At 43.2% G+C, this 71,571-nt stretch overlaps 3 protein-coding genes across 5 annotated transcripts; 2 read left to right on the top strand and 1 right to left on the bottom strand.

Annotated features, from left to right (window-relative positions):
• The first annotated feature begins 4,818 nt into the window (after positions 1–4,818).
• On the top strand, positions 4,819–6,093 carry LOC122875195 (E3 ubiquitin-protein ligase TRIM21-like). Its single transcript, XM_044194068.1, has one exon. The coding sequence runs from the start codon at positions 4,819–4,821 to the stop codon at positions 6,091–6,093; it is 1,275 nt and encodes a 424-aa protein (XP_044050003.1).
• A 5,876-nt stretch (positions 6,094–11,969) lies between these two features.
• On the top strand, positions 11,970–56,935 carry itga11b (integrin, alpha 11b). 2 transcript variants are annotated; one of them, XM_044192609.1, is made up of 30 exons: positions 11,970–12,088; positions 18,843–18,954; positions 27,331–27,440; positions 28,881–28,972; positions 29,697–29,811; positions 29,910–30,037; positions 32,239–32,387; positions 32,489–32,633; positions 32,884–33,049; positions 34,960–35,030; positions 37,128–37,272; positions 37,766–37,914; positions 39,672–39,815; positions 40,074–40,274; positions 40,351–40,481; positions 41,018–41,190; positions 44,467–44,606; positions 44,755–44,865; positions 45,755–45,840; positions 45,929–46,133; positions 46,936–47,034; positions 48,996–49,072; positions 49,401–49,484; positions 49,994–50,105; positions 50,847–50,960; positions 51,221–51,304; positions 51,400–51,510; positions 51,720–51,815; positions 54,312–54,425; positions 54,823–56,935. In XM_044192609.1, the coding sequence occupies exons 1-30, from the start codon at positions 12,037–12,039 to the stop codon at positions 54,901–54,903; spliced, it is 3,597 nt and encodes a 1,198-aa protein (XP_044048544.1). In that variant the 5' UTR covers positions 11,970–12,036; the 3' UTR covers positions 54,904–56,935. The 2 variants fall into 2 exon arrangements, with proteins under 2 accessions (XP_044048544.1, XP_044048542.1); XM_044192607.1 differs by having other exon boundaries at positions 51,218–51,304.
• A 3,280-nt stretch (positions 56,936–60,215) lies between these two features.
• Positions 60,216–69,563, bottom strand: fem1b (fem-1 homolog b). 2 transcript variants are annotated; one of them, XR_006377635.1, is made up of 3 exons: positions 68,786–69,563; positions 63,377–66,728; positions 60,216–61,049 (listed from the first exon to the last, which is right to left on the bottom strand). XR_006377635.1 is itself a non-coding variant. In XM_044192610.1 (2 exons), exons 1-2 carry the CDS (start codon positions 69,031–69,033, stop codon positions 65,093–65,095), a joined length of 1,884 nt encoding a protein of 627 aa, XP_044048545.1. In that variant the 5' UTR covers positions 69,034–69,563; the 3' UTR covers positions 62,784–65,092. The 2 variants fall into 2 exon arrangements, 1 of the variants encoding a protein (XP_044048545.1); XM_044192610.1 differs by lacking the exon at positions 60,216–61,049 and having other exon boundaries at positions 62,784–66,728.
• Between the last annotated feature and the right edge of the window lie 2,008 nt (positions 69,564–71,571).

Here is a 71,571-nt window from a genome sequence, read left to right as displayed (position 1 = left end):
GTTACTTTTGATACTTGAAGTACATTTTGATTATTAATACTTCTGTACTTTTACTGAAGTAACATTTTAAATGAATGACTTTTACTTGTAAAGGAGTATTTATACATCGTGGTACTTTTACTTAAGTAAAAGGTCTGCGTACTTCTTCCACCACTAGTAAAGCGAGGTGACGACAACTGCAAAGATTAGTTGTTCGACAGAAAATTAATCTGCAACTATTTTGATAATTGATTAATCTTTTAGGTCATTTTCTAGCCAAAACTTCTGGCTTCCAGCATCTCAGATGTGAGGACTTGCTGCTTTTCTCAGTCTTCTGTGACAGTAAAGTGAGTATCTTTGGATTTAGGACTGTTGGTCGGACCAAACGTCACTTTCGGCTCCAGCTTTAGAGGTGACCTCATAACGTTTTTTATTATCTTTGTGTTTGACTGTTTTGTTTGTCCAGGTGACCTCTGCGTCAGCTCCAGACTCCTTTCAGCTTTAACCTGCTTCACTTTCAGATGAACCGCAGTTTGATAGTTTGATACAGCTGAAGGTTCAGCGTCTTGTAGGCCTGCGACCATTAACTCACAAAAAAACCCGATGAAATGTGACCTGAGACGAGACAAACGGCACGTGTGACGTCCCTTAGATCGCTAACTGACGGTCATTGATGGAATAAGGTCAACAATCAAACATTTGCATCTGATGGGAGCTGAAGCAGGAAAGTTTCTCTGAGTTTAACACCTGGACGTACCTGCAGGATTCATGACATCACTACTACTTTTAAGCCAATCACAGTCCAGCGTGAAACTCACACAAGTGTGATGTGGAAGCCTGAAGCCTCCAGGTCACAAACGCAGAACTTTCCGGTGAAGCAGGAAACATCTTGTGTCCAGCTGTTAAACTTTAGAAATCAGCAGTATTTTCATATTCAGAGATTCTGTAAGTAAGTTTAAGAATTTTTAACGACATAACTGAACTTTTTTGGGGAAAAATAATTTGACACAAATTATTATTCAAAGGAGAGTATTTTTTAATATGTTTTGAAACATGCCTGGAGGGGATCTTTAAATATTCTCATCATAATGAGCGTGATAACTGATGCTCTACACTTGTTTCCATACATCAAGAGCAGCTCGGGGATCAATATTCTGCAACAAGGATTGACCCGAGCCACCAAACCAAATCATTAATCACTGATCCTTGAGTGGCTGCTCAAAAATATATACAGTATCTGATAAAAACTAGGACATTAAGCATCCAAGGAAAATGCTTTTCATCTTAGACTGACGACAAACAAGAACGTCAGGTGGAGACGCGAAGAAAGAGAGAGATGCCTTTCATCTGCTCACGAGGTTTTACTACACCAGACTGAAGCTCCAGCCTTCAGGTAATAAAAGAAAACACAGAGACAGAAAGTCAGAATAAAACCAGGAATGTCACAGTTACATGGTTTACATCTTAAACCACTCAACCAGGAAGCCTCGGCCACTGTTTCCAGTGGGGGAAAGTAACTGAGTACATTTACTCAAGTGAGTCCAATTTATGCTACTTTACACTTCCACTGCACTTCAGAGGGAAATATTATTCCTCCACTGCATTTATCTGCTTGAGTTACTTTCCAGAGTCAGATTAATGACACAAAATATAATCAACAAATAAAGTGTGATTAATTATTATAGGATAAGATGAGACTTTTGAAATTCACAAGCTACCCAGCAGTACATGAAGTCATGAACATGAGCGCCACCTTCACCAGCTGCAACATTAAAGTGATGATATAATATATAGTATTCTGAAATGGGTCATTCTGCACACTGAGTACTTTTGCTTTTGGTACTTTAAGTATATTTTGATGCTAATACTATTGTACTTTTACTTTAGAAACATTTTGAATCCAGAACTTCTGACTTATAACAGAGTATTTCTGCACTGTGGTGTTTCTACTTTTACCACTGACTGCTTTTAAAGAAAGCAGTCTAAATGTAGTTTAATCACTGATTTGAGTGTCAAATTAATGCTGTCAAAAGTTTTGCCTACAGTATCATTTCACCCACTTTCACAAAATATAGTGGACATCTCAGCTTCCTCTTCTTCTTTTCCTCTCGGCTGCTCCCTTTCAGGGGTCGCCACAGCGAATCATGTGCCTCCATCTAACCCTGTCCTCTGCGTCCTCTTCACTCACACCAATTAACTTCATGTCCTCTCTCACTACATCCATAAACCTCCTCTCTGGTCTTCCTCCAGACCTCCTGCCTGGCAGCTCCAACCTCAGCATCCTTCTACCAATATATTCACAGTCTCTCCTCTGGACACGTCCAAACCACCTCGATCTGGCCTCTCTGACTTTATCTCCGAAACATCTAACATGAGCCGTCCCTCTGATGTCCTCATTCCTGATCCTGTCCGTCCTCGTCCCTCCCAAAGAGGACCTCAGCATCTTAAGCTCTGCTGCCTCCAGCTCTGCCTCTTGTCTTTTCTTCAGTGCCGCTGTCTCTAAGCTGTACAACATCTCAACTTCCTGGTAGAAGTAAATAAAATGTCAATTGTCCTGTTCCAACAGGCTCAAAACGCTGATTTACTGTGACGTCACTTTACAAGGAAAAAGAGAACGCCATCAGAGCCAGTCAATTTAACGACCCATGTCCCGTCCCACTTTGCAAACCAGAAAATCTTATGAACATTTGGCCTTCGATTAACACTGCAGCAGAAATGAAGGGGTCAGTGCTGCTGGCATGAGAGCTAACAGTGTACGAACAGTATGTGGAGAAAATACATGTGCAGTGGAAAAGCCCTTCAACACCACCAGTCTGTCCTGATGCCGAGCTCCACTGGAAGTCTCCTCAGGCCGGGACACCGGACCATCTGGGAACAGTTAACCAGCGTCTGTAACTGTAAACCAGACCAGCTCCCCCCGGCACCAAACCAAACACTGTGTTAACAACCGTTATTCTGTTCGTTTCAAAGCTGAACTGACATATAAAAGAGCTCCTGCACCAGACATACAGATATATATAGATATATATAGATATATAGATATATGTTTGCATCTGTTGCATATTTCCTCAGAAACATAACTAAGCAGAGCAGACAACAGTGTTAGTGGTTTACTGGAGAGCAGTCGTCCTGCCCTGTTTTACAACGTTTCACTTTATTAAGACCAGAGGGAGCAGCACACGGACCAGCTCCACCAGCTTTATTAGTGCTGGGCTTTACATACTGCAGTACAACACACTTCAGGAACAATTCACTATATATACTACAAGTACATGCCAATAACAAGCCTCTTTCCAAACAAAGTACCTGGGACTGAAATAGATCTACAGGATGTTATTAAATCCAGTTTGTAGAGTTGTTATTGTTAGCTGCAGAATGTTTAAAACTACGCATTTATTTTGAAGTTTTATTTCTGTTTCCTGTCACTATCCAGCGCTGTGATGTCATGTCGCATCATGTGGTTGTAAATTATTTGAATTTGGGCGACTAAAATTGCACCTGATGTCATATATTTTATTATATTTGTGCAGCTTTGTCCATCATTTCTATCAGTAACAAGTTAACTGCTGAGCTCTGAGGAACACAAACACTCGGGACACGGGGGATTGTGCAGGTTTGTTATTGGCCTGAGACCATCAGGCTCCAAAGACTCGTAAATATGACTAGATGTTAGTCTTAGCTATCAGTGAGCTACTAACGCTGAAACAAATAAAACAGCAACACCACAGTTACAGGCAAAACGGTGAGCGGGACTTTGGATTGCTGGGTGCTTCTAAAGGCACCAAAGATCAGTGGTGGGAAGTAACGCAGTAAATTTACTCAAGTACTGTACAATTTTGAGGTGCTTGTACTTCACTTGAGTATTTCCATTTCCATTATGTTACTTTCTACTTCTACTCCGCTACATCTCCGAGGGAAATACTGTACTCTTTTTACTCCACTACATTCATTTGACATTAGTTACTTTCCAGATTCAGTAGAAACATGGCGGTGCAACATGGCGGCCTCCGTGGAAGGGGACCCGCTCCCTCTGTAGATATAAAGGGCTGATTCTAAGGTAACGAAAACACAACGCTTCTTATTTTCAGGTGATTAAACACTAATGAAAACATACTTATAAATATTATATTCCATTTCTGCCGACAGCTGCTCCTCAATGTTTCACACTGGAGCTTTAAGGAAGGTTTTGAATGCAGGACTTTTCCTTGTATTTCTACACTGGTGTTGTTACTTTTAGTTGAATAAAAATATCTGAGTACTTCTTCCACCACTGCCAAAGATACAGTCTGTTTTTGCAAATCTTTAACTGGCGTCTTTTGTTTCATTATTTTTTGTAATGGTCCATGGCTACTGTGCACCAGATCAAGGAGGAAAGCTCGAGTTTGATATTATCAGATAAAACTGAACATTTGTCTGAACAACAGCAGAGCTGCAGTCGAGACCAGTCTCTCTGTTTCTGAGTTCATGAAACAACAACACAGCCGAGTCGCTGACTAACTCTGGTGAGTACAGACGATAATGTTCACTGTGTTAAACAACCAGCATCACGCTGAAGTTCAGCTCTACTCAATTCATACTGACACTCGCCAAACTGAATTAAAGTGACTTTCGTCCTCAGAGTGTCGATATGTCTGCTTCCAGCTGTCTGCTGACTGAAGATCAGTTTCTGTGCTCCATCTGTCTGCATGTGTTCACCGATCCAGTCCACCATGTGGACACAACGTCTGTAAAACCTGCATCACTGAACACTGGGATACTAATGTCCCGTGTCAGTGTCCCAACTGTAAAGAGGTTTTCTACACACGACCTGAGCTGCGGGTCAATAGCTTCATCTCTGAGATGGCTGCTCAGTTCAGACAGTCAGCTCAACAGAAAGCCAGCAGCAGCAGCTCAGAGCAACAAGTTGCCAGACCAGGAGAAGTTCCCTGTGACGTCTGCACTGGAACCAAACTGAAGGGCCTGAAGTCCTGCCTGGTGTGTCTGGCCTCCTACTGTGAGACTCACCTGGAGCCTCATCTGACAGCTTCACGTCTGAAAAGACATCAGCTGATCAACTCTGTGGAGAAACTGGAAGGCAGGATGTGTACGAAGCACGATAAACTGCTGGAGCTGTTCTGTAAGACCGACCAGACGTGTGTCTGCTTGCTCTGCACTGTTTTAGACCACAAGAGACATGATGTTGTTCCTCTGAAAGAAGAATATGAAGATAAGAAGGCCGAGCTGGGGAAGACAGAGCAGCTGATCCAGGAGAGACGACTGAAGATTCAGGAGATCAAACGCTCAGTGGAGCTCAGTAAGGAAGATGCAGACAGAGAGATAGCAGGTGGTGTTCAGGTCTTCACCGCTCTGAAGGAGTCTGTTGAGAGAAGCCAGGCTGAGCTCATCGACACAATCAGAGAGAAGCAGAGAAAGACAGAGAAACAGGCTGACGGCTTCATCCAAGAGCTGGAACAGGAAATCTCTAAGCTGAAGAAGAGAAGCTCTGAGCTGGAGCAGCTCTCACGCACTGAAGACATCCACCTCCTCCAAAGCCTCCCGTCCCTGAACGCTGCTCCACCCACCAAGGACTGGACAGAAGTCAGCGTCCGTCCACCTTCATATGAGGGGACTGTGGTGAGAGCTGTGAATCAGCTGGAGGAGACGCTCAGTAAACAGATGAAGAAGCTGTTTGAGGCCGAGCTGAAGAGGGTCCAGCAGTACGCAGTGGCTGTGACACTCGATCCTGATACAGCAAATCCCTGGCTCATCCTGTCTGATGATGGAAAACAAGTTAAACATGGTGAAGTTTTTACTACGAGGTTCAGGTTAAAGGGAAGAGAGTCAGTCAACAGGAAGGGACAAATTACACTGAATCCTCAGGAAGGTTACTGGACGATATGTTTGAGGAATGAAAATGAGTACAAAGCTGCTGCTGGCCCTGCAGTCCGTCTCTCTCTGAAGTCTCAGCCTGAGACGGTGGGGGTGTTTGTGGATTATGAGGAGGGTCTGGTCTCCTTTTATGAGGCTGATGCTGCAGCTCTGATCTACTCCTTTACTGGCTGCTTCTTCACTGAGAAACTCTACCCGTTCTTCTGTCCCTATCCTAATACTGGGGGGAAAACTCCGCCCCTCTGACCATCTCTCCTGTCAATCACAGTAGGATTTTTTTTTTTATTTCTACAAAAAGATGAATTACCCCTTAATGTTATACTGTACATGTTAACATATCCCTTCTTCAGATTCTGAATAGAGAAAGACACCCTGGGGCAGAACGGAGGTCATCAGCCTAGCGCTTGTTAAACACATCCACGTACCGCTCGAGACTTCAGACTGGACTAACATCACAGGAGGAGGTGCTGTGCTCCTCGGTAATTTAACTCATCATTCAGGTCGCCATTTTAACCCTGGTGAAATGACAGGACCTGGTCTGTAACAGACATGGACATTCAGCAGGACAAAGACAAAAGAGAAAGACTAAAGCCTCCCCAGGGGGCGCCGCAGAGCTGAAGGCGAGGCAAAGAGACTGCAGGAGGTGGATTTGAGTCAAACATCGCATCATAACACACGTCAGATCTGAACACACAAACATGAAACACTTATTGATTTATAGTGTGACTCACACTTCCAGAGGACATCATTATCCCTGTCCGTCCTGAATAAACCTCCAGAAATCCACCTAGACACCAGAGAAAGAAGCGGCTGCAGAACCTGCCTGAGAATCCCGCTGTTTCTGAGTTTCCTTCAGTCTCACAGTGATCCAGAGACAGCTGTCTGTCCGTCCACGGGTCCACTGCAGACAGGAGCTGCTGACCGCTGCTTCAGCTGCTCTGCTGGGACAGTTTGACTACATGGAAACAAATACAGGCTAAAAAACAGGGCTGAAAAGAGAACAGCACGACATCTGATGAGCCTTTGCTCCCCTGATGGCTTTAATTTTTTTTTTTCGTCATGTTGGTTCCCAGATGGGCCCATATGTTGGTGTTAGCATGTTTCCATCTATCAGATTAGCAAAAACCATCTTTACTAATTTTCACACAAAAGTCAAATTTCACACTGAGCTGTTAAAGAAAAACTCAGAGATCCACTTTAAAGTACAAGGACGTTGGATTTAAATTACAGGAGGAGCAGCCAGGTCACTGGGGCTGCATTCGAACCCGCTCCACTGCGGTAAGGACTTGGTACATGGGGCACGCGCAGGTGACCTACTGGGTCGCCCCCCTTGCTGCAGTGATGTACAGGTGTACTCCAGTACGCCGTGACATCACTGTTGGGCGTGGTTACAGGTGCAGCAGAGCACACTTCTGACCACAGCCGAGGCAGATATTTTTAAAATGTCACATTAATCACCCTTTTTTAAAATTAAGCTTGCTGACTTTGGGACTTTGGGAACTGGGGCTTTAAAGAAACAGTGAATCTGACTGCTGCATTCTGGGATTGACAGTGGTTGATCTGAATGGGAAGAAGAGTTAAACCTCAAAAAAAAAAAGTCCTGTGTCACAACACGTTGCATCGCATCAAGTTATTTTTATCAGTGAATTTCAGCTCCTGTGGGCACTGAGACCAGTGGTGGAGGAAGTATTCAGATCCTTCACTTAAAGGCATAATGAGTAGGATTTGCCTTTAGGTAATGTTGTGATTACTTGTGTAAACTGTTGGGGAGTTTAATTTATAACAAGGCATCACATTTTATATACTCTTTATAAAATCTTAACTTGTAAAGTGAAAGAAAAGACTCGAGTAAATGTACTTAGTTGCATTCCACCACTGCCAATATGTTCAGTAACTGAATGTAGCGCTGTTGTTTCAAATTGTAGTCGTTTTATTTTGAAAGCAACCCGCTCTCTTCCTGTCCAGGTATCTTTCCACCTGGAGTTTGAGTTCAGCCGTTCTGTCGTCCTGGATCACGTACGGGTCGTCGTGGCGACCAGAAGGTGAGACAGCCGATGTCACTCTGACGTTTGTTTGATTTTTGAGTTCGGAAGGAGGACGTGGGTCCTCGTCAAAGCTTTTTTTTATTGATGTGATGTGCTTCCTGTTGAAACAGGATGTCATTCGTGCAGGGATCTTTTCAAAAGGTAAACCAGAGACAACATCAGACAAATGTAGTGCAGTAAAAAGTACAATATTTCTCTCTGAGATGTAGCGGAGCGGCCATGTAAAGCACAAGTACCTCATATCTGTGCTTAAGTAAAGTACTTGAGTAAATGTACGTAGTTACATTCCACCTCTGATGAAGAGTGTTTTAGTCCGGATTAACCGGCTGACAGTTGATGGAGCTTCGTTCTCCTTCATGTTACTGACAGCTGCTGCCACTCTGTTGTGCTCCAGACAACACCGAGCCAAAAGCTCCATTTTCTGTTGGCTGTCATATTTTCCCAACATCTTTAACTGCTTTTCATTATTATTCAGGTTATTTTTCTGTTTCATAACTTGCAGCCAGCTGCTCTTTTTTAATGCTTCCTTCGTCTCTTTGCTCAGGCTCCGGTCCGTCCTGGTCCCGGGAGCTGCAGCCTGCATGAGCACACAGTGTGATTAAGCTAATCGCAGTGATCATGTGTCACCTTGAGGCTGAAACACTGAGGTTTCTGCCCGGCTACTGTATCTGTGGGTCCTGAAGTCCGTGATGAATGTTCACGGTCCCCAGAGGATGAACCCTAATCATGCTGATGACGCCATGACCTTTCCAGTGTCAGTGTTTGTGTTGTTAGTTAAATAAGACACACGCAGCTCCAGGGTTTTGGATGTTGCCCAGATTTGAAAGCCCTCTGAGACAGATGAGTGACTTGACTCCACAGATGTCTTTTCTCCGTGTTTGTGTGATGAATGTGTGTTCAGAGCGTGATCTTTCGTGCTTGTTGAGTGTCAGGAAATGAAACGGCTCTGCTCAGACGTTCATCACGGCAGTATTTTGAGTCTGCAGTCTGGTTATTTGTTTTGTGGCTGAAATGATCTCAGAGCAGTTTATTCTCTCGGCTGTGAGTCGTTCGTGTCTGTTTCTCTGGATTTGTTGTTGTCAATCAGTTCGCCTCTGAGCTCATGCTCATTTTGTTCTTCGCTTTGGTCTGTCTGAGTAATCTGCGTTACAGATGACAGGGATTGAGTTTTTAATAGTTCAATTAAAAGAAAACGACGTGTCCGCCTAATTCCAGACCAACTTGGTCACGACTGGCTCCTCTCACTGAATTGAAACACCAGTGTTGCGAGGACTTAGAAGTCTTCACTCACATTCACTTTAAATAATTTAACTTTTTAAGGAACGGCTCATTCGCTGCAGCATATTTACCGGAAGGTGAATAAGCATATTTGCTAAATTATTGAACTATTAAGTAAACAGCATTTATCTGCTTGACATCTCTGTCGACGAGACTGTGAATCTGTGAAGATTAACTAAATGAATGGGAGCTTACTTACTAATACTTATACTATTATACTACTTGTAAAATGAATATGTAGCACATTCAGATTGCTGCTGAACGTGCTCCTGGTGAAAAGTGACAGCACTGTGACTCCTGATGATGTACGAAGCTCTGCGTAGGTCCAAGGCTTTGTTCACACTGCATGCAAATCACATTTGTTTCTCAGGAATCAGATCAGATCAGATTTGTGCGTCCAGACACTTCCTCCATACCGCTCTGCCAGCAGCAGCACGGACTCTGCTCGGCGCTCTGATGCACCTCCGTCACTCCGGATTCGACGCTGTCGCTGTGTGTCGCGTTGCAAGTGACGCAAAAGACACTTTGAAATCCGATTTGAGCGGCCAGAGCGATGGAGATTGGAATCGCATTTCAAACCACCTCCGCATGTGGCTCGGATCCGATTCGCAAAAATCACATTTCATGTGGTTTCTTGCTGCCCAGACTTTCTAAAATCAATCTGGATTTGGGCTGGCAGTCTGAGCAAGACTAAAACCTTTGTCACACAAAGGTAGAAATATGCATCAGATTCATAAAGTCACGTGTACACACACGTCTGTTTTTATAAATCCCAGTCAGACAAAACCAGACAAAAGACATGTCATTTAACTTCAGATGGACTTTAAATGGTGGACATGTCCACGTTTGACCAGTTGTCCCCTGGAAGAAGAAACAGGCACCAAACTATTACACTGAGAAATGCAGATTATCATCGATCTTTGTCTCGTTGCTCCATGTGAGAAGTCAGTGAGAGGACACCTGTCCGTCAGCCTGTCTGTCCGTACCGTACCTGGACAGACTGACTGACCCTCAGGCTGATTTAAGGGTCGTTTTACCGTCTGTTTCACTTTAACTCCGCTGCTTTGACTCTGAGTTTCCACTTGTTATTTCCAGCAGACTGCTGCCGTCCAGCTCGCAGCACTGCAGAATCTTTTTATTGACGGGGAGGGAGCATATGTGTTGTGTGTGTGTGTGTGTGTGTGTGTGTGTGTGTGTGTATTACTCACATTGTGGGAACAAAAAAAGGGTTGACACAGTTACATTTGGGGACAAGAAGCTGCTCGTCACAATGTTAACTGTTGGTTTTATGGTTCAGACTTGGTTGGCGGTTAAGTTAGAATTACTCAGGTTCTGGTTTCAAGTTATTAGCTCTTGTTTGTGTGTATGTATGTGTGTGTTTGTGTGTGTATCCCTCTGTATACACACTCTCATGCTGGGTAAAACCATTCATCATTTAGTGTTTGCACTGGTTACGATGTTGCTTTAGTAAGACGTGCAATGTTGAGCTTCATGATGGACAACTGGCAAACAGTGAAGCAGGTGAATGTTGATACGGTTTATCTGTTCCACACAGTGTAAAAACATATCCGGCAGCGCTGAAGTCGAATTTCTACTGTTCACATTGTAGAAAAGTACATAGTAGGAGCTTTTTAACTGATCTGGTGAATGTGAAATATTTATAAATATGACAAACACAGTGTCACATGATATTTCCCAGTGTTAGACAAGGGGCGCCTGAATGCACCATTGAGGAGTTATTTATGGCACCTCTTCCTCATGTTCAGTTTGTGACGGACGTGAAACTTATAGAAAATATAGAAAATATCTGGTTCTTTGATAACAAGTCAAAGATACAAGAAGCCTGTGGACAGAACAGCTGAAGGAGAGAAGCCAACTACGACTCCCATGGTGCATTTCAGCAACAAACATCCAACCGCAGAGCTTCGCTAACGGTGAGCGGATGCTTAAGATTTCACTGATTTTACAATCTGCAGCTTCAGTCGATTCACTTTTCATTTTTGATGAATTCAGCAACCATGGTGCATTTAATTAAGGTTCATAACACACTCTAATGTAGCTGGAAGTGTTTATTAATGGATTTGTCAACAGCTGTAGCTCCTCCTGTGGACACACGTGATAATGAACGACAATATATTTAAACAATAAATGTCTTTATAGGAGATATTATTGTTGGCAAATACTGTACATTAACAAACTCCTAAAAATCCCTTGTAGCTGCGTACTACTACATTATAGTGTGTTATAACCGTTATTAAATGTTTATGTACTGCTTATAAATACTAAAGAGGGGGACTTAAAGTGAAGTGTTACCAAAACCAGCTGTTCACACATTCCTTTATAAAAGCTTCATCGAAGGTTTACAATGATTTATAAATGTACGAATGTAAACTATAGATTTTAAAATGTATTTACGACCTCTGGACTGTGTTATGAAGTGTTTATTAACTGTTAATGCATCACTTTAAATGAATGGAGTTAATGGGGGGAGTCGAGGTGTTGCCCAGGATCCTCAGAGCTCCTCAGTAACCTCCTCTCCAGGGTTACTGGACAGATGTTAACATCTGGTCTTCTGTGTGATCGCAGACACAAATTGGAGGCATTTCCTGTTTGTGCACCAATTAAAGCTCCTGTTCTGAAAAGGGAAGGTGAAGTTAAAGCCTCTTCAAACAGCAGAGATCTGTGAGTGTGTGTGTGTGTGTGTGTGTGTGGAGGAGGTGTGTTTACTGTGCTCCTCCTCCTCCTCCTCCTCCTCCTCCTCCTCCTCCTCCTCCTCCTCTCTCTCTCATCAGAGCAGCAGAGTTAAGTACCAACACTCACACTCTGTCCGTCTGTCTGTCTCACTATTTCTTTTCCAAACACACTGATGGATTATTTCCAGCTTCTTCTGCTGCTGTGGACCTGCAGCCTGCTGCCAGGTGAGCGAGCGAGCGAGCAACACACAACACAGCGCAGCTGAGAGAGAGAGAGAGAGAGCTGAAGGGATGTTTACGTCAGACAGGTGTTGCTGATGGATTGTTGACTAGATGTGAGTTTCGAGCCTCTAAATTGTTGCCATGGCGACATATTGATTATAGCATAGAGAGTGCAGTTCAGGGCTGCAGTGCAGGTCCACGTGAGAGGTGCGTCGGGGCTTAGGACAGAAAAACTAAAACTAAAACAGCACTTCTGGAGTCACGCCATTCATCTCGTGTATGGATTAAAAGTCTTATTTTGACGCTGCACGCCCCTTTAGCCCCTTTAGAGTCGCAGCCAGCAGCTGGCGAAGAGTCTGCAGCTCCACTAACACACATTTAAACACCTTCATCTGAAGTTCTGTGCATCTGAAATCTGAGTGTGAGCGTGTTTCAGCTGCACATGTGTTTTTTGTTTCTATGGAGAGATCTTCGAAGCAGGCCACGTGGGTGTGTTCAAAGCAATCGTAAGCCTCTATGAGACTTTATAAACACGAACAAGTCTTTCTAAGCCTCGAAAAGCCTTTATAGTAAGAGTTTGCATCTAACTCTGATTTGACGAGCCTTCGTCATCAATACGAGTGGAGGAACTGTCCCTCGTACTGCAGTAATAAGCACAGGTGCAGGTGGGGAAGTCACAGGTGAATGAGTTTGTTTCGCAGCCTTCAGAATGGGTTTTCAAATCAGTAAATATTTTAAAAAGAAGACTTAAAGCCCTGGTGGCGTTCCCTAGAGGCTCCGGTGCTCGTTGCACCCAACAGAACGTAAGTGTTGGACAGAATGAGCAACAGTGATGACAGCAGGTGACAAAACACTCAACTCAAGGTCCACTTACTGGCTTGCTCCGGAGCTTTCAGTGAGACTCGAGTGGAGCTTGAGTTGGTGAACAACACAATGATGATTTCATTAGCTTTCCTGCTGAAGTCTCCCTTTTCTCTAACTTACAAACATGAACAAACGTCTTGTCAGCTTGCTGAATGAAAAGGGCACCGCTAACGTCGGTTTGCAGGCTGGATAGCTAATTAGCTGGTCAGCTGTAGCACATTAAACAGCCTGTAAACTGACCTGCAGATGTCACCTGGGTCTGTTTAGATGCTGGTGCGGTCCTTCCTCTTACCTCTAACAACACACTGTCTGCCCACAGCTTGTAAACGACCACAGTTATTAGGAGTGACCCTCTTGGAACCGTTGATATCACGCTATATTTCATGGCAATCTGGCAGGTAGTTGGATAAAAGTGCTGGACGAGCAGATCATCTTTAGGCTGCAGAGCAAAACTGAGCACATTTACAAATTAGGAGACTTTAGTCCCAGTGGATGAAGTCAGAGGCCCTTTTCCTGTTTCACTCTGATTAAATTGTGTTTCCACACGTTGAAGCTGGAGGATCATGATCCCACTGGCCCCTGAATTGAATTAGTGTAGAGTTTGGTGCGATGGCTGTGGGGTTCGGGATGCTTCCCTCGAGGTCCAGCCGACGGGTCGGGGAGCTCTCACTGTGAGGTGATGGGCTTCTCCAGGAACTCAGAGGGGGAAATGGTCTTTATGGCACGGTGCGGCTTTTAGGTGGATCGTTACACTCGTGCAGCAGCACATCAGTCACCATGATGTTGTTGTTGTTGCCTGTCAGTCTGCGGTTGGTAACACAGGCATCGGTTACCACCTGCCTCGCTCAGGCTAAAACACACAAGCTTCTCCCAAAAATCCCTCCCATAGTGTCATCTAGTAGGTGTCTGCAGTCGATTTAACCTCCTTGATGTCCCAGACAGGTGGGGTTAATCACCTCTGGACACACATGTGTCCTGGCAGGACTGTCCTGTGAATTGTTGAATCTCTCTGTCACTCTGTGCACTACCTGTCGTATTAAACTCCACCCATGTGACACTCCACTGTTACAAACGAACCACAACAGAAATATCAGTTGGCCTGAGGTCCTGCTGCCAGCTTGGCATCACAGCTGCACTTCATAGTAACCACAGACATGCATGGTGGTTTTATTTGGTCTGTAACGAAGAAGCAGCTCTGCTTCAGGGACAGAACAGTCTGATAAATTTATCTGAGGCATAAAAAAAGTTTTATATAACTAAAGAAAATAAAATGACTCTTTCATTTTTCAGCCAGTACTGGGAATAACAGAGTGTACGCTGGATGATGATCAAGCCAGTCCCTGATACGTGTCATCTTATGTAAGGAGAAACTTTCACACCAAACTTCATTCAAAAAATTCTGAATTTAATGTGTCCTTGCTCACTGGAAGAGATAGTTACACTGCAGTGTGTGACACAACACGTTTTCTGAACCGGTAGGTGTCACTTTTAAATTCAGCACATATATAATCCACCAAGTAGCAGTCTTTAAGTGAAGTTTTGACTTTTATTGCTGTCTCACGTGTTGCACTCACTGAAATATTCAAAGAAAATGAAACACTGACTATTTTTAGGTTTAAAGTTAACTCTTGAGTCTTGAAGAACAATCTTACCACAAGGTCCATTTAGTAGTTCTGGAGCTTTTGATCACACACACAAACTGAATATGGCTAAAGCAGGAATATACAACTGGAAGATCCTTAAAATGAGTGCTGCCTGGTCAATTATGTTTATGCTGAAGGATTCAAAAAAATCTCCTGAATTGTATTGCATGGTTGGTTAGCAAGATAATTTTAAATGTCTAGTTTTTTTAAGGGAGTTTGGCATGTAATGTGGTTGACTAGATGACACCAGTCACAGCCTGCTGCATCTGTTCTAACATAAATCTGACAGGTCATAAAACATTACACAGACTGTCAGGGTTGTGACCTCTGACCTGCGCTGCCTGTCAGAAAGGTGAAGGGTTATCTGGCTGTGGCCAACATGAGCGTCAGGCTGGAGTGATGCTGAGCCAACAGAGCCGTCTGCCTGCCTGCTGGAGGAAGTGACACAGACAGCGTTTGGCTGCGAGCTGCTTGACACGAGCACTGTTCGCTAAATCACTCCCATCTTTGACCTGATTAGAATTATTTCCCACTGCTGCGTCTGATTTGAAAACTGGAGGTTTTGCAAAAACAGCACAGACTTTGTTTCTCTTTTAGCAGAAATATTCTCTCTGTTGCTGCAGTAGCTGTTGCTGGATATTAATCTGTTTCCAATTATGACAGCAGCTAAAACACATCTGGAAAAATCACCTAAGTATGAACACATACACACAACAAAGTCACAAAGCCTCTGCGGCTGTGTAAAAAATGAGAAAAATGTGTCATCGGTGCCAGGGAGGATCATCCATATCAGTCAAATCATCCAGTGGCAGCGACAGGAGACTGTCAGACTTGGATCTGCATCTCGTGTCTCTGCTCTGCCAAGTCTCTCGACGGCTTTCGCCAACAGCTTCGATAAATCGAGCTGGCCCTCGTCTCGGCTCAGACAGGAGCAGATTCCTCTTAGTCGCGAGGAAAACACCTCAGAGGCCGAGACGGTTTACCCATCAGTCCTCTCTTTTCCAGTGTCCTTTATTTTTGTCCTCTGTAGCCAAATGCATCACTGCTGCCTTCGCTGGCAAACGGTCGCACAGCATGCCGAGTCTTCTGAGCGCTGTGCTCGTTTACACAGCTGGAGGAGACGAACCGGAGCGCTCAGAGGAAATGCTTCAGCACACAGGGAAAGACCACGAAGGTCACAGGGTCATGGTGGGGTCTAAGGGTCACAGGCTGGTAGGACATGAATGCCTGGCTCAAGGACACTTGAGCAGAAGCAGTAAGAGTTATAAAGATCAAGGATGGCACATTTCATTTACAGGAAAACCTCTCTAAGGCTTTCTCGCTGCTCTTAAAATCTGATGAATTTGTTATGATCCCTGGATGAGATTAGACAAGAATTCAGTTCAATAACTTCACGTCAGATTAGATTAGCATACAGAGGAGGAAGATGAAATATAATTAGATGAGCTGAGTTGAGACTAGATTAAATCATGTGAGGCAAGATGAGATGAAACAAGACAAAACAAAATGACAAAAAACAAAAGTTTTTGTTGGCATGAGATGAGATAAAACGAGATGAGGAGACATGTGAGTCATATTAGACTGGACTTAGACTTAGGTGGACAATAAATAGATATAAGTAGAATACAGAGTACCCAAAAAGATGAGATTAAATGAAAAGCGATGAGGCGAGACAAAACAAGTCAGTGTGTTGAAATGAAATGAGATAAGAAGGGACGAGTAAAGATGACATGAGATGTGAAACTGAGATAAGGTTTGATGTCATGAAACATGTTGAGATTAGGTGAGAACAAATGCAGTAAAATGAGAGGAAGTTAGATGAGATAGATTTGGTTAGATTACATAAATCAGGTCATGTAGATTTGGTTGTATAACAAATTAAAAATCCAGAGGATTACAGAGATGAAATTAGATGAGACAAATCGAAATGAGATGAAATGAGATTAAGCAAGATTAGATGAGACAAGTGAAGCAACTAAAATGAAATGCGATTCATTGATATAAAATGAGAAGAGGTTAGAAGAGATCAGACAAAGTGAGATGAGGCAAGACAAGCTGAGACAAACTGAGATGAACTGATTCTGACTTGAGATAAAGTGGCAGGAGAAGAGATGAGGTGACCAAACACAGGATTTGATGAGATGAACTGAGATTAAATGAGATGTGAAAACAGAAGACAAGTCGGGCTAAAAGAAGATAAAATGAGATGAGATTAGAAGTTTTTCAAGTTACGATAAGAAAGGAAATAGAATACGAATAAGAAGAGAGCAAGCTGGGGCCCAAAACACAACAGAACTGACATTCAAACTCTGTTTAGCAGACCGACGAGCAGTAACATCATGCAGACTCAGACAGCTTTCCGTCACATTCACGTGAGAATCACCGTTTGCCAGACATCGTAACTTCACAAGGTTAAAAAGACTCTGCAGTGACGCGGCTACGATGCTACGATGAATCTGATTTTAAAAGCTGTTTCTGACTGTTGGATTTTGAAATCTATGCGAATTATGTAGCATTAATAAAAAAAAACCCACAATCATAATTACAGTGAAATATGAAAAATAACAGATATAACATATAGATTTCTATAATATATAAACTTCTGTCTTTGCACAGCAGCTCTTCTTTCAGAGAGAGGGACACAGTTTCTGGAGAGCTGCCTGAGCTGAGAAGAAAAAAGCTGAAATAGTTGGAAGGTCACCGGCGCTCTGAGCACCAAACCACGAGGAAGGAAAAATTCTTCTTCTGTCGAAGTCTGTTTTTTTGATTTCTCTCTTGTTGTGCCACTCAAATAAAGTCGTCGTAATGATCTGATAAAGTAAGAATGCCTTACTCATTCTCGACTGTATTGTTTTATCCTCGTTCATTTAGATGACACAGATGGATTTCACCCTACTGGACTTCTGTTGAAAGGATGAAATCATCTCTTTCCTCCTTTTTCCACGATGTTCTACTTGAAAAAGCGCAGTGACGTCATTTTCATCCTGTATTATCTCGGTTTTTGTCAGACTTGGCAGCGTTACAAGGCCTTCCAGTCCTCCCTCCCTCCCTCCCTCCTCCTGTCAACCGACCTTCCTGATAAAGATTTTAATTGAAACCAGAGGAAGGTCCAGAGTCGGTTGGTGCAGGAGCAGGGAAGAGGAGGAGGAAAGAGGAAGAGGAGGGAGGCGTGTGAGTGCGAGGTGAAGGGTTTCTGAATTTTGATGAGGTTCTGGTCAAGCTTTTGAAGAAGCCTGCTCACTTTCAACACCTCCACACGTCTTGTTCGGGACGTATTTCATTAGTGTCAGTTTCATGGTGTGAAAGTTAAAGTAAATCAAACTGAGGAAAGGAGAGTGAAGCTGCAGATGAATACAAATATCAAGGTGCAGTAAACAAGAGAGGTCTACAACGTCTATGCTCCAGCAGCTCAGAGTAGATAAAGACGTACTGGTTATTGCATGAACTTCTCACTGTCTCTAAGTGCTAAAAAGAAAACAATGGAAATGCCCAGTAAAAGTGTAGCTCACCCGAGTCCCGAGTGCTAAGGAAAGGAAACAGATTTCGATTCTGATCTTAGTTCCACAAATCGTCCACGTAGTTGTCTAGTCCTCGATTGTAAGACAACCCCCACTTTTCAAACGTAATTTCCAGACTTATATTTGGGCCAATACACTAACTAACTGACTAACTAACTAACTAACTGGTGATACTGTAACTGATTAACTAACTGAATAAATACCTGAAAAGCTAGATCTATAACACAATACTGTGTTGTTCACGGTATTTTGTCCCTCCACATACCTGTGGGGAAGCACACAGTATCAGGAACACCTGTGTGTGATTTAGTATTTTCATTCTTTCTTTTCTGTGGGAAAGTGAAGGAGAAACTGAATCTGGATTCCAGGCCAGAGGGGCTCTTAAAGGAAAGTTTGATTCCAGGAGATCTTTTACTGATGAAGTGTAATTTACATTTTGCGGAAGCCATTTTTCCTCGGCAGCTTCTTCAGTTAGAGACTTTCCTACATTCCATTTTTTCTGCTGTCAGATTTGAGCTGCTGGAAATCCAGAGAAATTTATCTACACAGAGACAAAAATACACGAAACAAGTTCTGTCCGAAGTTATAGCCGTGATTCATGTGGACTGGTTATACTGGGCAACTTCCAGTTTGTAAAGTGGCAGTTGATGAACCTTCCCTCGAGAAATAAAGTCACTGTATCAGCAGTTAGGAGCATGCTGTGTCAGCTGAGTGTCTTCTTCTGTGTTTCAGATCTTCAGCTCTGCTTCAACTTCGACACAAAGAACTTCAAAATCTTCTCTGGTTCTAAAGAAAACCAGTTTGGTTACACAGTCCAGCAGCACGAGGCAGGAGGACGCCAGTGGTGAGAATCCCAGTTCACTATTCATCCACCAGATCCAGAAACCAGTCTGTACTGGTCTGTCGACATCTATTAGAAACCAGTCTGTACTGGTCTAAAGAAACCAGTCTGTGCTGGTCTGTCCACATCTGTAGAAACTAGTCTGTACTGGTCTGTCCAAATCTATAGAAACCAGTCTGTACTGGTTTATGGAACTTTTGGCCTATCAAAGAAACCTTTCTGTGCTGGTCTGTCCACATTTACTAGTCTGTAACTGTCCATTCAGGTCCATATGGACATATTTCTATACTGTATACATATGTATACGGTCGGTCCACATACAGAAACCACTTTGTAATTCAGACGTTTCTTTGTTTATTACCATTGTGAGAAATTGGACTAGATCCACTGGTGTCTAAAGACAAGCTATCGGAGGCAAGAAACCATAACAGCTGCATGAATATACATAAGTTAATAACTTAAACTTACCAGTTAGAAAGCGACTACAGTAGCAGCCAACTTTTGCTCGACTATGGCAAGCGATGTGTTAAATATATGAACACTTTTAATGGTGTTTGAGAGGAAATTTAAAAATGGCAAATTGGCTGAACTTGTGTTTACAAGGCCACTGTGTGATGTCATTGTAGCAGGTCTTATTTGGATGAGATATATTTGAATAAGACAATATATCTTAAGCTAAATGACTAAACTGTACAAAATAAATATTATCCACTCCATTATTAACAAGACTTGAAGGCGTTTGATCATATTTCCTTTTCAAGGTTTAGACAGTATTTGGAAGCCTCAGTTAGTGTCCTTTCCAAATACCTTCAGGTAAAGGCAGAATGGATAACGTCTCTCTGTCTGTCTGGTTAAAAATGAAAATAGCTGTTGAGTTCTAGGATTTATTGGACACTGGCTTGACAAAACAAGTTCCATGTCCTGGGAAAGTGAGTCGAAAAACCTTGGACTTGGAAATGTTTCCAGGAAAGTTGGTTGTTGTTTTCTGTCCTCCCCATGGTGAGATGTCAGAATCATGTTGGGTCGACACATTTTCCACCGATGTGTCTGATAAATGGAACATATCTGCGGAGCGGCAGGCGTTATTTATAGTACTTTCTGCTATAAATTAGGATTTCATGATCTAGATCCGATCCTATGGCCACATAGCTTATTACTCTCTCTGTTTCTTATTCACTCACATGTTCCTCTACAGTTTGTCCTTGGCACTTCTGCTTTGAGTGTCTGTCTCATCTCTCATCCTTCAGCTTTATGTTTCCAACCTGCTGCTGGATTCTCAAAGACCAGAAGACACATTTAAACCTCCAGCTGCTTCTTTCTGCTGCAGGGAAGATGAGACGAGATGAGATGAGATGAGAAAAGAGAAGAAGTGAGATAAGACCGATGAGATGAAGTGAGATGAGATGAGAAAAGAGAAGAAGTGAGATAAGACCGATGAGATGAAGTGAGATGAGATGAGAAAAGAGAAGAAGTGAGATAAGACCGATGAGATGAAGTGAGATGAGATGAGAAAAGAGAATAAGTGAGATAAGACCGATGAGATGAAGTGAGACGAGATGAGATGAGAAAAGAGAAGTGAGATAAGATAAGAAAACACGAAGTGAGGTGAGATGAGAGAAAGTGAGATAAGACCGATGAGATGAAGTGAGACGAGATGAGATGAGATGAGAAAAGAGAAGAAGTGAGATAAGATAAGAAAACACGAAGTGAGGTGAGATGAGAGAAAGTGAGATAAGACCGATGAGATGAAGTGAGACGAGATGTGATGAGATAAGATGACGAATAACAAAAATCTCATCTCACCTCTACTTGTCTAATCTCATCTCATCTTGTTTCGTCTCATGAGTTCAGCGCAGCTCATCTCATCATATTTGATCTCTATCGAGCCTTATATGTCAAGTGATCTAATCGAATCTAACGATCCTATAATCCTTTTCCAATTTTAAGGGCAGCAGGGGGCCAAATGATTCGATCAAATTAGATGAAGCTAGTAGATGTGAGATGTTGTGGTGTTACCTGTGTTTGGATAAAATCTCATCTAGTCTTATCCCTTCTCATGGCAAACCATCTCTTCTAATCTTTTCTCATCTCAACTCTTCTCATCTAATCTCAACTCTGTGCAACGTGTGTCTTCTAGTCTAATGTGGGTCACCTGTAGGCCGGTTCAGTTGGTCTGGACCACGAAAAACATTACACTACCTTTTACTTCTGGCGCTGACACACATACATGACAACACATCAAATTATCATGCATAAATATATACGCTGCCTATACAAGACGGTGTCGTCCCTCATTCGTCCAGGAGTGGTCCATCGTAGAAAAGGTTTCAGTTGCAGTCATCTGGACACTGTTTTCAGAATCAAGACGTTTCGGCTCCCATCTGGAAGTCATTCTCAATTGTGAAAATGGTCTGAGAACTCAGAAATTTAAGCTACTCTGTGTTGCTTAAGCCCCGCCCTCAGGGAGGAGTCTTCCTGAGTGTCTGCTGTTTAACCTGACTAGTTTCACCTGAAACTCCCCTAATTGTTTCCATGATGGCCCAGTAATCAGCAATCAGGCCTATTGTTTTCTGGCTGCACCTCCCTCATCACTGTTAAGTACCTGATTAGCATGTGATTGGCTTGACCATGGTGTTAATACACTGTGGTAAACTTTGGGCAGATTGAATCTCAGACCACCATTTCTGTTCAAAGAGGGGTTCTCTTTTTTCACAAAAATGGCTTCTTTGACTCCTCTTTCAAACCAGCTCTTCTCTCTACTTCGGATCTTCACCTCGCTGTCTTCAAATGTGCGGTTTGTAGCTTTTAGATGCAAATGCACGGCGCTCTGCAATCCTGAGTTAGCGTGTCGTCTGTGCTGATAAAGTCTTTTGTGAAGTGGCTGTTTAGTCTCACCTATGAACCGTTCTTTGCAGTTTTCCTCACTGCATTGATTTGAATAAGCTACATTGCTCTGTTTTTGTGTGGGCATCTTGTCCATGGGGTGAACGAGTTTCTGTCTTAAAGTGTTGCCTGGTTTAAAGAAAACAGGAACATTGTGCTGTCTAAAGATCCTTTGTAGTTTTTCAGACAGTCCAGATACATAAGGAATGGAGACACCATTCCTTCTTGGTTCTGTTTCCCCTTTGTCCTGTTTTTTGGCTCTTTTAACTTTGTTGACAGCCCAAGTAGGATACCCACAGGCTGAGAGAGCTTTCTGGACATGCCTTTCCTCTTTTTTCTTACCCTCTGAGCCGGTGGGCACTTCTTGGGCTCTATGTTGTAATGTCCGGATTACAATGCAGTGAGGAAAACCATTTTTGTGAAAAAAGAGAACCCCTCTTTGAACAGAAATGGTGGTCTGAGATTCAATCTGCCCAACGTTTACCACAGTGTATTAACACCATGGTCAAGCCAATCATATGCTAATCAGGTACTTGACAGTGATGAGGAAGGTGCAGCCAGAAAACAATAGGCCTGATTACTGATTACTGGGCCATCATGGAAACAAAAGGGCAGTTTCAGGTGAAACTAGGCAGGTAAACAGCAGACACTCAGGAAGACTCCTCCCTGAGGGCGGGGCTTAAGCAACACAGAGTAGCTTAAATTTCTGAGTTCTCAGACCATTTTCACAATTGAGAATGACTTCCGGATGGGAGCCGAAACGTCTTGAATTTGAAAACAGAGTCCAGGTGACTACGACTGAAACCTTTTCTACAACGCTGCCTATACAGTTTGCTTTCTTGACAACTCAATCAGCAGAATGTATTTATCTGTTGATTTGATGCAAAAATCACATCTACTATCTACTTAATATCTAAATAAACCACAGACAGAGACCCCAAAAACATCGGAAAGCACCCTTCATTTCCAGTAATGTCTAATGTAATGTGGTGTAATCCAGTGGGATCTAGGGATCCTATAACCTTTGTCTCACTTTAAGGGCAGCGAGGTGCCACTGAAACGATTCAGCCACCCTGTTGCTGTCCTTTGATTGTCTGTCTGCGGTTGCAAGTGCGATTGTGCAACATTCCCGGTTCTCTGTGCAGTCTAATTTTTTTTTTTTATCTGGAAACATTTCAGCCATGATGAATACCTTGCAGTCATCCAGGATTACAAAATCTCTTTTCCTTTGAAGTCGCAGGTAAATAAGTGGAAAGTATTTGCGTTTGTCTCGAGACCGGCTTCTCCTGCATCCTGAGGCAGAGCGGCGGATCTGGAAACTATGTGTTGCGGTTTGTTATTCCCCAGCCTCCCTCTGGGAAGCCCATCACGCCGCTCTGTGTGTATGTGGGTTTTTAAAAGGGGGGATTTGACATCGTTATTCTGCAGAGTTGTTTTTCTACACAACCTGGTGACATTTACATCTCAGGTGTTTGGCAGACGTTGTCCAGACAGACTCGCCGCGGTGGAATAATCCTTGTCTTCTGTCGCTCTTCCTTCTCTTTCGTCCATCAGGAATATCGATCAAGGTCATGTGACCTCTGACACCTGTACTTCCAACAAAGTTTTAGTTGTAATAACGTTTGACCAGTAATTTGTATGTTTAAATTTTCCAATTTAATGTCTAACAAACATCTATAAACATTTGACTGCTCCTCAGGAAGGTGCTGTTTGTGTACTAAACCCATGTAAAAAAGTTATTTTGGGTTTATGAGCAATTCATTAAATAACTTCAGAGAGCTCACAACTAACAGTGGAGCGATCTAAGGTAATATCGACTCCATGCAATAGACAGTTGGCTGTTTAGAGCAGCCACTATAGATTAAATCGTTAAACAGAATATTTTACACAAAAAGTATTACTACCCTGAAGAATGGGCGAACTATCATAAATTCTCAAATGTAAATGTGGAATCTCCTCATAAGTCAATTTCACCAGCGAACTAAAGCTGCGCTCAGACGGACTTTAGCCCCGCGTAAAACAACGCAGCCCTCTCATTCACTGCGATGAAAGATGAAATAATTTGCCACCGTGATAACCTTCCAGAGTTGTTAAATCCTGTCTCAGAGTATCATGAACCGTTGTCTGACTATGGCAAACTGGACTTCCTGCATCGTATTTCTTTGTCTTGTCTTTCTGCAAGCATGGTGTGTATTATTGTGTGTGTGTGTGTGTGTGTGTGTGTGTGTGTGTGTGACAGAGTGAGTCAGCTGCTGAATGCAAATGGAAATTAAGTGTTGACATTTCAAACTATGTGTGAAATTTTCCAGTTCAAACCAAATCCTCCACTAAAGCTAAATGTGTCAGCTTTATTTACAGTCTCTCTAAGCGCTGGACAACAGCCACATCGAGAAACGATAAATAAACCTATGGAAACCTTAATAAAACTTAAGAAGACCTCCATGTTGAGCTGTGTGTGTTTGTTGGTTGAGGGTGTTGTTGTGTCTGTTAGAGGTCAGACCCGTTGACCTGTGTTGACCTCTGCGGTACATGTTAATGGAGCCGAGTGTTTCTGCAGCCTCCCAGCCTTCATGCTGGGATCTGTGTGTGTGTGTGTGTGTGTGTTTGGTCTGTTTTGGGGTTTTTCTCCTCACACATTCAACAAGCGTGCAGTGCGACCAAACCGCTAGCATCGACCCATAACTGGTCAAACTAAAGAAAAGAAAAAGTGAAAATTGTGTCCAGATGTTTCCAGCAGCAGCAGCAGCAGCAGCAGCAGCAGCAGCAGCGGAGCTTAAAAGCATAAAAATGTATAAAACATTTTCAGTAATCTTCAGGTTTTGATGTCCCTCAGAATCAAAGAGCGAGAGCCTCTTTCTGGAGCTTCCATCTGGTACTGACGTTCATCAGCGGCTGAATCCGAATGTGCGCCCTCTGGACTCTTGAACTGAGCCCTCGTGGACTGAACCCTCGTGGACTGAGCCCTCGTGGACTGAGCCCTCGTGGCCTGAGCCCTCTGGACTCGTGGACTGAGCCCTCTGGACTCGTGGACTGAGCTCTCGTGGACTGAGCCCTCTGGACTCGTGGACTGAGCCCTCTGGACTCGTGGACTGAGCTCTCGTGGACTGAGCCCTCTGGACTCGTGAACTGAGCCCTCTGGACTCGTGGACTGAGCCCTCTGGACTCGTGAACTGAGCCCTCTGGACTCGTGGACTGAGCCCTCTGGACTCGTGGACTGAGCCCTCGCGGACGTCTGTCATACGTACTGCCACTTGTTCACCATCATCACGTCAAGTCTGCGAGGCTGCTGGACCTCGAGGGGATAAAATGCTCCATCGGATGGGACTTAAGACCTCACGTGTTTCCGCGGAAATGAATTGAAATTTCTGACCCAATTTAACTATTTCTCAAAGTAGTCTGAAGGGTTATTAATGGTACTGATAATGGCAATTTATACAGCGTCTGCTGCATTATAGCTATAACAGAATGCGCAGTATAACTGACCCTTTGCGTGAGCTGCTAAAACACGGCTCGTATTATATTCACATTAAAGCATCAACTGAGGATCTTCACGCAGTAAATGGAAATGAAAACCAACTTCTGTCCGTCCAGATTAAAAGAAACAAATCCACATGATTCTGCCTATATTGTGTGTGTATTATCAAACCTCACTACATCAGTTAACGAATGCAAAAAAAAAAAAAACTCGGTATCATTATCGTCATCAAATTCATTTAACATCTACACATCCGTACTGCTGAACTGAGTATTGGTCATTTTCCCAGTGAAGTCTGGTGAAGTCTGCAGCCCGAGCAGACTCTTTGGAAGTCCACAGAAAGTCTTTTTAAAGGAAGAATTAAGAAGAATATGCTAATGTTGTTCCCTCCACCGTTATATAAAACCCACTGCTGAATGATGCGGGTCCATTCCCCTTACAGGGCTGTTACAGGAAATGCAGGAAATCAGTAATCAAGCAACAAACAGCCCAGTAAAGTAGTAGCAGGAGAGGCAGGTATACTTCTGAGGTTTCGCCTAAAAGCTCAGCACCTGCTGAGGAAATGGTCAGCATGATGGAGTGATGTCAGAGGATCAGAGGCAGGTTCTGTCTGCTGGTGCTGCTGCAGGCTGCAGGATGTGGACTCTCCACCCGTTTGATGTGGATGGGAGACACATTAGCAGACTGGAGGTTAGCGCTCCACTATGGCATCTCCTCTGGTATGTGACTCAGCCCTCTTCCCAGAACCGCCGTCCAGACCACATGTGGCGGTGTTTACTCCGGTTAACACTAATAACCTGCTCGCTGTGCGACACTGGAGCAGCGGGATCTGTGTTTAACACGGCCGCCGCGGGTCTCCCAGCAGCTGCTGCTGAAACAAGAACTGACCTCAGAGTGCGAGAGGGGAAAGTCAGTCACCATCAGAGTGCAACTGAACATTCAAGATGTTTCAGTATATGAAATTAAATCAGTAAATATATTAGGTTTCTGACTGCATTTGATAACATGGACCACATATCAGGATGCGGTGCTAGAATCTGACCCAGAACAGCGCAGGTGAAGGATTACGACACCAAACACCGAACGCTAGGCTTGCAGGCTTGAGAAGTGCTCTGAAGCGTTTACCCTTTGCTCCTCTGTGGAGGATAGCTGTGGATTCACAGACGTTACAATGAATTTCAATGACTCAGAGCAACACAGAAAGCATCACAGTGTCCCCAGGAAACGCTCCTGGTTCCTGGCTATGTTATGTGTTTAAATTTGCCATTTGTGATATGGTGCATTGGATTTCTATTAGATGAATCATCAGATTATTCCTCGATTTTGGGTCTATAGAATAATGAAGAATGTCTTTCACAATTTTCAGTTTCTGATATAAAACAGAAATCCTTAAGAACTCAAGGAGCTGGAACTTTTGTTATAATATATATAATATTTGGCTTTATCACTCTTCTTCTCTTCTTCTTTGTTCATATTTTTTCAAAGAGCATGTTATTATTAAATTATTCATATATTTCCCATTTCCACCATAATCCTCATATCTAATATTCTAGTGTTATTTTAATGAGTGAAATATTAAAGTGTGTCTACACTTAAATTGTTCTAAATGTCAGAACTTATGGATTTCGGGAGGATCATTTCTAGTGAGGCTGAACTGTGATGATGATGCTCGATTGGCCATTGTGGTCTTTGACTTTGTGTAATTTAGTTCAAAATGGTTTCTTCTCTCTTTTAATCCTGAGTTGATAAAATATCACTCGGAATGCCAAAAGCACTTCATCGTATATTTACCGTATTTATCATTTGTATGATCCAAAGTGTTTTTATTCTCTGTATACTGTAATAGTCACATCAAAGACACACTTCCTGTTCTCTGTCATGCACAATAAATCCGAATCAGAGAGAAAATAGCACCAGACTGACATTCAGCATCTGGGTGATTTCACAGTGTGCAAACCCATTACTGTGTGTTGCATCCCACATTGTCTCAGGTGTGTGTGTGTGTGTGTGTGTGCTTCCAGGTTGCTGGTTGGAGCTCCCTTTGAATCCACGGGGAAGCAGCAGACTGGTGACGTGTACAGATGTCCGCTGGATACCAGAAACTCTGTGAACTGCACCCGACTCCACCTGGGTGAGCAGCATGGCAGATATATGGTCGTGTCTAGATGGGAACCCTGGATTTGTGAAACTCTGGCGAGATTTGAACGCATTGTTTCTTCATTGTGCGCGTTCCTAACCCTAACCAAGTAGTTCTGTTGCCTAAACCACGCAGACAGGACCCAGATATCCGACATGTTCGTCAAAACCTCTGCATGCGTTTGTACCGAGGATCTGCAGAGAGCTGCACACTGGAGCATTGAGGCATTCATCTATAATCTATTTCTAGTTTTCATGCTGCTGCTGTCTTCCCAAAGTAGTGATACCATAATGTAAAAATATTCTGTTACAAGTCCTGCATTCACAATCCTACGTTTTACCAGCAAAATGTTCTTCATTATGCACAACGGTCCCTTTCAGAGAGTTGCATTATGGCGCTCCCCATGATTTTCTTTTTTAATCGTATGCGCACAAGATAATATTTTGTGCTCACAAGTTATGATACAAAATGAGAAATGAATAACGTTTTTTTGGGGACTTTAGCTTGTAGCTTTGCACAACCCGAGCGGCTCTAATCAGCCACAGCGACTGAAATCTATAATGATGCATCATTTTTTACAAGTTAATCATCAGTTTTTTCCGTAAAATCAAAGTACTTAGTAACAATAGCTGTTAAATAAACGCAGTTCAGTAAAAAGTTAAATATTTCCTTCTGAAATTCTGTGGGGAAGAAGTGCCATGACAGCCTGGGGCTCCAGATTCTGCAGATTCTTGTTGTTTGTGGATCAAATCACATCCGTAAAATTTCAGGCTAAGAAACTGAAAGTTTATGTCTCTTTGCAGTTTTATCTCACTATGTTTCTGTAAACAAGCCTTTGCTTTCTTGTGTTATTGCACTCTGCTATTTATGGCTTTCATAAAGGCAGATGATGGATCGTGTACAGGCACTGTGATGACTGAACGGTCCAAATCAAAGCTATGACGACATGTTTCCACCATCCACTCAAATGTGGAAATGGACAATTAAACTCTTTTTTTTAAAGTAAGAAATATTCACATTTTATTCAATCACGGAAAAACATCCAACATTTGTTTTATATTGGAAAAGAAAACTAAATATTCTAAGAACATTTACGTATGTTTAGTTGACGTTGAGGGAAAATCAGTATCAGATATTTACTGTTGCCAGAACAGGTTAAACGTTTAAATGGCAAAAGCAGCAGTTTCATGAGTCCAATAAACAAGAGAAGATTTACATGTTTTGGCTTAAATGTTTTAAATTTGACACTAAAAGCGCCTGCTGCACGGCCGGTACTTTGATTTAAAAACGTCATTAACTGAACACCGAGCCACATGAAAGAAGAAGAAGAGATGATCAAACGTCACTGACAGTCACTGAAGTTTCCCACAGACCACGTTACGTTAACGTCGCTGTGCAAACTTTAGTAATGAAGTGCGATGTGTTTTGAATCAGGGAAACTTTCTCTGGACAACGTGTCTGAGAGGAAGGACAAGATGAGGCTGGGAATGACGCTGACCTCCAACCCAAAAGACAGCAGCTTTGTGGTGAGTCACATGACACAAAACACACAGGAACTCCCTCCACATCAGCTCAGCTTCGCTTCAAACACCTGACAAAAGGAAACCATCGGAACTCCTTTTACTTTGCACTATCCTTTAAACTGCAGCCGGTGTGGCCATCGTTTTAACACACAGTAATTATTTCACCCGGAATCTTGCTGCTGCTCTTCATACCGCCAGATCTAACTGACTGCAGATCAAATTCAAAATTTAGACAAAACCCGAAAACAATGGTCCATTTTGCTCTTTATACTTTACGCAGTAATATCGTAATGTGAGCACTATAACGAAACGGCAAAATGTCTCATTTGGAAAAGTCACAACTGTTCCCTCCACATTTAAAATATGGCTCATATTTTGATGATATTCACTGGCTGAAAGTAACTTAGTACATTTACTCGAGTACTGTACTGAGCTACTTTATTCACGTTATATGCAACAGTATTGTACTTTGTACTGCACGACATTTATCTGACAGCTGGTTACTTTACAGATTAAGATTTTACAGAAAAAATATATAATCAGTTAATAAAATATGATGCAATATTAGAGATTAAACAACCCCTCAGTATAAAATTAGCTCCACCTCAACACGCTGCTTACACGTTAAAGCGTCAATAATAATAATAATATAACCTTCTGTGATGGGTGTTTCTGCACAATGAGCTCTTTAACTTTTTCTGTCCCTGCTGTGTGAATGCGTCCTCAGACCTGCGGTCCGCTCTGGTCTCACGAGTGTGGAAGCTCCCTGTACAGCACAGGAATCTGCTCCAGAGTCAGCCGAAACTTCAGACTGTCCCACACCATCGCACCCGCCCTGCAGAGTAATCAATACACATCCATCCATCCGTCCGTCCGTCCATCCATCCGTCCATCCACCTGTCCTGTATCTATCTTGTTTTTGTTTTTTTCAATCTTGCAGGGTGTGAGACGTTCATGGACATTGTGATTGTTCTGGACGGTTCTAACTCCATCTACCCCTGGTACGAGGTCCAGGACTTCCTCATCAACATCCTGCACAAGTTCTACATCGGCCCAGGTCAGACGCAGGTCGGTTCATCGCTAAACTTTAAAAAGATCAAGTCTAGTGGGAAAAAAGTTAATTTTTTAGGGATGATGGACTGTTTTTGCTTCTTCAGGCTCATACTGTATTTGAATATCATGAATCTCAGTTTTTCAGTTCTAGCAGGTAAATATATCAGATATCATCCACCTCTGTTGTGATACAGATTCTTCCCAAACAACCTACAGAAGAAGATTTCATTTATTCGTAATTATTCGTAAACTGTAGTTTTGGTGGAGTTTTCGTGTCTCGTCATGATCTAAATGCTGGGTCAGAGGCTTTTCCACTCAGAGGGAATACTTGGAATTCTTTGGCAAGATGCTTAAAAAATGTGAAGATATTGAATATCACCACAGACTCTCAGCTCCTGGCAGCTTTCAGCCCTGAAAAATGTTGGTCATAGTAGAGTTTCACTCACGTCACTCAACAGTTCACATGAAACCAGGGCTGTAACTGCCAATGAGGACGAAGGTCATGTCTTTTGAAGTTTCATGTCTGTTTCCATTTACAGCTGCCGACCTCTTGACCTCGTTAAATCCCGACCTCACATGTCAACACACAATTTTTGTTTCCCTTAATTATGTATTTCGTCAGGAACAGACCATACGACAGACTGGATGAAAACACCACTTGCGGCGCTGTTATTATTGTATACTTCTAATTTCCAAGCTGGAAAAACATGGCTTCTGTTCTGCAAACGTTGCCACTTTTAAACTAATCACCTTTCTCAATCGGTTTGAGGAAAATCTAGAAAATGCAGTTGTAAAATCATGGGGCTCATTATTTTTGGCTTTCAGCTGAACATGCAAAAATGTGTGCATGCATACAAGTCAACATATGCGAAGAATACGTTTCCAGTAATAACTGAATGATCAATAAATATTTAGTTGGCTTTAAATGGACAATTGGTTGCAAGGAAATTCAGAACTTTATTCAGAGTTTTTCCTATAATTAATACCAAATGTCATAATTCTTCCCTGGTTGTTTTTAGGAAATAACAGACTCATAAAATAAGCAATGTTTTACGCTGTATTTAATTTTGAATTACATTAAGGGAATCTGTTGGAAAATCAAGGGCTCATTTGATTTTTCTCTCATTTTTGTCTGTATTTTCTACTAAACGCATGCGCTAAGCTGTGATCGCAGCAGCGGGACTTTGTTAACAGTAATCCGCGGTGATAAAGAGAAAAAAAACAACTTTTGGAGTGTGGCATAACATCCAGGTGAGGCTTTGAGCTAACATCAGCACGCTAACATGCTCACAGCGACAATACTTACATGCTGATGTTTGGCAGGTATAAGGTTTACCTTGTACACCACAAAGTAAACACAGAGCGCAGCTGAGGCTGATGGGAGCGTCAGCAGCTCTGCAGGTGTTTGGTCAGAAACCAAAGTGTCGGACACGTTAACATGTCGACCTGATGGTGGCGCTAGATGGAAAGTCAGAGGATCAGCAGAGTTATTACAGTTCATCCTGAGGGGAGCATGAACGATGAAGCACCTTTCATGATAATCCATCCAATAATTGTCAAGATGTTTCACCAACTACCAGACCGACCTTGCGATCCTTTGAGCTATGCTGCTAACGTGGCTAAAAAGCTAGGTATGAAATTGGTAAAAAACAAAAATGATGAGCATTTTATCTATAATTAATATAATTGTGAGGTTTGGGAGTTTTGCAGAGGTAACGTCACCATGCGGCTAAACAGTCCCTGCAGTTCACTGACTCTTCTGACAAATGTCTGCCAGGCTCGGTTGACTCTCTGGATGTTTTTCAAACTCAAAACTTGTAGTGAAAACTGAGCTGATTAGCTGTAGTAGTCTGGATTTACGTGTCAAGTTATGTCCCAGCATGCAACTAAGAACTGGGAAACCTGCTAAAGTAGTGGAAGCAGTGGGTGACGTTTTGAATCTGGAGCTGGGTTTAAACATCTTGGCCAGAAGAGTAAATGAAAAATAGTCTTCCTACCTTCGACAGTTCCCACTGACATGTGCTCGAGCAAAGATTTGAACCATTATCTGCTGCAGTTGAGAGGCCACCAGTAGCAGACTGGTTTTACTGGAAGCTGACCTACAGGCTGACAAAGGTCTCTGAGTAGGTTAGTTAGATGTTGCAGCAGTGGTGTGGCGATACATTCGTGTGCAGGAGTTCAGGTCTGGACTGAGCTTTGGTGTGTTTTGGCTGCAGGTGGGTGTGGTTCAGTACGGCTCCACAGTGGTTCACGAGTTCAGTCTGGGTGAGTACCAGACGGCGGAGGAGGTGGTGGAGGCCGCCAGGAGCATCGACCAGCGGGGTGGCGAGGAGACGAGGACGGCGCTGGGGATCAACGTGGCTCGGTACGACACGAAATTATTTCCCTTGTGAATAATAATAAACCCCACACAGTAACCGGCCCGGTTCACTCACATACAGTCTGTCACTTTTCCTTGCCATGCAGGTCAGAGGCGTTCAAGCGTGGGGGCCGGCCCGGCGCTCAGAAGGTGATGATCGTGATCACAGACGGAGAATCTCATGACAGTCCACAGCTGCTGCAGGCTGTCACTGACAGCGAGAGAGACAACATCACCATGTACGCTATCGCTGTGAGTCTGTCCCTCTTTACCTTCAACCCCCAAATACCCTGCTGACCCAGTCTGACTTCCTGTCTAGTCCTGATTTAGATTTATGATCCTGGGATCTTGCCTTCCTTCTTTACCTGCAACCTAAAATTTACTTCCGGCTCTATCGATTTTTCTCCTAGCACATGCACCAAAACCACTTTGTTGATTTCTGTCTCTGGACAATAAAAACTCTTAGCCCCTGTCCTGAGTGTTTCCTCTGGGTCTCATCCAGGTTCTGGGTTATTACAACCGTCGGGGAATCAACCCTGAAGCTTTTCTGAAGGAAATCAAGTTCATTGCTAGCGACCCAGATGAGAAGCACTTCTTCAATGTGACAGACGAGTCGTCGCTGAAGGACATCGTGGACGCACTGGGAGAGAGGATTTTCTCTCTGGAAGGTCAGCTGACCCTCAACAAGTTAAATCTTTGTTCATCGGTTAAATGTCTGAAGCTGCGTTTAGTGATTTTTAAATACCGTACTTATTTGCCCATTGATAATATAACTCATGTGACAGCTAACTTGTAACTTTTTACCCATAAAAACCTGATAAGCTGACTATGTATAATGTAAATGGGGTCACAGAGATTTTTTTTACCCGACTCTGCAGTTCCTCTCAGCTCTACAGAACCTTTTGGCGGCTTTCAGCTCATTGTTTTGGTTTTACGAACTGCAACTTTACTGTTTTGGTTCTGTCTTTAGTGCTCACATCAACCTTGTTTTCAGCAGCAGCAGGCAGCTGTTTTTCATCAAAGAAGCTCTGATAAACCCACTGCACACTACCTAAAAAACGGACACTGACGTTAGCACATATTAGCTAGATTAGCTTAATCGTCCGAACAACAATAACCCATAAAATGACAGTTCTGCATATTTAAACAAAATAAACAACAACTACCGACAGCCATAGTCCTTAAAACCTTAACTAATGCGTTGTCACCAGTTAGATTGTCAAAATTAGAAAAATAACAGCTTCAATTCCTGAGGAGCTACGTTAGCATTAGTGACGGTTGCTTCCAGTTACCTAAAGTTATAGTTCCCTCAAACAATGTAACATTATAACGAAGATCAGAGGGGATTTAGAAGCGGGCCAGGGTCCGTCACAACCAGTGGTCCAGGGCCAGTACAAGTTTATGCAGGGCAAGTTGATTGTGGTGGACTGGTCCGCTTATGAAAAGATGGTCCTTTAAGAACGCAGTGCACGTGGGATCCCAATATATTACCAATGTGGCATGTCGAAGGTAAATGAAAGTTCAGAACTACTGTAAATCTGCTCGTTATAATGTTTAGACCCAAAACGTGACTGTTACTGAGGGTGTCATCTCATAGCAGTCTAACGTTAGCCCTATTATGAGACACTTTGCTGAGGTGCTTGTGGCTAGCTAGCCATGTAGCCAGCTGCGTTGAGCTCACGTTAATATAAAAATCCTTTCTCCCTGTAGCCGTTGTTGCTGTGTGGCGCTCAGCTGTTTTTATAATCCGCTATGAGATTTGTCAAAGAAAACACCTCGACTAACGTCAGGTCAACACTACGCTAACACTAACGCTAGCTAACGTCAACTTTTACTGTAGCTGTCCGTCTAATGTGGAGCGCTGTGGGTTTTAATAGCATCCCTACTATATACTGTACTGTACTGTTTGATTGGATCAAAATATTAATATTTAGCTAATGTCTTACAGTGTAAGGATGATTGAAATGTCATTTTACGGTAAGTGTTGCAATACAGGGCCCCTATAATTATTAAATGATGGGGAAAAGGGTTACCTAAAGCTAGCTAGCCATATCCTCAGATTACCATAGATAACGTTACATGAAACGCCACCGCACAAAGTCACCTAAATCTATAGCTAATGTATAGCTACATGTTGCTAAATGAATTCTTTACTTTATCACGAAAGAGTCATCACTTGATGCGACTGAGTCTGAGTCTCACTCCACTCGACCATGAAATGTGCAGGTTAACGAACTGGGAACCGCTGGAATGGAAGGGGGGAGGGGGAGGGCGCCATCTAGTGGCTGGATGTTATCAGTGTTACCAATAGCACCTTTAAGCTAGGTAGGTAAAATCTGCATATGTGAATTTTTATGATGGAAGTGGACAGAAGTTTCACTTTTCTATTGGTCCGCTGGTGAGAACTATTGTGAATCAGCTGTACAGACCGACAGACCAAACGAGAGACCTAAATGCTGCAGAGAGCTGTAATGTGGTCTGTTAAGCTGTTGAGCTTTAAATGGCTTTTATTAAAATGTGAAAGTAACAGGATGATGTCTGCGTGAAGCTCAGTCTTTGCTGTGTTTCTGTTTTGCAGGAACCAGCAGTCAGGGTCGAGGCTTCGGTCTGCAGATGGCTCAGGCTGGTTTCTCCTCACATTTAGTCAAAGTGAGTAGCTCAACTACTCTAACAAACTCTCAACTATTGGTATCAGTATCATCCTTAAACATCCAGTATCGGTCTGGTTCTGGTCCTGACAGATGTCTGAAGCTGCAGAATAAGAAGCTTCTAGAAATATTTCTGTTGTTTCTCGTCCAGGGAAAATTATATTCGACTGAATTCCAATGTCAAGGAGTGAAAATGGTGTCGTGGAAACTTTCTATGTGTAACACAGAGCAGATGGTTTTCCTGAAAGTAAAACTGCCAACAAAACACTCACACATATTAATACATGCAGGAACACATGGCAGAACAGACTTCAACCCATACACACACACAGACACACACGCATTCATGAACAATTATGCGCACCATCTCGTACACAGGCAAATATGCAAAGAGTTTCCTGCGCTTCAGTTTCAGGATTAAAAGGTAAAAATGTGAAATCAGGACAAAGTCAGACTGATGTGGAAAACAGACGTCACAGTATCATCTCTGACCGAGTCATCCTGCAGGAAAACCGTCCTCCTCTCCCTCCTACAGGATTACAAAAGCAGCGTTTTGACATTTAACAGTGAATCTGCAGATCCAGAGTCAGTCCATGTGCGGCTCAGATCCAGCAGGCGGGATGCTTTGTGGCGCTGCCGTCGCCAAGGATTTGGTCATTCACTGTGGTCCTTGACTCACTGGCCCGTAGAGACTATGACTCAACGCTTTAATAACTTTCATATCTGGACTTTACGACCGCCTGAGTTCATCTGAGTGTGCGACTGACTGCACACGTGTTGTAAGATGGTTTGACTGAGTTTAAGGACGATACTGAAGCTGCTGATGGCTGGGCTGAGTTCAGTGTCTGTGAATTATTTGTTGTACCAAAGATGCTGACACAATTAGCAGGATTTGTACTACTTCCCCCTCCCCCCGCCCTTGGTCATGAGGTGTGGGTAGAGGCTAGAGGTCTAGCATCAAACGGAGACCTGAACCAGGCTCTGTAGCCGTGTTTTTAAAGGAACAGTTTGACATTTGGGGATATAAACTTATTCGCTTGTCTTGCTGTGGAGACTGGTTGCCTTAGGTAAGCTAAGCTAACCACCTGCTAGTTGTAGGATCATTTTAAGGAAGTGGTATCACTCTTCTTTATTACTTTGAGATCCGACCTGACTGAGCCTGATTCATAATGCCAGATGAGACCAGACGTTACATTTTAGTTTGTCTCCTCAAAGAGAAAGAGAAGGTTTATCTGACGATGACCTCAAGCAAACACCGATGACTTGTGACTTCAGACGGACTGGAGTTCTCTGACCTGAAAGACTTAATCTCCTGCACCAGCGCAAAGAGGAACAAACCCAGCGATAGAGCAGAAAATGTAGCCATCCTGGTTACACTGAACGCGTCCAGTGATGAATCCAAGCAGGATGGAAAGTTTGCAAACAACAAAGACCTCTGATCAAAGTTCAGATTCAGTGCTTCAATGCTGAGACTACTTTCAATCACAGGACTGCCACTTTATGCATACTGACTTGTTTATGACCTGAGATCCAAAGTACGCTTGACTGCGGCCTTGAATGTCGAGTTTTGCATCTGCGTCACGGTGTATGGTGGTCGCGCCGTCAACACTCCGCTATACGACTTGATTTCTAGTTAAATCTAAGTTTTTATCACGAGTATATTAACTGAACTGGATACTGTGTTCCACAATAGAGATCACTTCTGGATTTGGGTCAGCTGAGTGACTTTATTGGCCCTTACAGATCAAATTTTATGTCACCTCAGAGTGTTTGGGATGCTCAGCTTTCAGATGGTAAAATCTACTCAGGAAGTAGCTGGAACCGCTCTGTGTTTCGGTTACTTGAGCTGCACGATGGGAAAAACATTCCCAGTCCGCATACGTAAAAATATACAGTCAGTAAAGATCCCACTTGGAATCACAACTTGCATAAGTTTGTCAACGGCTCCACTGATGGATTCATTCGATGCTAAACACATGAACACTTCCAGGCTTTAGCACTGGGATGTCATCCTGCTCTTTGAGTTCTTCTCATTGTTATATAAAAGTGCTACATTGTGCTCCAGTGATCTCCATTAACATCCAAGTCTTCCCGTCAGGATGGCGTTCTGCTCGGGGCGGTGGGCGCCTACGACTGGAACGGAGCTGTGCTGAAAGAAACTAAACATGGAAAAGTCGTTCCACCAAAATCCTCCTATAAGGACGAGTTTCCAGATGAGCTGAAGAACCACGCAGCCTATCTGGGTAACGGCGTGTAAAATGACAGAACCTGTACTGCACTTATCTCTGTTCTTATATTTGTATCTTGTGTCTTTTTGAGTTCGATGCCTGATTAGTTTGACAGCATCTGTATGCATCTAGCGTTAAACTGAAGTACTTTCAATTGAACACCCTGCTGGTGCCCCCTCGAGGCTGCAGTAATCATTACACAGTGTCTCACAAAACCAAAGTACTGGACAAAACAAACAACACAATGATTATTTAAGCTTTTGAGCTTCGCCATTAGCAGTAATTCAAACTGAGGGTGGAACCATTGGAAAGGCCACACAGTCATGGGAGGGTCACTAGAATCATTTCAGAACAGTTTTCAACACAGCTAGTGGCTAAATGTTGGACACACAGTTCGACCATCTTTAGGTGTGTTATCTAGGAAACATAAGGGAAAGAAATGGAGGAATAAAAAATCTCGGGTTTATGACTGCCATTGGTCTGTTTCTATTTCTGTTTCTGGTTTCAGGTTACTCGGTGGGTTCACTCATTTCGTCTCGCGGCTCTCAGCTCTACATTGCTGGAGCTCCGAGGTTCAACCACACCGGCAAGGTCATCGTCTTCACCCTGAAGAACACCGGAAACCTGACCATCCTGCAGGCACTGCTGGGAGAGCAGGTCTCTCACACACACACACACACACACACACACGCAGAAGCATGTAGATATTATACCTTTGTATGTCGTAGAAAAGGTTTCAGTCGTAGTCATCTGGACACTGTTTTCAGACTCAAGACGTTTCGGCTCCCATCCGGAAGTCATTCTCAATTGTGAAAAAATGGGACGGGAACTAGAAATTTAAGCTACTGTGTTACATAAGCCCCGCCCTCAGGAAGGAGTCTACCTGAGTATCTGTTAATAGCTAGTTTCACCTGAAACTGACCTAATAGTTTCCATGATGGCCCAGTAATCAGTAATCAGGCCTGTTGTTTTCTGGCTGCACCTCCCTCATCACTGTTAAGTACCTGATTAGCATGTGATTGGCTTGACCACGGTGTTAATACACTGTGTATGTATGTATCCACACATGTGCGACACATGGCTGTCTCCATGATGAGCCGGACAGTCAAACCAGGACCAACCACAGATGTGATGAGACTACTTTAGACTACTGTAATGCGTTTTCACAGTAGAGCTGATTGGAGAGGTTTTTCCAAAATGTGAGGCTGTTATCCCTGAGAGTTCAATGCCAACTTTCACACGTCATTAAATGTATTGAACTCGGAAACAGTCTAGAAAACTAGTCTTGTGTCCGTTCAGCATGCTCTGTGTTTATCGTGCTCTGTGTTTATCGTGCTCTGTGTTTATCGTGCTGCGTTCAGCGTGCTGCGTTCAGCGTGCTCTGTGTTTATCGTGCTGCGTTCAGCGTGCTCTGCGTTTATCGTGCTGCGTTCAGCGTGCTCTGCGTTTATCGTGCTGCGTTCAGTGTGCTCTGTGTTTATCGTGCTGCGTTCAGTGTGCTCTGTGTTTATCGTGCTCTGTGTTTATCGTGCTGCGTTCAGCGTGCTGCGTTCAGCGTGCTCTGTGTTTATCGTGCTGCGTTCAGCGTGCTCTGCGTTTATCGTGCTGCGTTCAGCGTGCTCTGCGTTTATCGTGCTGCGTTCAGCGTGCTCTGCGTTTATCGTGCTGCGTTCAGCGTGCTCTGCGTTTATCGTGCTCTGCGTTCAGTGTGCTCTGTGTTTATCGTGCTCTGTGTTTATCGTGCTGCGTTCAGCGTGCTCTGCGTTTATCGTGCTGCGTTCAGCGTGCTCTGCGTTTATCGTGCTGCGTTCAGCGTGCTCTGCGTTTATCGTGCTGCGTTCAGTGTGCTCTGTGTTTATCGTGCTCTGCGTTCAGTGTGCTCTGTGTTTATCGTGCTCTGTGTTTATCGTGGCTGCGTTTCAGCGTGCTGCGTTCAGCGTGCTCTGTGTTTATCGTGCTGCGTTCAGCGTGCTCTCGCGTTTATCGTGCTGCGTTCAGCGTGCTCTCGCGTTTATCGTGCTGCGTTCAGCGTGCTCTGCGTTTATCGTGCTGCGTTCAGCGTGCTCTGCGTTTATCGTGCTGCGTTCAGTGTGCTCTGCGTTTATCGTGCTGCGTTCAGTGTGCTCTGTGTTTATCGTGCTCTGTGTTTATCGTGCTGCGTTCAGCGTGCTGCGTTCAGCGTGCTCTGTGTTTATCGTGCTGCGTTCAGCGTGCTCTGTGTTCAGCATGCTCTGTCTTCTCTATGTCTTACTGAACTCTGAGGAATGACCATCAATCAGACTCCAAACAGAAAAACCCCCGTGGGAAAACTGCCTTACTCTGTTCATCTCTACTTTACTATAATAAACAATACAGTTTACAATATTCATACATATATTGTTTTTTTCCTCACGTTTTGTTTTGCTCTTTTCCAGATCGGGTCGTATTTCGGCAGTGAGTTGTTATCGATGGACGTTGACGGCGACGGACACACGGACGTGCTGCTAGTGGCAGCACCCATGTTCTACAGCCAGGGCTGGGAGAGAGGGAAGGTTTACATCTACACTGTCACGCCACAGGTAACTCCACACAGGCACACCACGTGTACGGCCGCAGGGTTGATCCTCACAGTTTGTTTGGCTGCTCAGAGCCTCCAAAGGCTTCACTCTCATTGGCTGTCTGCAGAGTCAATCACAAGAGGATTTCTTAAAGATGGGGAAGCAAAACAAACGTCTTACAACAAAAGCAACCATCGTTAATAATCGTATCATAAAACCAATTTATCATGGCAGACGGTGGAGTGAAAGAGAAAACAAACCTGAACGTTCTCCCTCCAGACATCAGTCATCCTGCAGGGGGCGCTGGAGGCTTCTCGCGCTCAGAACTCGAGGCTGGGTTCAGCGTTGGCCCAGATACCCGACATGAACGGGGACGGGTTCAGGGAGCTGGTGGTGGGAGCACCGCTGGAGGACGACCACCAGGGGGCGGTCTATGTCTTTTATGGCCAGGACAAAGCCATCCAACACCAGTACAGACAGGTGACAGATGCTGAACCAGTTCAGCCAATAGAAGGAATCTGAGCAGGAAACAAAAAATCTCTCTCTCTCTCTGCAGCGTCTGTCTGCTGAGGGTTTCTCTGCAGGTCTGCAGTATTTCGGTCAAAGTCTTCACGGGGTTTTGGATGTCAACGGAGACGGGCTCGTCGACCTCGCAGTGGGAGCACTGGGAGCTGCTGTCATCGTCTGGTCAGACCATCACACACACACACACACACACACACACACAGATATTCAAGGTCCCCAGAGGACACACCCTGATAACTTTGATGATCCTCTGACTTTGCCTCTACTGCCACCATGAGGTTGAAATTTATGTTTTTTTTAGTGAAATATGGATTGTCTTGATTATGGTTTATGACCAAATACCTGCAAAACTAATGGTATTCCCATCAGCCTCAGTTGTACTTTCTAGTGCCAGTTAGCAAATGTTAGCATGCTAACGTGCCCAAATAACTGTTGTATCTAAGTACAGCCTCACAGAGCTGCTAGCATGGCTGTAAACTCTTGTTGTCACTTAGGTAGACATTATATTTCTTTACATTAATTCCTTAGAAGCTTCCCCTGAAGCATATCCATAACCACTACTTGCCTAACCCTAATTCCCTAGGATTAATCTAAACCTTAATGTAACAAAACCAAATGGTAACTGACTCCCAACAATGTAAATAATACAAGTGAACAGAAAACACAGTCCCTGATGATAGCACGTTTCCTCCCTCCAGGTCTCGTGGTGTGGTGCGGATTCAGGCCAAACTGACCTTTGAACCTGAGAAGGTCAACATCTTTAACAAAGACTGTCAGCGAGGAGGGAAGGAGGTCACCTGCATGTCTGTTACTGTCTGTCTGAGTCTGGACTCCAGGACAAAGACCAGGACCAAGACCAGGACGGATGTTGGTAGGTGGGAGGCACACGCTAATGCACCAGTTTCTCCATGGATTTGTGATTGTATTATCACGGCAACTACAGATTCAACCTGCGACCCGGCCGAGTTCAGGCATATTTTCACAGGGCCTAAAATAAATATTACTGTTAAACATTAAATGTTACTATTGCGTTTTACTTTAATCAATAAAATTAAGAGGAAGTCAAAACTTGCCAGCTATCCATCCAATAATTATGGGTCGCCTCGCGTTATTCGCTGACTGATCTCAGAACTCACCAGAAACTCAAGTTCTCTCTGTTTTTTCCATCTCTCTCCTTCTGCTCTCTCACCTCTGTACGTTTATGAAGCAGATTCATAAAGCCCCGGATACACGGGAATGTTTCACTCAAGTTGAAGGATTTTCATCTTTGCATCAATTCAAGTCAATTTGCTTTAAATTGCATATTTCCGTTTACTTTTTATGCAATCACACCACATCTAAAATTCCCTGTTACGGTCTGTCTGAGCACACAGTAAAAACTTTTTTTGGCTGAGATGTGAGAAATGTTTGCTATTGTTTGTATTTTGTCATTGTGTTTTAATGAATCGAGCTGGATTGGCAGTCTTTTTTTTAATAAAATGGTCAAATCAGACACGTAAAGGTCCAGTGTGGAACATTTAGGAAGCTCTGTTGGCAGAAAAGCACGTTTTCATCAGTGTTTAATCGCCTGAAAATAAGAATCGTTGTGTTTTCGTTACCTTAGAATCAGCACTTTATATCTACAGAGGGAGCGGGTCCCCTTCCACGGAGGCCGCCATGTTGCACAGCCATGTTTCTACAGTAGCCCAGAACGGACAAACCAAACACCGGCTCTGGATAGGGCCTTTTGTGTTTTTCGCGAGGGCACTGTAGTTTCTCCTACACGCTTGGAAGGGGACACACTGGACTCCTACAGGTTACTCTGCCTGAACATTAACATTACAAGTCTGATTTGATGGCCAAAGTGGGATTACCAAACCTGGGCAAAGAGGGCAACTGCCACACATATCTAATAAGAGCCCCCTCGCTTATTGAACAGGGTGTCAATAGGAGCCCAATAGCTCATTGCTGGCCCGGGGCCGCCTTGTGAGTTCATCCTTTTATGTTTATGCCACATGATATTTTATTTCCGAGGAGATTAATGGAGGAATGGCACTTGTTTTTCACTTCTTTGTGGCCCTCGTGGATTGTTGCACTTCTTTCAGTCGAGCTGTCATGGCTCCACCCGCCCGTACATTGTTCTCTAGTTTCCCTGCGAATGTCAAAACGGGCACCATCCGTGTTTCTTGGTGATGGTGGTAAACAGCCGAACGTTGATGAGGAAAGCATTACACAAACGTACCACGGATTAACATCAGTAAACAAGTGTCAGGGCAGACCAGCTGGGTTGAACTCAGATTTGAACTGAGTTTGAACTGAACTCATTTGTGCCGGAGGAACAGTGTTCACAATGACAACACCTAATCTGTTTTAGAGTGTGTCACTCATTTAGTTACGTTTTATCATGAGATCATGTTGGAATCAAATTTACTTGGCCAGTCACGGTGTGACCGGGCTCTCACCCTCCCTCCTAAACCTAGCGACTAACGTTGATGTGCCTTTGAGGAAAGCATTTAACTCCGAACTGCTCAGTAGCAGGTTGTGGTTGTACCCGGCAGCTTCCACTGTAAAGGAGAGGAAGTGAATTTCGAACCCTGTCTGGATGAACGAAGCGAAAACTTGAATTCTACAGCTGTCCGGTCTTCCAGCTGTGTGGACGTTTATGACAAGACAATCATCCAGATGTTTGGTGTCTGTATGTGGAAAGCCTTGTCGTGGTCGTCTCCTCGCGGCGGAGATTTCCCACAGTGCTTTGTGAAGCTGTTGTCGTGTCTCTGTGTAATCGGCCGCAGATGTGCTGCATGGAAACCTTGCTAACATGCTAACCCCAGCCAGCCGCCGTTAAACTGTGTCACTCCTCCTCCCTCCATCACTTCATAATTCCTCTCTTCTTTCTCTGCATCAGATCCTCTTCTCCCCCCCCGATCATCTGGACCGGATTAGACACACACATTAAGACACACACACACACACACACACACACATACAGAGTCAGGGACGCATGCACAGATACACACCGTCACGCCACGCGGTATCAAACAAACACGCTTCAGTGAGACAGATAGAGGACGGGAGCCATAGCTGATGAAATCTGACCCTTTGTTTTAAGATTTACTGGAGTTTATTTCTTGAAGTGCAGACGTGGCGTTTCTAACATGAACTGTGTTGGACCGAAGCAGCTCAGCTCAGCTCTCAGAGCACACATAAAACAAAACCCAACTTCAGTTGTTAAACACATGCGAATGAGCTCTGCAGTTACGCCCTCAGCAACAACATCCAACAGGAAGCAGGAAATGCATGACTTTATTAATCAATAACAAACAAGAAGTTATTACCTTCTACCTTTAATTAGGAACATATTACCCTTATATTTAGTCCTGTGTGTGCATTTTATTTGGACTTAAACAGCTGAATTACTGATGTGCAATTCAACTGGATAGATTTTTGTCACTGCTAACTAAAAGTGTAGACAACCATGTGTCTCATCTTTCTGCCTCCAACAACAAGTGTCTTTTTAGTACCAAATTCCCTCTTTTAATTTGTAATTTCTTAGTTAATTTTTGAATAAACAATATTTTCTCAGCACCAGCTTCTGCTTCCTCTACAGTGGACGAAGTAATATGTCTTGCTACCGTTTCCTGTTACAGGCCTCCGCTTCTCAAGAAAGACCAAAAAAGGAAGAATTAAAACAACAGAGGTGTCCTGGTGGTCTAGGACGCAAAGACTACTATGTATCCCTGGTTTGAGTCCAACCAGGGACCTTTCTTGCATGTCAACCCCTTTTAAAACGCCATTCATTAAATTTACATGGATGCGAAGTTTGAAACAGAAAAAATGACACATTAGAGTTACCGGTTCTCGGTTACGTAATCTTGTTACGTCCGCTTGGGTAGGTTCACATAACAATAGTCGATGGAAACACTGATTCGTGTTTTTTTTTGCCAACTTTTCAGAAATTCCCTTAAAACTTGCAGAACATTTGGAAACATAACAAGTGCAATTTGCACTAATGAGCACACCAGGTGACATCACTTTCTTTCATATCACCTGAAAGAGCTGTAAAGTCTGCTCGCTATGTATTTACAGTCTCATTGTGCTGCATGTGAGCTGGATAAGACTGGATTGCTTTGCCTGTTTTAAGCCCCCTTTCTCCTCCTCCTCCTCCCAGCTGTTTGGTACAGTCTGGGGTTGGATGAGAGGCGTTTTCCTCCTCGAGCTGTTCTGGACGAATCAGACCGACAGCAGCCCAAGAGTCTGTTTCTGCCGACTGGAGGTCAGAGCTGCCAACGCCTCGGCTTCTCCATCCAGGTCAGAATACCCCCCGACACGCAAAACAAACACAAAACGCACAAATCCTAATTGTCCGCTAACTAAAAAGTCAAGTGAGTCGGATATCGCGTGAATCCCTGAACGCACTAACATCACTCACACTGTGGCCGACCGTTTCTCTGAACAGGAGACGACTGATTACGGACGTCCCATTGTGGTTGTCCTGGAGACGGGGCTGCAGAGCCCAGACGAGGGGCCGGTGCTGGACCCCGACTGGCCGAGCATCCTGAGGGCCGAGGTGAGAGTTTGTCCTGCTATTTACATCCAGGCGGTGTCACGTTTGTCTCTCAGAGTCTGTCGTTGAGTCTTTGTTGAGCTCCAGATGTCCCGACCAGGAAGCCGTGGTTTTGCTTAGATTTTCAAACCAACCACTTTACTAAAGTGAGGAGTCGACCAGCGTGCTAACAATTAGTTTTTGTTTCTTGGAGAATTTTCTTCTTGGCAGAAAAAAAACTGATTTGGGGTAAAGGGTAAACACCTGTGACGAGGCTCTGCGGATGACAATGTCGCCTCTCTGTCAGTTGGTCCACCACTTTAGTCCAGACTGAAGCATCTCAACAACTATTAGATGGATCTTCATAAAATTTGGCACAGATATCCGGACGATGAATCCTACTGATTTTACTGATCCCCTGACTTTTCCTTTAGCGCCACCAGCAGGTTGATATGTGTGTTTTGAGTGAAGTGTCTAAACAACTTTTGGAAGGATTACCACAAAACTTGGTTCAGACATTCATGCTCCCCTCAGGATGAACTGTAATCACTCTGCTGATCCTCTGACTTTCCATCTAGCGCCACCATCAGGTCGACATGTTAACGTGCCCGACACTTTGGTTTCTGACCAAACACCTGCAGAGCTGCTGACGCTCCCATCAGCCTCAGCTGCACAAATGTTAGAAGGCTGACATGCTAAACTAAACATTATACCTGTTAAACATGTTAGCATGCTCATGTTAGCGTTTATCTCAAAGCATCACTGCACAACCTCACAGAGGCCCTGGCATGGCTGCAGACTCTTAGTCTTGTGAATATATTGGGCTTTGGCTCCGAATGAACGTGCTGTCATAATGAAGTGTTTCTGGAGCCTCATCAAAGAGAAGTGACTGAATCCTTTTTTCTTGCCGAAGCTTCCCTTCTGGAACGGCTGCGAGCAGGAAGACATCTGCGTTCCCGACCTCATCCTCCACAGTCACACTGACCTCATGGACGTTCAGTGAGTAACGCCTAGTCTTCATAAACACACATGTATCATTATCATGTATTAAGGAATCCAGGTAATAGTTTCTGTGTTTCACCTGAAGGCAGTTCTGCAGCTCGAGGGACCGGGCCGCCTGGTCACTCTGCAGACATCAGGTGGCGTCAGAGAGCTCGGTGTTTGTTGTGGAGACCGGGCGGAGGAGGATGGTGGTGTTTGCTCGACTGGAGAATCAGGGAGAGAACGCCTACGGAGCCTCCATCCACATCTCCACCTCCTCCAACCTCCTCTTCTCCAGCCTCATAGTCAAGGTGTTGTAGTGCACTTTCATGAAATCGAAAATAATCTAATATTTTCATAAAAATAAATGTCCGGACCTATCGTCTGTCTGACAGTAAACGTACATCATAATACTGATGCAACCGACATTCAGTTCATCAGAGTTTTTCGTTATATATGCAGTCCGGTAGCTCTTTACTGGGAAGAATCCTCTGACAGACAGAATCAAAAGGGGAATTTTAGGTAACTTGCTGTGGCAGCATTTCTAACACTTGGTTAGACAAAAAACTCTCCCAGGTGAGTCATCGGTACCTCCAGTTGTTGATCCTAAAAGTGATGGGGGCCGGGTGGCACTTGGGCCTAACACTTGCCCACTACTGCTGCATAATTCCTAAAGGACGTACCGCAGCTCAGTTATGTGCTCCAGTGGGAAGCCAGTGAGGGATCGTGTTCTTTCTGTTGGCTCGGGCGAAGTGCCTGCATAGAGGGTGGTGGGATCTGAGGTGGACGGGGTGAACGTCAGAGCTAATTACGTGGCTGGATTCAGGCAAAAAGATGAGACACATGGTTAGTTATCAGAGCCGAGGACCGCAGTGCAAAATGTACCTTTGTAAACTGGGAAGAAAAGGGGGAAAAATCGGTTTTTACTGGTTTATTGTTTATGATCAGTTTTGGATCAGTTCAGCAGCTACTGCAGTGTCTTAGCTAGAACTCTGACTCCAGCTGGCAACGCGTGCTGGCTCTCATCGTGCAACATTTATGTCACATTCACATCATGTGAGATGGAAGATGGTGACTCTATGACTCAGCAGGCTCCTCCCCCTTTCCCCACAGGACCAATCAGATATTCAGATTGAGTGCTACTCTGAGGACAGACTGGCCAATCAGAGGAGCTGTAACATCAGCGCTCCATTCATGAAATCTTTGTCCCAGGTATGTGCTGCATCTACACACCGCTACTGATGGTTAAAACGACAGATTATATAATCTAACCAACAATACACCTTTATGTTTATATTCCACTGACATCTCTACGCTATACCGACGATGCAGATCTTCTACAAATACTCACTTGGAGAAGTGTTTTGTTGTGTTTGGAGCATTTCCTCTCTTACTCGAGCTGTTATTTTCACAAGAGAGTGAATATGTGAACATCCCATGCTCGTTGACAAAACTGTCTCTCCTCAAAGTCCATTTAGTAGCTGTTCTGGAGCTTTTGATCATATCACATGATCTTGGAGTTTGCCCACATTTTTTCTTTTGAAAAATTTGAAACATTGAGATGGAAATGTGTTTATGTGGTGAATGAAGTTACAGCTCATTACATGGTTGAATCAGTTTTTTTCAAAAGTTTACGGCCTGCATTACAAACTGGAGATGTGGCGTGTGAAAGACGTCCAGAAAACACCATTGAGTTGCATTATGGGAAATGTAGGACCCAGTGTTTGTGGAGGCTGACCCATACTAGGGAGTGAAAGTCAGAATATTTCAGCCTCTGCTGCGCAAAGTTTGACCATTATTATTATTATTTTTATCTGTCTCTTGTGAGTCCCTCAACTTTATAGAGCCAATAAGTCAATAATACATTTCTGGAGTACTCTCCAGAGAGGTGATTATTATGATCATTTCATAGCATAATTTCATCAAGCATAACACATACAGAACAACATCAGACTTCACAGATAATAAAAAATCATTTAAGTTAAATGGCAGTCTGCAGACAGCTAGTGAAACAGGTGTTATTAGACCATCATACAGCTGTTATACAGTCAGACTAATGATGGTGATTAAACCGAGCAGGAATACGCTTCGACTGACAGTCATTGACTAAAATCCGTCATTAGCCTAATGACCGTCCTGTAAACATGATCACAGCCCCGCCCTTCACTGTAAGGCCCCCGAGGGCCCGCTTTACAGATGCCCGTCTGAATAAAGTCCAGTTTATGGGCCCAGACTGTGGTGCAGATTATTGTCGGCTTCCTCTGAACAAGGCTGTGGCTGCTGGATCAGGTGAGACGTAGCCCGGAGGGAAACACATGAGGCGCAGCTTCGGTCTGCCCACAGAGATGATCAGAGACTGCGGAGGATCTGCAGAACCTCAAAAACAACTGGGATGAGGGACCAAACAGAGCGTTTAAACGTTTATAATATCGTGAGCTCGGTTACACTATTAAAGAAAACTGAGACTATACAAAAACACTTTATTAAAAACTTTGCATACATCTATACAAAAAAACTTTCTCCACTTCATTCCACTACTCGCATGTACACAGCCTGCCCACATGGCCCCAGACACACCTGGCGGAGATCTGCCCTCTACTGAGTGCACGCTTATAGTTTCATTCTGGATCCATCTGCTGATTCTTTTCTCCATCGATCGATCGATCGGTTTGGAAAACTGGTGAAAACGGTGAGAAACGCCGTCACGACGACCCAGAGCCCAAAGCGACGCCTTCACCGTGTCGTCGTGTCCGACCGACAGTCCAAAGCTCGACGTTATTAACAAACATCACAGTTATTACAGTCGTTCAGAGGAAAAGCAGCAGATCTGCACATCTGAGCAGCTGCAGCCAGGAAGGGATTTACAGGAGAAATGACTTAGTTTTAGTTTGTTAATTTTCTAATATATATATATATATATTTATATATATAATATATGTTTTGTATGTAAAAATCTTAACTTGTAAAGTCACTAGTAACTAAAGCCCTCTGAATTGTAGCGGAGTAGAAGCAGAAAGTGGCATGAAAGAAAAGACTCGAGTAAATGTACTCAGTTATATTCCACCACTGCCAATATGTTCAATAACTGTTTGGTTATTTAATTAGAGGAAGCGTAAATCGTTTCAAATTGTAGTCGTTTTATTTTGAAAGCAACCCGCTCTCTTCCTGTCCAGGTATCTTTCCACCTGGAGTTTGAGTTCAGCCGTTCTGTCGTCCTGGATCACGTACGGGTCGTCATGGCGACCAGAAGGTGAGACAGCCGATGTCACTCTGACGTTTGTTTGATTTTTTTTCAACACTAGAAAGATTTTTGGGTGAGTTGCGAAAGAGAAGTTTGGAAGGAGGACGTGGGGAGAGAAAAAGGTGATTTGCATTAACTAATAAAGTCCTCATTAAAAGCTTAATTTTTTTTATTGATGTGATGTGTTTCCTGTTGAAACAGGATGTTGAGAGGGGATGATTCATGCAGGGATCTTTTAAAAGGGCTGTTCATTTTAGGGTCCAGACTTCTCGACTTAGGCTCATGTGAGGACTATGGGTCAATGCAGTGTAATCACAAGTCTGTCTGTGTTGATCAGTGACGGAGAAGAGGGATACCCAGACGACAACATCAATGACATCTTCCTCCCTCTGAAGTACCAAACTGACCTCCTCTTCACCAGGTGAGTGACAGTGAGGAGCTGCCATTTTACTGATGACTGTTATCGTGGCAAGAAATGAAAAGGATGCAACAGAGGAAAAGATTATGTAGATAAATTCCAGTATGTAAACATGAGGAAATATCTAAACTCTTCTGAAAATCTAAAATAAATGTGTATATGAACAATCAGATATATTGGTTTGAAGGACCATTCAGTATTTTCTGACCATGTGAATTACAGGCAGAGTTGAAGTTTGCATTTTCTCAGCTGATCAATTAAAATGATTCCACTGCTGTGCTTACACATATTAATGATGTAAAAAGAAAAAACATCTCACAACATTAGGAAATATTATCAACTTTATTTAACTGATGTGTGGTCTTAGTTGAAACACCTGTCAGTCATTTTTGTTTTTAAATTCTCAACGTAGCTGCGATTCCGACGTGTTTTGGGTGAAATGGCCCTTTAAAGATGCTTAAAGTACATTTCATGAAACAACAAACTCTTCCTCTCCTCTCTTCTCCTGTCAGAGACCCCAAAGCTCCTCGTTTTGAAATCAGAGCAGACAGCTCTTCTTCTTCCTCCTCTTCATCCTGGGACCAACCAGACAGCAGCTCTCCCACCTTCAACCTCACGTATTATGTGAGTTAAAGAAACACAGTGACTTCGTCCAGCGAGTTACAGGAAGCACTGTCTTATTGACAAATTGGACACACAGTAGACTGTCCATATCAGTCTACAAATATCACATTTTAATTTAAGATTCACCTAAAACAACCAGCTATTGGTGATGTGACGTTTCTAGTCACATCACCACACATCAGTTCCTGCTGTCCAGTGCCTTTTTCACTGGAGACATTTTGACACGTGACAGTAGGAAATGCACAGGTGTAAATAATAAAGTGAAGTTTCATTGTCCAGATATTGTTCCTGCTGCCTCACTGTCGTGACTTACTGGCCGGACTGACGTGAAATTAGCTGTGGATATTCATGTTCCTCAGAGCCTTTCATCCACCGCCACCATTAGGCCAAAGTCTTCACTTGAACATAAAAATATCAAAATCCAATATCCAGATTGGCGTAAAATTTACTGAGCACATGAAGGTGAAGACAGACAGCCGAAATGTTTTCTTATCTAATCATTATCGCTAAAGTTACTACTCGCATTCATCCTCCAAAACAGGACAAAACCCTTAAATTTTAGTGAAATGCAATACTCAGGACAAACATGACATTTGTCAATATGTTGTTCGTTCCATCCAGCACCATAACAATTTGGGGTTGTCAAGAGGAATTCTGGGAAATAAATAAATTATATATATATATATAAAATGTAAATGATAAACATCACTGAACACAGTTGTGTTTTTGTTGATATCTTAGATCCAGAACCTGGGCATCTTCCCAGTGCAGGACGTCCTGTTCAGGGCTGATATCTGGGCCGTGACCAGGCAGGAAAACCAGCTGGTGAACATCACAGACTACAGCATCGAGCAGGTACGAGGGGAAATGTTTCAGTACGCTTTGGTCATTTTAATAAATAAATGTGGGGAAATCGTCTTGTTGCTGAATATAAAGAATACAAAATCATTTTTAAAGCTTCTTCGACAACAAAAGAAAACACATTTTGCGGAGGTGCAGATTTACGCTGCTGACAGTTTGACCATGTTGAAAAGTGCAGAAGTTGAGGCACAGACTATATAGTGAAAGAAATATAATACAGTCGTAGCTGAGCCTCCTCCTCTTCCTCTCAGCAGGTAGCTGGGTCTCACTGCATGCTGCCTCAACACAGAGCAACCAATCAGGTCACAGCTGAGGACGTGTCTCACCTGTCGCAGCTGGTAAGACTGATGACGTTTCATACAGGAAGCCGGAGCGATGTCCAGGAATCCGGCTTTGTTAAAGAAAGCTGTGTTTGTCCTCTGCCTGTGTGTAGAACCGCAGTAACAGTTTGAGTCTGGCGGTCCGGTGCAGACTGAACCTGCCGGCCTCCAGGGAGCTGAAGGTGACGCTCAGAGGACGACTTCAGCTTCCCGCTCTGCTCGCTGTGAGTCCCTCCGAAATTTGTAAATATCAAACGTAGATTGCAAGTGAAACCCAGAAAGGTTCTTTGAGGAACATCTGAAGTTTCAACCTTCAACATCCACAAAAACTGGATGTTTTTCTCTTGTAAGGAGCCGTGAGTGTTTTCTGAGGCCTTACACGGACCCATTTGTAGTCTTTTGTGTGCTTTTTTTTAAACCCGACCTGTTGCAGGTGAGCTTCAGGTCCCTGGAGCTACTGACTGCTGCCTCCATCCAGCTGGAAGCGTCCAGTGCCATGTTCCTCCAGGAGGACAGACCTGTCAGACAGGTAAAACTCCCACCAGCTAACGAATAAATACATGAATGAATGAACAAACTGACTAACTGAAGAGGGCTGAGATTCCACAGGAGTGTATTTCTCTATTTCTTTCTGTCACAGCTCAGAGCATGACTACAGAATATCTAATGGCATCAATTAATTCAATTCAATGACAAAGGGGAAAGGGCTAAAAATAAGAATGGCCGCCTCATCTGCTGCTTTTGTTTAATTACACATTTTTCCAACCAAGCATGGATTTCTATCAACATTTTTGAGACAATGTTCTCATAGCCATATCGACCAGCGATTAAGTTGTGGATTATGATGTTACTGTTTTATTTTCAGGCCTAATTGTTACTTAATGGTTCAGGTGCCTCTAATCAGCAGGAAGGCCAGGGCAGCACCATAAACACACACATTCACACACCTGCTGCAACCAAACCACTGATAATAACTGACATATTCAGAGATGATTACCTGACAGTGAGTCTGACTCACCAACTAAACAACTAATGAACAGTAAGTACAGAATTATTGACCAATTAACAAACTAACCAGCCGTTATTTAAAGACACTGAGTTTCTCCTTTGTTTACTCACTTATTAAGCACCTGTCCTCCCACCAGAGCAGAGTTAGAGCGTGTAGACATAAACTTGGATGTGGAACTTTGCTGCCATCTGCTGTCAGAAATTATTATTACAGTCTGTTCTGACGCTAATAAGAATAAGAAGTGTAGATAGTCAACATGTACAACGCTTTGCCCACCCATTGTGTGTAAAAGGGGGTGGACAAAAAAAGAGAAACACCTGACAACATAATGTCATCCAGTACAGTGGCTCTGCAGTAACTTCTGCCGATATGAAGGTCATGATGTCACGTTTTTGTTGATTGTGTTGATTTAACTTATCACAATTATTGTTTTATTATGCTTTTTATTTTTTTTTCATATCAGTGTTGCCTTATATGCAGTGGGTGGAAGAGATGTTTTACAAAACCATAGTGTAGAAATACAAGTAAAAGTCCTGCATTCACAATTAAGTAAAAGTACAAAAGTTTTAGCATCAGAATATACTCAAAGTAAGTAAAAGTACTCCTTATGCAGAATGGTCCATTTCAGAATAATGTATATTATATTACTGGATTCTAATTATTGATGCATTAATGTGTTCATCGCTTTAAAGTGTTGAGCAGGAGCTCATTTTAATGACTTTTTCTTAACCTATAATAATAAATCATAATTTATTTACTGATTGTATTTTGATTTATTTATATGAATCTGCAAAGTAACTAGTAACTAAGTTAGTAGTGCAAAGTAGCAGAAAATGGAAATACTCGAGCGAGAGTGCGGGATTTTAACGTATAAATGAACGTCCGTTACATTTGAGGCCTTGTTATTGAGCATTGTTTATTTTATTTATTATGATTGTATAGTTTGTGTTAATATGCTTTGGCAACGTTGAATTGTATGCAGTCGCGCCAATAAAGCCAGTTGACGCAACTCTCTCTCTACACGGCTCTGGAGCGACCGCAGCGACGCAGTGGCCTGCAGCAGCTGGGAGTAAATCCTAAGAAGCGTCCAAGAAAAGCTTCTGAAGCTCCAGATAAAACAGAAAGTCGGCGTTCAGAGGAAGGATTACTGCCAAAACAAGAAAGCGATCGACGGCGAGGACAAACACGGATAACCAGTGGTGTAGCTTTAGCTTTTCCTCGTTGGAGAGCTGAGAGACGGCCTGAGGGCAGACACGTCACGTTACTGCTCTCGGACAGGCTGGTAAAATATGTGGAGTAGGCGATGTAGCTGTTACATTTGCTCTGCCTAAAGAACGGATTATTGTCTTGAACTGTGGAAATTTCTCTGTAACTATTTCTGAACACGACATCATCGGCACGCGCCGACAGTGTTTGTGTAATTACTCTCGCTGCCAGAAGGGGGAGACAAAAGTTCCGCACTGCAGCTTTAAGTACAGAAGTTGAGTAAATGCACTTGGTTACTTTACACCACTGCTGATATGTATACGCCTAGATATTCTCTTTAAACATAAAAAAAAAGAGTATTAAATGTGAAATACTTTGACGTCTCTTTCTTATGTAAATAATTGCCTTTAATTCGTCCTTTTTTAAAGTCTTTTTGAGGTTAAACTGTATAAAATGCACTTTAAACCTGCCCCCATGTGTGAGTTGTGTCCTGGTTATTTTGTTCCCTATATGTATGTAACTTCCAACATAAACAATAATTAGCTGCATTATGAGAAACTTTAAAAAATAAAAAGTAACTTCCGCCGGTTTGAATCTAGATGATGTGATGTCTGATAGTTATTTATAGGAAATAAGGTGAACTCTGTTAATGAGGTGGCTTTACCCTCTGCTGTTTACCGGGTTTATTTCCTCCTCATCAGATTATTTATTGCAGCATGTTGAAAGCTCAGAAGGTCAGAAGGTCAGAAGGTCAGCGAGAATAAATTACATTCAGCCAGTAGATGATATGAATGTGTTCTGTAACTGCAGATAATCCTGGAGCTGAGGAAGGAGGAGGATTACACCGTCCCCGTCTGGATTATACTGGGAAGCTCACTGGGAGGCCTGCTGCTACTGGCCTTACTGGTTCTGGCCCTGTGGAAGGTACGTACACACACACACACACAGGTTTGATTCCCTAACATCATCAATCAAAATTTATTACCACAAATATTTTGTTTATTTGTCAAATAACAACAAAGGTAAGTTATTTTTGGCCAGCGGTTCGGTTTCAGTCATGGTTTGGTTCAGTTTAATATAAAGAACGGGCCTGGTTTAGTCCACACAGGCTGCAATTTGTCATACATGTCGCAAATAATAGAAATACAACACATTGCCTTTGGGTCCAGTCTGTTTGGTATGACTCAGTTATCAGCAGTTACCGACAGTTATCGTCTGTTCAGTTTAATGTTGTGCTGCCAATCATTCAGTCAGCTGAAGAGCTATCTCTTGTAGTGTAGATTGATTTTAAACCATAAATCTGCGTCCGTTTTCTGCTCAGCTCGGCTTCTTCAACAGACGGAGGAGACAGGAAGAGGAGGAGCAGCCTGTAGCCAATGGGAAGGCAGCAGAGGAGCTATAATGTGTGGGCGACAACGATGCTGCGTTCGTTCGGTCCTCGTCAACTCGTAAAGTCACTAAATTTATCCCGAGTTCGGTACCTGTGTGGTTTTGGTCACGGCATGAACTGGAGCAGTTAAACACCACTGTGAGCTGCAAATAATGGAAGGCAGACACAAAGTCCCTGGTTGGTTGCTGTTGCCGCCGCGGCACGTTGTTACAGGCACTTACGCAGAGGAAACGGGGGTTAGGTTAGACATTTTACCATTAAGTGTGGTCTAACTTGGTTTGCCAGCTGAGTGTAACTTCACGGTGGTGAACTCAGAAATTTCGGACTTTATGAGCTGATGAGGATCACCTGAATGCATCACGAGCCTCCACCTGTCACTCAGGGACCCTGATGCCCCGCCCCCCCCAGCCAATCGCTCAACCACTTACAGCTATGGTCAGCCAATCAGCCACGCCCCTAAACACATGACCAGGTTTCAATCAACCGAAAGCGTCTATCTGCAGCTAGCGGCTCTGTGCCTCCTGACAGCTGAGGAACAAACAAACCACAGCCCCAGTTTACCGTAAAGCTCGTTTATCAACCGGGAAATCGGCCAACCAGCTTCAGCTCCAGTCAGTCAGCAAGCTGCTCACCAGCACCGGCCAAGAGTTATTTCAGCCTTCTGACAGAACAAGTTCAGTTTATTTAGTGCGTTAAGAGAGCAAGATGCTGCACCACACTTAAAGTAATTTAAGTCAGGCAAAGAATTAAACAAATAATAACAATAACCAAAACTCAGCACGCAGCGTTGGCAGGAAGGTATCAGCAGAGTAATGGCGAGGAGGTTCAGGTTATAATGGCCACACCTGCATGAATATGATTGGATGTTAGTAGTCAGCTGGTAGCCACACAGCTGATGAACGAGCCACTGATGATGCATGAATGAAGCAGCTGATGCCAATCTGCTAAAGCAAGTGTTAAGGTTCAGTGCTGCGTCTGAACTAACACTATTTTTATATCGTCCAAGTTTCAAATAAATCCCCAATTTCACCCAATTATCTAAACCACGTATTTCGGTTTATGAAAGGAAGAGAGAAAGACACCGGAGCTGCATTTACTGTGTGGTTTCATTCAGATTTCAGATGTATTTCAGTATTTTGATCAGGGTTTTCCAGTACAGTCTCCAAAAACTGCAGCTCAGGACCGTTAACCAAGTCCAAATTATGGTTGTCTTGTACGGCACTGATTGTACGTCCTCTGAAGGGACTGCAGATACAAATTAGCTTAAAGCTAACTCTGGGACTGTTATTTTAATGGTGGTAGTATTGTAGTAGAGTCTAAGATCAGGAAACAGTACAAAAAAAATGAAGGCGAATGTCCCCAAAATGTCTGTCGTAATCATGTGCTGCTTTGAAAAAGTGTGTTAACTTCCATATCAGTGGTTTAGATAATGTGGCAAAAGTGGAAAAACCTGCCTGACCACACGCGTTACTTCATGCCTTATGATGATGTCATAATGCTCAGCTGGGTGAAGCTGCTGAGAGCTCAAATCTCAACAATGAAGCTGGGAGTGCAGAAAAAACCTCAAAAAATAAGACCCAGGTTGTAAAATCAAACAGAATCTTCTTCTAAGATCCAGTATATTTTATTCACAAGAGACAAACAGCGTGCCAGGATGGAAACCATTAAAACCAAGTGATAGTATTTAATACTGAGGGCATGGGAATAAAACAAAAAGACAACACAAGACTACCTAAGATGGCTGATTTTATTCTCCTTTTTTATACTAATGGAAACTGTAAATGCATCTTATGAACACATATTGTATATTATTTCCAAATTTATATCTGATGCACTTTTGTATAAAGTCAGACTTGAACTTTTTGTAAATATACGTGCGTGTGAATGAATAAGGATAGTGGCATTATTGTTTGATATGAAGCTGTTTCCACAGTAGCGTTTGTAGATGTGTGATGCCGCTCTGCCTGTGGATGTACTCGTTTCACACAGGTTCGATATGTTCACGATTTGTGTTAATATTGGAATAAAGCCGAGAAATATACAAGTTGTGTGTTATGTTGTGCTTCACATGTACTCATTAGCGATTTAGTGATGAAATGTTATTTACTTTTTCAGTGAACTTGTCTTACATCAGTCTGCCTCATTTATCTCTGCTTCAGTTTCCTTTTCCGCTGAATTACTTCATCAACGCCACAGATGACCTTTTCACTTTGAGTTTAGTGTTTGTGAGAGACGGCGACTGCACGGCAAAGAAGAAAGTCTCATTAAAATCAAAATGCTTTATTCCTCTGAGAGAATCAGTGCGATCAGCCTGAGAGGTTCATCTTTGTGGAGAGGGTTGATACTGTGTCCTGAGGGGGGTGAACCTCATGGAAGGTATGCAAACCAGAAGGGTTCATCCACTGGGGAGCATGAATGCGCTTACAGTATTAAATCTCGCAGCAGTCAGCCCATTTGAGTTTAATATTATTTTGTGTCTAAATGGATATTTGGCCTCCTGATAGTGCGAGAGGAAATCTTAGGCGGGATTCATTAGGATTCATTCTGTGGGAAACATGAATATCCACAGCAAAACTATCCAAATGTTTTTGAGACACAGCTAGTCGCGGACAAAAGTGCAGGTCAAGAGTAGATTTTGGGCTGAAATGATCCTCTGGTGACCATGATTATCCACAGCAACTTCACAAACACTCTCAGACTGTGCGGTGTGATGAATACTGCAGCCTCGAGGGGCTATGAGCTATACGTTTCAATTTGCAGCCATGCTAGCAAAATGGCTTTAGCCAAGGGTGTGTTGCTTGGTACACCAATTTGGTCCCAACTGAAATATAACAAACATTCGCTAGATTGGCATGAAATTTTGTACAGACATTCATGGTCCCCGGAGGATGATTCATAATAACTTTGACGATCCTCTGACTTTTCCTTTAGCGCCACCATGAGGTTGATATTTGTGTGTTTTTTGTAAAATATCTACTATTAGATTAAACTATTAGATGGCTGGTTATGAAATTTGGTTCAGACATTCATGCTCCCCTCAGGATGAACTGTAATAACTCTGCTGATCCTCTGACTTTCCATCTAGCGCCACCATCAGGTCGACATGTTAACGTGTCCGACACTTTGGTTTCTGACCGAACACCTGCAGAGCTGATGACGTTCCCATCAGCCTCAGCTGCACTCTGTGTTTACTGCTAATTAGCTAATGTTAGCATGCTAACTAAGACGTTGAACAGGGTAAACATTATACCTGCTAAACACCAGCATGTTAGCATTTAGCTCAAAGCACCACTGCAGACTCTTTGTGTTGTTATCACACAGCAGACAAGTCTTCAAACTTTGAAGAAACTTGAAGCTTGTCTTTCTACTTGGTATTAAAGTAATTTGTTTGTGAAACTCAAAACGTCATATTGACAATAATCTGATGTGACTCAAACTGGAGACAGTCTCCTTTGTAAACTTTGTGAACTTTGTTTCTGTGGCCCTCCATTTACCACAGCAGAGCAGAGCCTGTGTTGGTGTCAGGATGGCTTTGAGGTTCCTGCTTTGCTGGATGTGGATCATCCGGTTTTAAACTACACCCAGACTGGCATCATATTCTCTGGTTTCGTTCATGTTTCCTCTGCGGAGGAGGACTGAGGATACCTGGTGCCATATTTAACAACAGCCTGAACTGAAGAGTCTGTTGTTTTGTTCCTGCTAATGGTGTGAAAAGGCACAACAGGCTTACAAGTAGGATGATTAAAAGTAAAACTCCCTTGATGTTACCATCTACAATGTAGAACAGAGAACAGATGGCATAATTATGTTGTTTTAGCCAGTAATGAACTGATAAATTGTCACTGTTGGGTGAAAACATCAATTCAAAACTGCAACTTTTTCATGGACTGAGAAAAGTCTTCATCATGAACATAAATCTGATTTTTGTAAACCCAAAAGGCTGGAAAACGTCCTTATAGAGGAGCATTTAAACAACACACATTAAAATGCTTTCACACAGCAGTGAGACAGGAACACATTTTTCAACTTTGACATCAAGACTTTGACTGTGACTTAAAAGCCCTGCACAGGTGTTTTCATTTGGCTGATTAGACCTCTGCTCAGGTGGAAGCTATTTGGAGCTCTGCTGGGAGCTACACCAAACTCCATGATGCAAATAAAAATAATAAAGGTGGAAGATGTTTTATTTTAGTTTTTCTTCTTTTCTTTTTGTCTTTTGTTGGATATTCATCTTTATATGTTCCTGTTCAGCTGCTCATATTGTGGCTCATGACTTGATTTGATTGTATTCATTTGAGAGTAAAAGAGAGAAGAAGAACAAAACACCCTACTTTCAAGCACAAGATTCACCAAGACAACAGTTCCTATTGGTGAGTTGTGCAAATTCACCCATCAAAGCTGAACTAAAAGTGCTGCCAGATTGGGCGGTTTTCTGCCCAGTTGGGTTGGTTTCCACCAACGTAAAGTTCGGCTCTATTCCAATAAATCTGCCCCTCCTCTCCTCTGGGCAGTACGAGTGAGAGTTCAGTAGCTCAGCTCGACACGCACTGACTGATAGCTGATGACCATCAAAACCAAATGTCATTTCAGTTTATTACAACTAAGTTGAAACTTTTTTCCTATTTCAGCAATTATTTTGTCATAGCTCTGATAGAAGACTTGTGTAACATCTAGGAGGAGCTATCGGCAGAAATGGAATATTTTTGTTTTCGTTACTTTATAATCGGCCGTCTTTATCTACAGAGGGAGCGGGTCCCCTTCCACGGAGGCCGCCATGTTGCACCGCCATGTTTCTACAGTAGACCAGAACGGACAAACCAAACACTGGCTTCAGAGAGGGCCGTTCGCCGTTTTTCTCGAGTTTCGCGGCCACCGTAGTTTCTCCTGCACGCTTGGAAGGGGAGGGTGAGGCGAGCGGGATTCAAATGGCTGCAAACTGCAATTTCACCACTAGATGCCACTAAGTCGTCCACACTGGACCTTTACATTCTTCTTCATGAGTGAAAACTTTCAACGTTTACATCTGTAAGAATTTTTTTTACTGACTTCTATTATTTTTTATTATTGTAACTGTGGTAAAAACATCCTGACTGAAAATTAAAAATTGGACAATTTACTGGGAACTTTCCACTTAAGTGAAATCCCCTTTTATTTTATTGTAGATTAAATTTGACAACTTGTGGGAAACATTTAAGATATTTAGTCTAGAAAATGTCAGAATCAGCCTTTAAAACCAGCCAACTCTCCGTGTCATTAAGCAGTGAATCATGGCTGCGTAGCTGCTTCAGCTCTGGTGAGTAAATAAATAACACAACACTGGTGGATGCAGACAGAAGACTTTTAATTTGACAGAATTCATTCTGCAGGAAGTACACCACAGCTGACATCTTTTAAAGTTTCCCTACACATGAAGAGAATCTTTGGCTTCACTTCAGCCACAGAAAGTCATCCGTCAGGACAGAAACATGCTCCTGCAGCGTTAAATAAAAACTCTGATAAAGATAAAAGTAGCACTCTGAATGGCAGTGTTGCATTCACATGCTTTTGTTCAGAAAATCAAACCCTGACAACAAATACAAACAAATAAACCCCCCCCAATGGCATCCTTTGCCTTGCAACGCCATTTCATTTGAGCGTTTCCTCCACCTGATTATAAGATGATAACTCCGGCGTCTAAAGAAAACTGAGGTGAGAAACGAGCCCTACAGCTGCAGAGTCGTGATTCATTTTTCAGCTACAGCAAACAGCTTAAATAGGTGTTTGCAAAGTTTGAACGTTTTTAAGAGCCACGCTGTCCCTGCAGGTTGCCGAGTGATCCTTTGTGTATGTTTTCCAGCTCACAGGACAGTCTGGCTTTGCGAGGCTCAGACATCCTGTAGCTTCAAAAAAATATACCAACAAGAAAATAAAGACGTAAGACCAAGTGTGTTTCTGGAGACTGACAGAAAATGCTTTGGGGAAAGTTTTTTTTTTTTTTCCTAGACTGAGCGGCGTGCATGGGAAATGACAGCGATGAAGTTTATCTTCAGTCTAATCGCAGCAGCGGCTCATTTCACTGATGAATTCATCCTCCGTGGCCGAGCTGCTGCAGCGAAAACCTCCAAAACAAACCGATTCAGATGTTCCCGCTGTGGAGAGCCGAGGTGCACCGATACGACCTGCAGTACGGCAAGAGAGTCCAAGGTGACGTCTTCAACTTACTTGATTTGTCCGACAATAAATGTTTAGTTTACAATGATATAAAACAGAGAAAAGAAGCGAGTCCTCACACTGGAGAAGCCGGAACCGATTATTTAATTAACTGATTAGTTGACTGACAGGACATGATTTGCCACAGATAACATTAACATGCTATCGTGTTATCTGGCTAGCTGTTCCCACCTGTTAGCAGTCTTTACGCTACGCTAAGCTAAGCGGCTGCTGGCTGTAGCTTCATATTAAACAGACATGAGAGCTGAACATCTGACTCTCCATCAGAAAGCAAATACTGGGAATTTCCCAAAACGTCAAACTGTTCCTTCAGTCAACTGTCAACATTGCAGTCGATGATTTTCCTCCCGCTGACTAATCGTTTTAGCGCTAGTGGGAAACATCTGCTGCTGCGAGGACAGAGGTGGCCTCTACAATCAATGAATAGCATGATACAAAAATCAAACTGTAATAAGCCTCAGATTTAAATACAAATAAACATGAACTGCATCTGCAAACCGCACATTTGAAGACAGCGAGGTGAAGAGTCTAAGTAGAGAGAAGAGTTGGTTTGAAAGACGAGTCAAGGAAGCCATTTTGTGAAAAAAGAAAACCCCTCTTTGAACAGAAATGGTGGTCTGAGATTCAACCTGCCAATGACAGTGTATTAACACCGTGGTCAAGGCAATCACATGCTAATCAGGTACTTAACAGTGACGAGGGAGGTGCAGCCAGAAAACAAGAGGCCTGATTACTGGGCCATCTTGAAACTATTAGGTCAGTTTCAGGTGAAACTAGCTAATCAACAGATACTCCGGTAGACTCCTTCCTGAGGGCGGGGCTTATGTAACACAGTAGCTTAAATTTCTAGTTCCCGTCCCATTTTTTCACAGTTGAGAATGACTTCCGGATGGGAGCCGAAACGTCTTGATTCTGAAAACAGTGTCCAGACGACTACGACTGAAACCTTTTCTACCATGAACTGCATCATTTCATGGTTCGGCATGAAAGATGAATTAAAAAAGCCTCGAATCTGTTCTCTCCATCAGCTGATCCACTGGCTGAAAAGGCATCGGTGCACCTACAGCGATGAGACCGTCTGTTTGGTGACGAGCTAATGAACCTCCCGTAAAGAAGCACTTTTCCTCCCTGCGGGATCTCGTGTACAAAAGGAACTCGCTCGGGCGAACAGCTCCGTTTCCAGCTCGACTGTTTCACGCGCGCTCCGCCGGGTTTTAAAAGGGCTTCGTAAAGATTAACGAGCCCTCAGAAGAGCTCCTCATCCTGCAGGCTCAAACCTGAAAAGTTGGGAGTTAACGAGGTTTTTTTTTTTCCCCCACACAGCAGCAACATGCTCACTTTTTCTGTCTCTACGATCACTAAACAGACTGTCAGACAAACTTGAATAATCCCCAACATTTTAAAATGCAGAAAGTATTCTCCATCACGAATCTGAATGACTGGACTGATATCCTGCTGGGTTTCCCACACGTGTTTAACATTTCGTTGTTTGGAAAAAAGAACTAAGAAGAAGAAGTGATTGTACACTATTTTCAGTTACAACTTCTCCTATGAAGACATATTTGACATAATTATACTATATTGTCATTCATCATCTGTTCACACAGCTGATTTAGTTTTGTTTCCCATCGTACATATCTCATTTCCTGCTCGGATAAGGAAACAGCCGCGAATTTGAGAAATGGGTTAAAAATCTTTTTTATTGTGCAGAGAATGAAGTTTTTTTTTTTCCTCTCTCTGGGTTTTTACAAAGATCACTAGTTATTCATATTTTGGAAAATCAGACTGTTAGCTCTGCGACCCAAATAATAACGTGTAATGGGAATACATGGAGGCACAAACTGGAGTTGTAAGCAGAACAGAGCAGAAACACCACAGGAAAGACGGAGAGCGGAGACGACACGAAGACATGAAATGAAATGTAAAAAGTCTTCTACAGTGCTGCAGTGATGAAAGGTCTTCCCGGGTCCAAAGCTTTGGACATAATGCGAAACAGACCCGTGGAAAACCTAGCAGAACGAGACAGGAAATCAACTTTAAAGAAATCCCAAAGGGACGAGGACAGTCAGACCTGGTCCAGAGAGAACACTAACACTGGCAGCAGCAGGATGCGCCAACAAATAAATAAATAATCAATAACGGGAAGTCATACAAAATAATTTAAAAGAAATTAGTCGTTCTTTATGCTTAAAAGACTAATTTAAAGAAATAACGCAAAGTCCTATTTTCACCTCCTGCACCAACAAATAAACACTCTGCGATGATGAAGACAAACCATGTGATCGGAGCCGATCGAGTCCCTTTGGATCCACAAGCTAAAGCTGCAGCACTGTGGCAAAAATGTAAACCAGGCGACAGGTCCTCCACGTCCAAGACTTCACTGTTTATTAAAAAAAAGAAAGAAATTTTCACTTCAAATGTGGATTTCCCTCTGGGAGAACATTTCACAGCTTCTGTGCTTTTGTCCTCAGATACAGGTTTCAAAATAAAAGCTCATGTGCGAGCATCTACAGAGTGTCAATCAAACGGTACCACGTTCAGGGACTTCAGGGACTTTTTAACAACTAGGAAAAGTACATTACATGGCCAAAAGTATGTGGACACCAGAACTTTACACACAGATGTGTTGTTGAACATGTGATTGGGACACCATAGACATCATTGTGCTGCTATAACAGCCACCACTCCGTCCTGTGAAATCCATGCATCTCCAAAACGCCCAAAACAGACCATTTTGGCTTTTGTGACACTGTATTTTATACATTGTATTTATTGTCTAAAACTGTTAACTGCTAAATAAATAAATCTGAGGGGCCACAAGATGGTTAACAGGACAGGAGAGAATTAAAAACATTAAACAAAAGTATATTTATCTTTCTAACTATTCTTTAATAATTCCCCCTTTCTTGTGAAGTACTAGATAGTTTTACCATTTCGGCCCTCTAAACATTTTCAAATCAAACAGTTTGACAGGGGAAGAGTCAGTTTTTTAACTAACCGGTCTTGAATCATAGACACCTGCGACGAGAGGTCTCACCAAGATATTGCTTCGCTTTAAGGGGACACAAGCCGAAAAGGTTTGGAACCAGTGATCTAAAATATCATTGTATGCTGGGGCATTAAGATTTCCCTTCATCAGAACTAAGGGGAAGAAATCAGGAAAGTCAGAGACCAAAAACACAGGTATGTGGAAAGGGGTGTCCGCATACTTTGCGCCATATAGTGCAGATTCAGTGAAACAGGCCAAGAGAAAAAATATTTTCACAAATACTTGTTACCAGCAAACCCTTTAAAATAAACTTACAACGAACTAAAAACTTTGTTAGTATAAATTCTGTCCAGCAGTCCGATCGTTTGTCTTCTCTCAGCGGTCAGTTGTTGTTGTTGCTGTTACAGTAAAAACTAAACCCAGTGGAAACTATTTTTCATATTAAAACATAATGATGTGTGTGACGCTGATCTGTGGGGTGAATGCTTGGAAAGCAGGCGAGGTCGGCCTGCCCGTTGGCTTCTCTACAGACACTTCATTCATTCATTCTGTCTCTCTAGCTTTTTCCTGATCATCTCTCCTTCACACTCATTCACTCGGACTGTGGAATCACAGTAACGTGGCGTACATGACGGCTCCCCGGGATGGAGATAAGGCAAAACAAGAAGCAGCGCAGCAACGTTGCTGCTGTCCTCTCTCGGCTGTCGCAGCACAAACCTGCTGCAGTCATCTGGAAGTTTCCTCTGATGTCTCAATCTGCTCGTCAGCCCCAGAGATACAGACAGACAGACTGCCGTCTATGGCTGCTGGTACTTAGCAATTAATACTTAAAATAGAAAAAAAGCAACCCCTTTTTTTTTTTTTATATAAAAATGCTCAAAAACATTTAGTACTGAACCATCATCCTCAGCACCGATTTGTTAGAAAATTATAAGAAATTCTTTAAAAAGAACAAAGAGTCTGTCCTCGGTTCGTGTCGATCCTTCAGCTCTCAGGTCCGTTTCAGTGGAACTCCACAAACTCCTCCAGCGTTTTGGGGATCTGGTTGCGGTAGGTGATCTGGTGCTGCCGGACAGCACGCGCTGCCAGGCACTTGAGGCTCATCTTCATCTGCGTCTTCAGCAGGATCTCCGACACGCCGGTGGTGCTCTTGTCCAGAGGAGTCTTCTTCTGCTTGTTGGTCATGTCCGTGTGGGCGCCGGCCTCCACCAGGTTGATGATGATGGCGTGCAGCGTGAGGAAGTCGCTGATGGGCCGGTTGTACTGGACGATGACGTGCAGCGGGGTGTTGCCTTCATGGTCGACGGCGTTGACCTGCGCGCCGCAGTCCAGCAGCAGCTTGGTGACCTGCGCGCTGGGGAAGCTGCAGACGTCGTTGGTGTGGAAGTCGTCGACCGGTGTGGTGGAGCTGATGGCCAGGTGGAGCAGAGAGGAGCCCTCACGCGACCGCGGGTCCAGCTGGATCAGGTTGTAGATGTGCTTGTTGATGCGGGCGCGCTCCTCGTCGCCACAGGTGGTCTTGGTGGAGATGCAGGCGAGGTACAGGAAGGTAAAAACATTTGACTCGTAACTGTCCAAGGCTTGCGGCAGCTCAGATTCAGCCGCCGTCTCCACTCGAGCCATGCTTCGCTGAATCTCCACCACGCTGCAGCTCAACACCTGCTCGACAGCAGAGGCCAAAACCTGCTCCTTCAGGTGGACCATCTGGGAGAACACCTGGGCGAAGCGCAGCAGGTCCTTGTGCGTGTTCCGGTTGCCTTTCTGTCGCAGACGAAGCGCGTGGAGCCACAGTCTGATGCACTGTTCAAACTCCATGTTATCAGCGTAGACTGCGCCGCGATAGATGATGGGGTGCGACACGTCAATATTGTCCGAACCCAGGATACGCTCCCGAATCATCAGCCCCTCCATGTGCAGAGCGTCCCGGTCCACCCGGATGGCCTCTAGTTCTTGGGGTGTCCGGCACTCACAACGCCCCCCGTAGGCCTCGATGGGCGGCAGCAGCTCCTTGGCGATGATGTTTTCGGGGTCGCGGTAGCGCTCCATCATGGCCATGTGCAGGTATTGGTACGTCCTCTGGATGTCGTAGTTCTCTCGGTCGTTGGCGAACGAGGCGCCCAGCAGCTCCAGGGCCTCGATGCGGCTGCGTGGGTCACAGTCAGCGTGTGCCAGCAGCAGCTCCACCACATCTGCTTTGCAGCTCTCTGCAGCGACCTTCAGCGGCGTCATGCCGTGTCCATTCACCACCATGGCTGCCTTACAGCGCACCAACTCTTTTACAATTTCCAGATGGCCCGCCTCAGCTGCAAAGTGCAGGGCGGTGGCCCCGCAGTGGGCCTTGGCGTTGGGGTCCGCCCCCTGCTCCAGCAGGAACTTTACTACGTCTGTGTGGCCCTTATAGGCGGCGATCATCAGGCAGGTGTTGTTGTACTTGTTGGTGATGCTGATGTCTGCATTGTGTTCCACAAGGTAGTGGACGATGTCCAGGCGCCCGTCGAAACAGGCGGCACGCAAGGGGGTGGAGTTGGTGATTGTGGTGTGGTTAACGTTGGCACGGTGACTCACCAGCAGGCGCACCACCTCAAAGTGCCCAGCTCCGGCCGCACACCACAGCGCCGTGGCCCCGTCGATGACGTAGCTGCAGGACAGACAGGAGACAGACAGCTGGTCAGGACACACTCAGCTGTGATCAGTTTCACTTTAAAACTTCAAGACCAGAGGGCCCTGGTCTCAATCTGAAACCCATTTTGTTTTAGTCTTGACCTCAAGACGTGAACTACTCAGACATAAATAAATAAACGAAACGAAAACACGAGTAACACTTTGCATTCACCTCTGATGACGAACAACTTGAAAATTGTCCGACTGCACTTCCACGTAAACAACTGAAGGAAAGACATAAACAGAGAAATCTTTCTTTGGTGAGGACAAATCTATCTGGGTGCACCAGCTGTGGAAAGCTGTATTGTTACTACACCAGTCAGAGCAGTCAGGATACTTTCATTGAAAACTGGGTCAAAACATCTGCTGTGACATCACAGAGTGGGCGTGGACAGCTAGACAAACCAGCTGACGGAGAGGCGAGCAACAGCGGGTTTCTGTGGTGGGGCCGAGTCTCAATTAAATGGATTTGTTCCCCCAAAACTAGACAAACGGTAAACAAGTTTCAGTGCCGATACTAAACAATAATTTTTCTTACAGCTTACTTCCAGAAATATAAATGTTTTCCTACAAAATCCTTTTTTGCATTTGACAAAAGAAACCTGAGGTCTCAAATGTTAAATCACAGGCTAACTACAGTCTAAAACTGGCTAAATTACTGTCTGATCAAAGAATAATGAGTTTGATCAGTCTTTCGATTGTTTGTCGTTTTTGGCACTTGACGGTTTTTGATACTTGGTGCAACAGACACATTTTGGTCAGTACCACAGGAGCGTTGGGGTTCGATACTCAGCCCTAATCTGTGGATCTGTATGTTCTGTAATGGGGCTTCTTTTGAGGCGGCATACAGATCAATGGTTGTTTATCTACTGCCAATATAACTCTGACAGACTGCAGACTGTGCAGGACTCAGCTGCTCGGCTGTAAACCAGGACTGAGAGGTGCGACCCCATCACAGCTGGTTCAGCCTCTTTACATCAGCTCCCTGTTGGTTTCAGGATTGATTTTAAGATCTTGTTGATTACTTTTAAGGCTCTTCATGGCTCCAGACTATATTTTAGACCTTGTAATCCCTCATGAACCTTCATGTAGTCTGAGATCTTCGGGCAGGGGTCTCCTGTCTGTTCCTGAGTCCAGGATGGAAACTAAGGGGGACAGAGCTTTGGCCATCAGGGCCCCGAGGCTCTGGATCAACCTGCCCGAAGACATCAGGCTGTCTGAGTCAGAGTCTTCGTTTAAGTCTCGTCTCAAAACACATTTTATCTGAAAGCAGATCCTGATTTTACCTGAACTGTTTATTTTATTGCTTTTGTGTATTTTATTTCTTTATATTTCATCATTCACTGTATTTTATTTCTCTTGTTGTGAAGCACTTTGTTTTGATAAGTGCTCTATAAGTAAAGTTTTATTTATTTATTATTAATATAGCAGCATCTTTACAGTTATACACTAAGTTATGTGCATTATAATGTGGGGTCGTTCTAATATTTAGTCTACCCTCATTGACATAAATGCGGTGGACGAAGAATATTAGAAACGCCTGTCAGTATAAACACAAACTGCAGCACAAATTTATTAAAATGTATTAACAGTTTCCTGAGAGTGATTCGCTGTATTAGCTTAGATAAAAAGTTTCACAGCTTTCTTTTTTGGAGGTGGAGATTTTATTGCGTTTCATTCAGAGCTGAAACAATTAATCGATTAGCCAAATATCAGAAAATGAATCTGCAACTATTTTGATAAATCGATTCATAGCTTCAGTTATTGGCTCGAGCTTCTGAAATGTACCGATTTAGCTTTTGTGTGTTTAATATTTAATATTTTCTGTGTTTAATATTGTAAAGATATTCAGTTTATCATAGTAAACTGAATATCTTTGGGTTTTGGACAATCTGAGCACGTCTTCTAGGGCTTTTTTAGCATTTCTCACAGACCAAGATACTAATCAAGAAACTAATCTGTAGATGAACAGATAGATATACCAGTTTTTAAGAACAGAAATCTCACAGCCTGGACAAATAACCGCCCTCTTACCCGTCAAACCGAACCGTGCCGGTCTGTTCCGTGTCCACTCTGTAGTGGTCCAGGAGCAGCCGGACCACTTTGTCGTGTCCGTTCCGGGCTGCGATGATCAGAGGAGTGGACCTCTGCCCGGCGAGCTGGGTCACATAGCTCAGCAGATACTGGGTCTCCGCCTCCGAGTGGTTGAGCAGCAGCGCGGCCAGGGTCAGGACTCGGCCCTCGCTGGCTGCCTTGTACACGTAGCCGGCCAGAGACTCCATCTGAGCCCGACAGGTAGCCAGGACCTCCGCTTTCTTCGCAACTGGCGCCCGCAATGTCCAATCCTCCAAAGCAAGCCGCCTCCCATTAAAATGTCGAAACCGGCCCCAGTGCACACATGAAAAATGTATTTTCTCCGTTATGGCTACAGGACAAACGTTACTAATACCGACTGGCGAAGCTTTACAGCTTTATTGTCCGATACTGAGCGTCCAGCTTCGGGGTTTCTGTCTCCGGACGCCGCGTACCAGGCGTCAGCCGAGTGAGCTAGCCGGTTAGCTAGTCTGCTAACGTTAGCGAGATGGTCAACAAACCGACACTCTTTAGCTCGAGGTTTGATTAACTTAAGCGGGCACCTTGTTATTCGCCTTAAAAAAAAAAGATCTTCTGGTGGTGTTTCTGTCTAAAAACTCACAAAGCGACGAAGATTTCAAAAACAAACATAAGCACTATCACCTTTGGCTAACTACTCACTTGCCGGAAGTTGCGGTTCAACTTAAAAATACCTCCGACTGGAACTCTCTCCAGCAGATATGCGTTCCACTACTCTGACTTCCTCTTTTTTTAAAAAGTACTTTGTTTCACAGTTACAGTGAATTAAAAAATACATAGAGGAATACAAAATAACTAGAAATAAGATAGAAAAATATACATACAAAGAAATAAAGGTAAACAATGACAATATTTAAACAACAATGTAGTAAAAAGAATGAAAAGCAGGGGGGAGTGTTGATTATATCAAATTAAAGGCCTAGCCTTTTTGTTAAGAGAGGATTCAATAGTTTTAACATAAAGTTTGAATTTCTTCTTTCCTCCTCTTCTTGCTTTTCAAAAGGCTGAATACCTTGTCCATTCTGTGTTCAACTGCAATTTCTTTTAAAAAAAAACATCTAATTTGATTCCCATTCATGTACATTTTGTGTGTTAAAACTAGAGAGAAAAATGTTAGCTGTTTGTTTCTAAACCGCTCTCATGTCCATCACATTGTATCTGTTTGTGTATGTATTAATATTCATCATTTCTGAGTTTACAATATTTTTTGTCTTGTCTGCAGGTTTGTTATTTAATATCATAAATATGGTGAATATTATAAATTATTAATGTTATTAACCTGCCTTTAATAGTTCCCAGATTTCATATTCAGTAATGTAGATTTAAAGACAATACAACAACCCAAAAATGCTGTACAACCTGTGAGTTTATGTAACTTGTAGCTGAGAGTACCTATATATTTATTTTTATATATATCTAAATGTATATATATATAATTTAGACTCTCAGTTTGGATACAAAAAACAACAACACAACTTTAATGTGGAAAAAAGAGGAAGCAACAGGACAGGTCCATGCAAAGGACAGGCAATAGATGTCGTATCTACATTTACATAAATATTTGCTTTTGAATCCAGCAAACTAGCCGCCAGTACATCCAGACACCCAAAACAAAAACCCTAGTCACTGTACGGGTGACTAAGTTTGCCAAATACAACATTAAAATTTTATTTATGTATTTTATTTATTTTCAGAGACAATGCACATTGATCAGCATCACTGTGAATGTACCAGTGTTAGCCAAAAGGCTAATTTTCAACTGTTGTCTCTTGGCCTGATCTTAAAGGTCCAGTGTGTAACATTGAATATAATATTTATAAGTATGTTTTCATTAGTATTTAATCACCTGAAAATAAGAATCGCTGTGTTTTCGTTACCTTAGAATCAGCCCTTTTTATCTACAGAGGGAGCGGGTCCCCTTCCACGGAGGCCGCCATGTTGCACCGCCATGTTTCTACAGTAGCCCAGAGCGGACAAACCAAACACCGGCTCTAGATAGGCCGTTCGCGGTTTTCACGGCCACCGTAGTTTCTCCTATTTGCTTGGAAGGGGAGGGCGAGGCGAGCGGGATTAGAATTTTGTATACTAAACAAGCAATTTTACAATTAATTTTATGTTTCTTTTGACATGAGTTAGCTGTTCCGCCTGTTAATTAAAATCTTTATTATATAAAGTGCTCAGAAAAATGGAAATTCTCCATCTGCTGAGGAATACTGGGTGATATGATCGAAAGCTCCAGAACACCTACTAAATTGACTGTGTGGTGAGATTTTTGTTGTTGACAGTCAGTTTATAAAAACCCTTTTCAGGATAAGATTTAAAAGCTAAAGCTGATTAGTAGTAGTAGTTTTCTGTTGTTTGACTTTGTAGCAAACACAGAGCCCCCTCAGCAGCGGCAGTGACAGCTCTCAGAGGTTTCGTGTTAAGAAATAGATTTAAAACTGTTTTTTAAAAGCAGCTCTGGGCTTTGGAGTTAATGAAAAGTGTGGAATTACAGGAACACAGCGATAACACGTTCTACATTTTGTCTGTCGTCAGGACGGCTGAGCGGTTTCGGGCTCCAGGGTTTCTTCTCTGTGAACAGAGCTGTGGGTTTGAATCCTACTTCAGACGAAACACCTCGTACCATCCACAGTGGAACACCTGAACAGCATGAAAACGGTTAAATCTCTTCTTCTTCGTCCTCTTTTCAGTCGGAAAACAACAAA

Source organism: Siniperca chuatsi, linkage group LG4 (genome assembly GCF_020085105.1).
Source record: "Siniperca chuatsi isolate FFG_IHB_CAS linkage group LG4, ASM2008510v1, whole genome shotgun sequence".
Taxonomy (NCBI): Eukaryota; Metazoa; Chordata; class Actinopteri; order Centrarchiformes; family Sinipercidae; genus Siniperca; species Siniperca chuatsi.
The sequence above is the reverse complement of the archived record's forward strand: the minus strand, read 5'-3'. Positions and strand labels throughout refer to the sequence as shown.

What these genes read in the sequence shown, in the direction of transcription:
- fem1b (XM_044192610.1), bottom strand. Translation starts at nt 69,033, where the DNA reads ATGGAGTCTCTGGCCGGCTACGTGTACAAGGCAGCCAGCGAGGGCCGA. An exon ending in GGCACGGTTCGGTTTGACGG is followed by an intron (nt 66,729 to 68,785) that starts GTAAGAGGGCGG and finishes TCTGTCCTGCAG; the next exon opens with CTACGTCATCGACGGGGCCA.
- itga11b (XM_044192607.1), top strand. Translation starts at nt 12,037, where the DNA reads ATGGATTATTTCCAGCTTCTTCTGCTGCTGTGGACCTGCAGCCTGCTG. An exon ending in TCTCCTCACATTTAGTCAAA is followed by an intron (nt 35,031 to 37,127) that starts GTGAGTAGCTCA and finishes TCTTCCCGTCAG; the next exon opens with GATGGCGTTCTGCTCGGGGC. An exon ending in TCTCCAGCCTCATAGTCAAG is followed by an intron (nt 46,134 to 46,935) that starts GTGTTGTAGTGC and finishes CTTTCCCCACAG; the next exon opens with GACCAATCAGATATTCAGAT.
- LOC122875195 (XM_044194068.1), top strand. Translation starts at nt 4,819, where the DNA reads ATGGCTGCTCAGTTCAGACAGTCAGCTCAACAGAAAGCCAGCAGCAGC.